This window comes from Nicotiana tabacum, chromosome 2 (assembly GCF_000715075.1).
Source record: "Nicotiana tabacum cultivar K326 chromosome 2, ASM71507v2, whole genome shotgun sequence".
Classification (NCBI taxonomy): Eukaryota; Viridiplantae; Streptophyta; class Magnoliopsida; order Solanales; family Solanaceae; genus Nicotiana; species Nicotiana tabacum.
In genome coordinates this window covers 67267468-67339556 of record NC_134081.1, presented here as the reverse complement: position 1 = coordinate 67339556, position 72089 = coordinate 67267468, and the positions used below count along the sequence as shown (strand labels likewise).

Here is a 72089-nt window from a genome sequence, read left to right as displayed (position 1 = left end):
AAGTCAAAATAGCGATACAACTGACAACCATCCCAAACTTTGGTATCACCGAGTACATGAGCTCTATAGAATGAGTAAATACATGTCTAAGTCAAATAAAATATTGTTCAAAAAACTAAATAGTGATAATCATGAAATAAAGAAAGAGACTTCAAGGCCTATGATCGAAAATAGCAGTCCTAACTCGAGATCTCCCAAATAGTCTGGATCTAGCTCTAGCAGCTACCGCGATCAACAATACTCGGATCTGCGCATGAAATATAGAGTGTAGTACTAGTACAACCAATCTCATATATTCAACAATTAGCAAACCTAACCTTGGGCTGAAAGCAGTGACAAGCTTGGCAAAGTCCAATACGTATTTCCAACAACGACAATAATAGCATAACGGTAACAAAGGAATAGCAACTCAATAATATAAGTTCATCTCTATAACTTTAAGAGGAAAATCAGGATTCTTTCCAAATATATTAGTCAAGGCATCAACTTTAAAGACAACATATATCAAATAGCATGAGGAAAGTACAACTCTATACATGCATGATAAGTATTCATGCTAAAACCAATAGCATCACAATGTAATCATCGAGTAAACACAATTCTCTGCACATACAAAGTGCCTGACACAATTACCCCTCAATCATACTCTCAGCACTCTCGCGGTGTTTGGCTCAAAGCCCCAAAATCAACACACACTCTCACACTCAGCACTGTATGGTTGCCTAATATAAGCCCCTCACTAAGCACATATCAAGTGCCTCCACTCATAGGGTTTATACCTGAATCCGGAGGGGCAGATCCTAACCCAAGCACTGATCGAATCAGAATCAACGATCAATATCACAAAGCCCAATATGGGGCCTGATGCAGTGTCCCCTTACAATAAACATGACACTCAACAATAAGATCCACTCAGTCTAATATCATAGAGGCAAATGTCTCCTCACAATCAATATCAACATGCCCATATGGTCCAAGATCAGTAATCAATACGCCCAAGTCTCAATATGCTCACATCTCATTGTACCATACTCAAGAATACTGCACGGAATATGTCAACATGCCATAACTCAGCTCAAACTCGTGTCATGCAAATAAGGATACTAACAACATGTTACATAACATATAAAGTATGCGCAGAGACTGAGATATAATATGCAAATATGATATCACAACTAAAAATATGACTATAGTTAAGGCAAATAGCTCAACATATCAAAAACAGCTCTATAATGTATCGAAAAGATAAGTACAAAGCCTAGACATGGCTTCTAACATGAATAATAGCTCACATTGTCATACATGTAGAAATAACATGGTATTAAAGAGGCATGATAGAAAATCAAGACCCATAATAACCTAAAGTCTACCCGGATCATGATTGAACTACGGTGCACGCATATACGCTCATCACCTCACACGTGTGTCCACCCAATACATAAAAGATATCATAGCCAATGGGGAAATTACACTCAAACCAAGCTTAAGAAAGATACGTACCTCAAACGAACCAAGTTAATACGCCAAAAATACATTCTCTCGCGGATCGACCTTCGAACACTCGAATCTAATCCAAGTGGGTGAAAATAGCCACAAATATTACCCTAATCTGAGATCCCAAATCTAAAACTATGACAAAGAGAAGTCAAACTATCGATTATAATATTCTGTTTAGTGATTTCACGACTGCGACCACTTATGCCGCTTCTGCGACCAAAGACTCGCTTTTGCGAATTCCACTAAAATTCGAACCACTTGTAACTGCGGCCGAACATCCGCTTCTGTAGATCCAATCCTACAGATAAAAATTTGCACCTGCTCAAGCGCATCTGCGCACAGACCTCCGCATATGCGGACTCCCCTGCCCAGCCCAGGCCTAGTTCCTCTTCTGTGAACTCCTATTAACGATCCGGTTGATCGTTTTGTATATTTTAGCCATGTTCTCCAATCAAAACATAGATTAATTTACAAATGAACTATTTTAATCATGTTAAAATACAAAATATTGAGGTTAGATACTGACCCCATAAAAAAAGAGAAGAACGCCGCGAAAATTACCTCAAACAGAGCTCTAGAACACAAGATATGCTCCAAATACCAAATGAACGCAATCTGATTTTTTTTAATACATAGAGATTACGCTTCTGCGCCCAAAAAGCCGCACTTGCGGTCTGCCAGCTATCATTTTCGCATTTGTGGACCATTTTTGCACTTGCGGGGTCGCAGATGCGGACCTCACTTCGCATCTGCAAAGCACCAGCACCAGTTATCTTCTCCGACAATAAAATGGCATAACTCCCTCATATAATGTCCAAATTCGATGATTCTTTTTGCTATAGCTCCATAATTATGATACAAATCTACTGCATCAATATAAAAAGAATTTAGATTTCATTTTCTTAATATGGTACAATGTGTGCTTGAAGAAACGACGTTGAAACATCAAATACGAGCGCAGCACAACCATAAATCTATCTGAAACTCACCCAAGCCCCTCGGGACCTCGTCCGAACATACCAATAAGTCTCAAAGCATAACACGGGCCTGCTCAACGCCTCAAATCCCACATAAAAACTTCAAACCATAAATCGCACCTCAAATCAAGTTTAGTGAACTATTTCAAATTTTTAAATTCCAAACTTACGCCGCATACGTCTAAACAACTCGGAATCACCTCAAATTTTGCACATAAGTTCCAACTGACATAACGAATCTATTCTAACTCCCAAAATAACAATCTGAACCTTACGACATCGAAGTCAACTCCCGTTCAAACCTATAAATTTTTCAAACCTTCAAATTGTCAACCTTCGCCATTTAGGGCCAAAACCTTCTAAAACATCCAAATGCAAATCCAGACATACGTCCAATTTCAAAATCACCATCTGAAACTAACAGAACCATCAAAACTCCGATCCGATGTCACATACACAAAAGTCAAACTTGGTCAACTCTTCCAACTTAAAGTTTTCAAATTGAGAATCATTCTTCTAAATCAATCCCGAATCACTCGAAAATCAAAACCGTCCATACGCGCAAGTCATAACGCCTCATATGAAGATACTCAAGACATCAAACCACCAAACTGAATGAAAATGCTCAAAACGACTGGTCGGGTCGTTACAGTCTAACTCCATATTCGTGGTGGCAAGTGTATTTTTATTCTTTTGAATATAAGGGCCTTGTCGTTTTTTCATATGTTAGAGGTTTCATAAATATTGTGGGTCTAGTTTATATCTTTTGTCATTTTATTAATGTCTCACATGACATGTACGAAGGACTAAGTTTTTGAAAATTCGATGTATGGTATATCTCATATTCAGACCACTGGTACCATGTCTTATAAAATGTAAATGTTCATGCAATATTCTCACGCCTGTTTTATGTTATCAAGTCACGCCTGGTAAGCTTAAGGCATCAAGTGTCGGTCACATTCCTCTAGATTTGAGGCGTGAGAGTAAAAAGCTTACCTTTTATTTATTTTTTGGGGAGCATTATGCAAACAATATTCTCAACTTGTTCACTATATTCTTTCTCATACTTTGGAGGAAAATAAATAAGGATTCTCAGCTTGTTCATCATTTCTCCACATACTTTGGAGGAAACTAAATAAGATTCTCAGTTGTATCACTCTTTCCTCTATTCAATTCAAGATATTTTACATCTAATCATGACCTACGATCTTGTCTTTAGTGTATCATTCATCTTCGATGTCCTTTAAATATTCATCATTCTGGTTTCTACCGATTTGTTTTTTTCTAATACACCACTAGTTTCTTTAAATGAGTGGCTTTTTTAGATGTAAGATTTTTGTTGGTATAATTTACAATGGAATAAACTCTTGATACATATTTGAGAAACATCGAAATTATATATATTCACATAAGATTACTTCGATCGCAAGTCAAGTCTCTCGTATGATAATATATAAGGATTAAAAGATAGCTTTTCACTTAAGAAGGAAAAATCGTTGCTCATTTAAATAAGAATAACATGATCGATCAACGACCAATAGAATGTTGATGTACGAGTAAGGACATATGTCGAGGAATTGTGCATCTCATCCAAGTGTAATTCTGCAAGAAAGATGTTCACAAACATCAATGCTTTAACTTTTTCACTTTACGAGCAATCAGCACTTGATGATGTTATAAATGCATTGTCTTCACGAATTCAACCCGTTCCTTATTAAAATTACAAAGCTAATCATATTTGTCACGATTCAAAATCTGAATTGGATGATGGCATCTAAGGTGCCAACTAGGCGAACCAACACTTATAACAACCATAATAAGTCAATATAAATAAAGTCTAGCTATCACTTTATAAATTAAATACGAAAATAGGTCCAATACAAAACAAAACGTATCCAAAATAACCTCTCAAAACTAGTGTCACGACGTCATGAGCATTTATTTTTATTTTTTGGAAAATTAAAAATTGTATTTACCAAAATTGTGGAATATTTACATCTCAAAGAAATTTAAAAAAAAATAAATAAATAAAGGGCAGCAGACTAGATATAATTGCCCCAGTCACTTGTGCATCTAACATTCCTAGCGCCTCACCATCTCAGCCAATAAAACTAGACGGGATAAGATATCAGTTTATGAACATATATACATGTTTAGTTTAAGGAAAAGACTGGCTCTAAAATAAACTTCCTGAATGATCACTCTCATATAGCTGATTTTGTCCTCCTTTGGTTCTAAAAAAATCCTGTAATTTCTCTCTTGCCACAGATAGTATACTGTTGCAGCCAAAGCAATTGTATATAATTCAGCCCCTGCAATTCTATCATGAGCATTTATACAGAATACAACACGGTCTCGAAACACTGATATTCTCTCGAAAGAGAAAATAATAAATAAGATAAGGGGGACTCCATAAGCTGCAAATCCAAGCACAACAGCTTATCATGAAGTCTCCAAATCAGTCTCCAAATCATGCTCAAAGATAGGCATCGGAACTCTGCTAACGCTAGGTTCGGTATCTGCACAAAATATGCAAAAGTATAGCATGAGTAAAAAAGACAATGCGTACTCGATAAGTATCAAGTCTAAATCTAACAAAATAGTGGCAAGGTCTTGACAAAAAATGATACTCACTTTCATAACTTGAGTAGTTCATAATCATATACAACACAGAAAAATAACCAAGAAATAACGGAGATAAATAATAACGTGCACAGTCAAGTAGAAGATAATAAGCATGCTCTTCAGATAATACGATCAAATGTACAAATAAATACACGGAATCCGTATGTAGAGATGATATACATCAAGTAGCATTTATATGAATGCTTCTACATGAGTCTAAAATATCTATGCATGATAAAGATTCAAACTTTATATCAATCGACTCCAAATGTCCAATAAACATGTGCACACATGGTCCAATATAGCATGGGCAACGTATGGAGTTGGAGGAATGAATCTAACTTCATGTGTCATATCAAATGTCAGTATCTTAGTAATCAGTCATCAAAATGCACAAAATAAACCATTGAGCCATAATCATAACAACCGCACGGAATGTCCCATCTTGGCATTATCCGCTCAACAACATGGAATGTCCCATTGTGTCATATCCTCATCCTCAATATATATATAGGAGAACCATATGTTAGGATGTATACATATGTAAAAGAGATAAGTATATGTGAGTACCTAATTTTTGACTATGCGTGAATATTTTTCACTCACACTCTTACTTTCCCCATGTACTTCCCTCACATAATCCCTCCACCAACACACACGGACACTCACAAACAAAGGGAGATTCGTCTCTATCCCAAACACATACAACAAAAAGTCAAAAAGAGGAGGAGAAAAATTAAAAAGGGGAGGAGAAAAGTCAAAAAGGGGAGGAGAAAAATCAAAAAAGAGGGGAGAGAAAATAGAGGGGACATTCTCTTCACATAGGAGAGAGGAGGAATCTGATAAATAATTAGCACCTAAGAGCTAAAGCAGGAGAAAACAACAAATAAAGACCACCAAAATTCCAGCTAAGGCTAGATCTAAAAACAGCCCCAAACTTTGCACCAAAACATACCTGAAACCAAGCTCTAAAACCAGCTTCATCTCCACCTCATTAAGCTCCAAAAAACGCTGCCCTCAACCACCCCAAACCAGTCCCTCTTTTCAGTCCAGAAAATGCGTCCTTTTACCCCTGAAACGAAGCTAAAAAATGCAACTGAAATGTCCCCAAAACTCAGTAGAAAAATGCCCTAAAAATCAGCAAGAAAACAGCCTATTTTTTCAGCAAAAGTTAGCTGCGGAAATAGCCAAGAAAAAGCTCAAAAAACGGGCAGTAATTTTTAGCCATTAAAAGAGCCAAAAAATGCAGCAGCTGCTGCTTATCTTTTCCTGGAAAAAATGACCTCCCTCAGCCCGAAAACTAGTTGAGAGCTCAGCTAAAAATCAGCTCTTTTCCACCCCAAAACTGACCCCGAAACAACCAATAAAACACGCTCAAACTGGCCTTTAAAACACCACTTTTAATCGAGTCGAGGTTCTGGTGCGGTCTCCTGTCGCGGGTCTTGTTTGGGTTCTTTATCCGAATGTAACTTCGGGGTTTTATGTATTTTTGATGATGATGGAGCTTCATGTTTGGATCTATTGAAGGGGCTTATTTGCTGAACATAAAGGTTCATTCTTACCATTTTTTATTGAAGTTCTTTAGTCGTTCTATTAATTTGTTTATTGTTCATAAATCCTTGTCTATGTGTTTTGCTTGTCTTCTGTTGATGCCATGATTATAAGTTCTCTTTGAATGTCTCATTGTGAATAAATTCTATTTAGAATATTGGGGAAGGCAGTAGCTGCGTGGATATTGGCCATATGATTTTGGGGTATATTAAATAACAAATAATGGGTCATGTGTTTGTTTGACAGCAATTAATAGATTGTGGATTTAAGCTAATGGTAACATTAATGGGCCATAGGAATTTTAATTAATTTTTATCCTTAGTTTGTTCTATTCCATGTTATTAACTAGTATTTAATATTATGCATATAGTAAATTATTTGCTTGTGCTTTTAGCCTATCCCTCATGTTAGTGTTTAAATGGGGCTACGACAAACATGTTTGGCCAAATGAATTTATTTTGCTGGCCTATTTTTCATAATAAATCAATATAAAATATAGTAATTTTTTTGAGAGTAATAACGTATTAATAGTCCTTTATCATGATTGCGGATTCGCTTGCATAACGCTGTTAAGACAAAATTAATAAATTTCGTCTCGATCACGCATTCGCTTGCGTAGTGTGGTTACGACATCTTATTTTATTCAAAACTTCTTTTAATAATTCTAATAATCAAGCATTAAAAGCGGATATGTAAAACATGGAAATCTATTAAAACATTATTTGTTAAAAAATAATATAAGCCAAATATAGTGAATAAAATGACTGTGCTAGAACCATGGGACTCGGGTAATGCCTTACACCTTCTCCCCGGTCAACAGAATTCCTTACCCGAATTTTGTTTTCGCGGACTAATAATGATAGAGTCAAACTGTCACGCCCCAAAATCGAGGAACCCGACCGGCGCTCAACCGAGTGAATCTGACCGAGCAAGCCTGTTAGATTTTATTCTACCCAAACAAATCCATTAATAAAGAGGAGATGTACTCCATTAATCAATCACTGAAAAGATTTTATTAACAACTTCCTTTTCATTCCCATTAGCAGCTTCATTCATAATTTTCAAAACATTACAAGTTTATAGAATTAATAAAAAATTATAATTTCCAAGTACCAACATTTCTAGTTCAATTCCCAACATCAATGATAACCCACAACCTGTCTACGGAGCCTCTAAGTACAATAGAAGAGTAATATGAAAATGTCGGCAACAAGGCCCCGGCTATAACTCAAAACACAGTATATGAGAAACAAAAGATACATGACCCAGAAATAAAGTGGGGCTCACCAAATCAGCTGAAAAAAGTGTACTGCTATCACTGATCAATGCTGATTGCTGAAGAACCACCTGCATCCATTAAAGATGCAGCGCCCCCGGCAAAAGGGACGTTAGTACTGTCGAATAGCACTAGTATGTATAGCTAAAAATCCTATTTCAAAATAGAATGCCCATATAAGAAAAGGCAACACATAGAAACATCAAGTCACAATCAACAATATCCAAACGTCCAGTTAAAACATAATAATTTTCAAAATACGAACTTCATATATAAATTTGGGTGGGAGATCATTAGCACCGATATACCACCGTCTTTGTTAGCACGGAGTCTGATCACGCCCGATCGGCTAGGCCATCTCCCCACGAACAATGTGGTTTGACATGTGATGCGAAAGAAAGTTGTTACCAAGAGTAGTACCACCATATGCGCAATATGGCGTCTGATCTCCACCCGATCAGCTAGGCCGCCTTCCCACATATGCCGTGTGGGTTGACTTTTTCAATCCACAAAGGTTCCAGTTTCATCCCAATTAAGGGGAATAATATCATAATTTCCAAAAGTTCTAATTTCATCCCAAATAAGGGGAAAAATCTCAATTCACCCCTACACCGGCACATGTAGTTTCAGGTGTGGGCCTTATGACCCACCCTTCCTCGGTATTGCTAATGATACTCCCAAAAATAGTTTTGATTTGATTTGCAAACAGAAATATCATAAATACAATTGTACTCACCTCAACATCTTTCACATTGTATGAATTCTCATTAGTATTTATAGTCATTCGCAACGACAATATTTCCTTGGCTCATTAGGCCATTTACAAGATTCTTTATTCCTGGCACGATGGCCGTATTTCATATTCTACACTTTCACCTCTTTCAATTTCAAATATCACCATCAAGTATCAACATATAGGATATTTCAGAAATCATATACTTCAAATCCATTTGAAATGGAAACTTCAAACACAAATGGTTTCTTCCCAAAGAATGAGGCATACCAACCAACAATAGAAACACACATGAAAAATCATAAACAGTTAATACACCATTTACTCTTGCAATACTCTTCCCCAGAAATGACAATGTACAATTTCAACACATGAGTATATAGAACTCGGATCACACTGGATATATTTATAAGTCAAAGCATTAGTTAAAGCAGCTATTAATGGGCATGAATTTAGTATAAAAGCTTTTAGACAATTCTATCTTCGAAGTCATTTTTTTAAAACATTTGAGTCGAGACTCATTTCATAACCTTTCTCACATCATTTCATTTCATTGGTACCATTGGCCACAAGTATAACTTTCACTCTTGCACAGTGGCCACACTCTATATCCCCAATTAACTTATTTCACTTCTAACCATCTTTATAGATTATCAACAATAAGACATTTTCAAATTAAGACTTTAGGTACATATAAGAGCAATCAAGAGTCTTAAGAATATTGAGATTTTCTCACACAATTTGGCATACTATCTTTCATTGAAACACGACTCAAAGCCATAACCCTTTAATACGTAACCCATACTTTAAAACTTACGGAAACATTATGGAATTCAATTCCAAGAGAGAAAGTTTAGCCATCATACCTCAATCGAGCTTCCTTAACTCTAGAATGATCCGGAATTCTTAGCAATCCCGATCTATTTTGAGACATAACAAAATTGAACCATAATTAGAAAACTATTTATGGTCTCAGCTCATTTGAGCATTTTATCAGACACTAGGTGTGCAAATTTAACCACAAGGTTCTTCTACAAGATTTCCTTCACTCCACAACCCAATCCTTACTTATTTTAGCTCAACAATCTTCCCACAATTCTTATTGGTACATGCTTGTATAAGTAATAATCCCATACCCATGAATCACACTCCTAATCAACCATCATCTACCCAAATTCGAGATTGAAAACTAGGGTATGGAACCTTACCTCTTAGATGAAGAACTTGAGGGATTTCTTGTTGGATTTCAAGGCTTGGACAAGATCTTGATGAACAAAGCACTTGCGCTTCTTCCTCTCTCTAGAACCCTCTCACTTCTCTCTAAAAATATCATATTTTTGCTCCAAAATGAGCTTCAAGGCTTATTTATCGAAGTTGGGTCGGGTTATAACAATAGAAGAATGGATACTCCAAATATTCCGGACCAGGCTACAGACCTGGCCTCGCCAGGCTAAAGCCTGGTCTTAGCGCGCGACAGGCCTGGCCTCGCCAGGCTTAAGCCCGGTCTTCCACCAGCCCCGCGAGCTACAGGCTAGCCTTTGGGTATTTGATCATAACTTCTTGTAGGAATGTGCGAATGAAGAACGGTTTGAAGCGTTAGAAACTAGACTCAAAGGGCTTTAATTTGATAGGTTTATCACCGCATAAGTCATTATAGTTTGGTAGCAGAATACGTTTGAAATAGGATCTTGTGCGAATTGAGACATCTTTTCCACTTAATGTATCCCACTTGTTCCACACGAATTCTTTCCATTCACAAAACTCCTTAGTATGTTTCAACACACCTTAAACATATACTTTTCATTTCGAAACAATGTGGTTCTATCCCATGGGTCTCCTTTAACACTCTAACACGTTATTCCCAAATACTGTTGGCGTACTTTAAAATATTAAATCGTTAGAAAAAATTTCCGGGGCCTTACATTCTCCCCCGCTTAGGATCATTCGTCCTCGAATGAGGAGTAGTGTCCGTCCCAAACACTTAACATAATTTATCTATTTTCTCACATACCTCAAGTCCCCAAATTTACTAACTCTCAAATTATTTTTCAAAAATTTTGGCAGAGTCTCCCCTGTATTTGGGCCTAACCACCTGCCAGAGTAACACCAAAACCACCCTAACATCACTTCCATAACTCGACAAAGCATAGCAATATATATCAACAACATTAATCTCAATATTATATACATCATACTCTTAGTTTGGCCTATTTCCTTCAAGATTTCATAAGACCTAATGTGACTCCACATACTTTACCTTCCTTAACAATTCACCCAATATATTCATAGAGAAAATCTTTAGAATAGCCCGTTCACTTTCTTGAACTCTAAATCCGTAGCCAAACACCCAAACTAAACCTTTGGAGACCTCCAATAATCACTCTAAGATGTGCTAGCTTGAATATTACCATAAAACTTCCTATCCATTACATTTGATCACTGGGTGATGATGCTTTTTTGACATATTTGAGCCTTCAACCCCCACTGGTTTCTATAATTATGAACAACGAGGTTCAAGAATGGCAAAAATAATTCAAAATCCATCAAGGTACTGAGCACGGCATTTCAGGAGGTTATATCCTAAGAAACATGAAGGTTACTACCAATAGTGCTGACATTGTTAATCATTGTGATGACATCATTGATTCGACACATGAGGCATAGAGTTGCCTAGAGGCATAAATGATCATCTTGCCATATTTCATCATTAGTGGAACATCTATATCAGATTTCTCTTTCATATGACCTCATAGGAATTAAGTTCTACAAAATATTCCTTGATACAATTACAATCTTATTAGTACTTGCAACTTGTCTTTTTTCCAAATTTCCCAACAAAAGACATTACTAGGTCAGTTTTCTTATGGGACCATCTGTTTCAAATGAATAACATCTACTAGCTTGTGCGCATACCCTAATAACATCAACCTGCATGGCATCGCCTCAATATGTGAAGTAACATCATTCTCATACCTTTCTTAGCCACCCTCTTTACTGCGAAATACTTCCCAAAACACATATCAACACCCTTCATATATATATTTACTTCAACAAAACATTGGCCCGAACATGGCCTTTTCTAAAACTTGAGATCCTCCTAAATTCTTCAACGATGCCTTCTTGCTCTCCTTATAAGTGTAGGAATTAGTCCACCTGATTCCATCCTCGATGAGTAACTCACCTTATTCCCAGTATTGTAGTCACCAATAGTGTTTCCTGGTGTTGCAGCGTAAGAGCTATCATGTTAAACATGTTTGGTTCGTAACAAGTGTTCATCCTCTCTTAATCTATTTCGAACATTTTTCCTTTGGTCTAGACAATATGTTGGTACTATATTTCCTTTGTGACTAGAGCATTCACTCCCATCCCATTTTGCCCTTAATTCATAGTTGACAACCTTATTGTGCCACACACGTGTTTGCCTCCCATGAACTCGTAGTATCATTGTGCCTAGTTTGTTGAGTTTATCACACTACCACTTCATCACCAGTAGTCTCACTTTCTAATGTAATATGTAGACATGAACTCCCTCTATATATTTTAGTTGATATTCAGTGTTACTCAAGTTGACCGCATTACAGTTGATCCTGTATATCTTCTATTAACACTTGTGCTCTAGGCGAGTCCATCATTCTGATATGAACTATTTTGCGATAAGCATCTTGTTCATTCTTTTCCAATTCTTCTCGCCTCATTCTTCCTAGTTAGTGAATAACCATACGTTCTTCCATATGTTACGTGGCCTTTTCCCTTAGTTGGGAACTCATCATGCTCGCCTCTCGACACTTGTTGGGTTATCGGAAAGTATGTTCATCCATGTATCACTTAACACTTCCTTTCTTGTAAGATTCTTAAGAGACTCTCCATCAAGTCCTGATGCACTCTTGGGTTATTATAACATCACATTATCTCTCCCACTCGTTCTGTCTTTCTTAAAGCCTTGGAACTTTAGCTAAATTACAAATCCGTGATTAACTCATTCTAAGAACTCGCAAGCCTTTCACAATTGATATGTAGTACTTCCTTGGGTTCCATTGTCCCTGACTCTCTAACAAGTATAAAACCCTTTTGCAAACCTTACTCTTAGTTTCTAGTATCGTTGACCTTGTCATGTCTATTGCCACATACGAAGAACTTACATTTCCTAACCTTCCACATTATTTTCATACTAGTGGTTTATCATTTGCATACCCTCCCAGAGAATCACGTTACCCCTTACCACTTTTCTATACTACATATGTCTTAAACAAAATATCCAAACATCATAGCTACATGGCCCTACGCTCGTTTATTCGAACTTAAGTAGCCTCACCATGGCCCTTCCCTCCCCACTTGGGGTGAATGATTCATATTTTGACACAAGTCTTGAATTTAGCAATTTGAGGGAGACATATTTCACATCTCTAGTCCTCCTGTATATGATTGACTATTAGGAATATTTAAGTCCCCATGGTATTAACCTCATAAGTTCTCTACTCTTATTCAGCCACATAGGCTTGGGATCCAAATCCCTCGTGTCAATATCCTTTTTGGAGTGTAACACCACATCACACATTCCTGGGATTTTTATAATATTCATAGTGCTAGGGTCTTCTTATTGTGGGTTCAATTGACTCTTCTTTCATAACTTCTTGTCTCCCATGAAAGACCTAAACATTTATCATTACTCTCCAGGCCATGCCTTTCATATATCACGTGCCTATGTAACATGTTTATGCCCCTTTGGAGGTAGGTAATCACTTCTAGCACTCTACTCATATAAACTATGCTCATGGTATTATATACTTGTCTTATAAGGCCATACCATTCATTCAATATGATACAGGTGCCATCTGTTTAATATTCAGGCCTTTACCCATTCATCATGTCACATGACAACATTACTTCAAATAAACCAAAAGAGCATTTAAACTTACCTTGAACCTCAACGCACAAGTTGGAGGAAGAACAGTTTTACAACTAGTTTCATCGCACGATTTAGAATATCAAAGAAGGGTATTATTCCTAAATGTCCAAGTAGCCTCCAACTTATAGATGTGGTCGACAATACACCGATAAGAAGGACTTTACTAGACACAGCTCCGAGACATCCTAGGACACTTTAAAACCTTAGGCTCTGATACCAAGTTTTTCACGCCCCAAAATCGAAGAGCGCGACTAGCGCTCAACCGAGTGAACCCGACCGAGCAAGCCTTTTAGATTTCATTCTACCCAAACTCATCCATTAATAAAGAGGAGATGTACTTCATTAATCAATCACTGAAAAGATTTTATTAACAACCTCCTTTTCATTCCCATTAGCAGCTTCATTCATAATTTCCAAAACATTACAAGTTTATAGAATTAATAAAAAATCATAATTTCCAAGTACCAACATTTCTAGTTCAATTCCCAACATCAACCACAACCCACAACCTGTCTACGAAGCCTCTAAGTACAATAGAAGAGTAATATGGAAATATCGGCAATAAGGCCTCGGCTATACCTCAAAATACAGTACATGAGAAACAAAAGATACATGACCCCGAAATGAAGTGGGGCTCACCAAATCAGCTGAAAAAAGTGTACTGCTATCTCTGATCAATGCTGCCTGCTGAAGAACCACCTGCATCCATTAAAGATGCAGCGCCCCCGGCAAAAGGGACGTTAGTATTGTCGAATAGCACTAGTATGTATAGCTAAAAATCCTCTTTCAAAATAGAATACCCATATAAGAAAAGGAAACACATAGAAACATCGAGCCACAATCAACAATATCCAAACGTCCAGTTAAAACATAATAATTTTCAAAATACGAACATCATATATAAATTTGGTTGGGAGATCATTACCACCGTCTTTGTTAGCACGGAGTCCGATCATGCTCGATCGGCTAGGCCATCTCCCCACGAACAATGTGGTTTGACATGTGATGCGAAAGAAAATGGTTACCAAGAGTAGTACCACCATATGCACAATATGGCATCTGATATCCACCCGATCAGCTAGGCCGCCTTCCCACATATGCCGTGTGGGTTAGCTTTTCCAATCCACAAAGGTTCCAGTTTCATACCAATTAAGGGGAATAATATCACAATTTCCAAAGGTTCCAATTTCATCCCAAATAAGGGGAATAATCTCAATCCACCCCTACACCGGCACGTGTAGTTTCAGGTGTGGGCCTTATGACCCACCCTTCCTTGGTATTGCTAATGATGCTCCCAAAAATAGTTTTGATTTGATTTGCAAATAGAAATATCATAAATACAATTATACTCACCTCAACATCTTTCACATTGTATGAATTCTCATTAGTATTTTCAGTCATTCGCAACGACAATATTTCCTTGGCTCATTAGGCCATTCACAAGATTCTTTATTCCTGGCACGATAGTCGTATTTCATATTACACACTTTCACCTCTTTCAATTTCAATATTCACCATCAAGTATCAACATATAGGATATTTCAGAAATCATATACTTCAAATCCATTTGAAATGGAAACTTCAAACACAAATGGTTTCTTCCCAAAGAATGAGGCATACCAACCAACAATAGAAACACACATGAAAAATCATAAACAGTCAATACACCATTTACTCTTGCAATACTCTTCCCCAGAAATGACAATGTACAATTTCAACACATGAGTATATAGAACTCGAATCACACTGGATATATTTATAAATCAAAGCATTAGTTAAAGCAGCCACTAATGGGCATGAATTTAGTACAAAAGCTTTTAGACAATTCTATCTTCGAAGTCATTTTTTTAAAACATTTTAGTCGAGACTCATTTCATAACCTTTCTCACATCATTTCATTTCATTGGCACCATTGGCCACAAGTATAACTTTCACTCTTGCACAGTGGCCACACTCTATATCCCCAATTAACTTATTTCACTTCCAACCATCTTTATAGATTATCAACAATAAGACATTTTCAAATCAAGACTTTAGGTACATATAAGAGCAATTAAGAGTCTTAAGAATATTGAGATTTTCTCACACAATTTGGCATACTATCTTTCATTGAAACACGACTCAAAGCCCATAACCCTTTAATACGTAACCCATACTTTGAAACTTATGGAAACATTATGGAATTCAATTCCAAGAGAGAAAGTTTAGCCATCATACCTCAATCGAGCTTCCTTAACTCTAGAATGATCCGAAATTCTTAGCAATCCCGATCTATTTTGAGACATAACAAAATTGAACCATACTTAGAAAAATATTCATGGTCTCAGCTCATTTGAGCATTTTATCAGAGACTAGGTGTGCAAATTTAACCACAAGGTTCTTCTACAAGATTTCCTTTACTCCACAATCCAATCCTTACTTATTTCAGCTCAACAATCTTCGCACAATTCTTATTGGTATATGCATGTATAAATAATAATCTCATGCCCATGAATTACACTCCTAATCAACCATCATTTACACAAATTCGAGATTGAAAACCAGGGTATGGAACCTTACCTCTTAGATGAAGAACTTAAGGGATTTCTTGTTGGATTTCAAGGCTTGGACAAGATCTTGATGAACAAAGCACTTGAGCTTCTTCCTCTCTCTAGAACCCTCTCACTTCTCTCTAAAAATATCAGATTTTTGCTCCAAAATGAGCTTCATGGCTTATTTATCGAAGTTGGGTCGGGTTATAACAATAGAAGAATAGATACTCCAAATATTCCTGACCAGGCTACAGACCCGGCCTCGCCAGGCTAAAGCCTGGTCTTAGCACGCGACGGGCCTGGCCTCGCCAGGCTAAAGCCTGGTATTACCCCTGGCCTCGCCAGGATAAAGCCTAGCTTTTGGCTGGCCTCGCCAGGATAAAGCCTGGTCTTACACCAGCCCCGCGAGCTACAGGCTAGTCTTTGGGTATTTGATCATAACTTCTTGTAGGAATGTACGAATGACAAACGGTTTAAAGCGTTAGAAACTAGACTCAAAGAGCTTTAATTTGATAGGTAGATCACCGCATAAGTCGTTATATTTTGGTAGCATAATACGTTTGAAGTAGGATCTTGTGCGAATTGAGACATCCTTTCCACTTAATGTATTCTACTTGTTCCACACGAATTCTTTCCATTCACAAAACTCCTTAGTATGTTTCAACACACCTTAAACATATACTTTTCATTTCAAAACAATGTAGTTCTATCCCATGGGTCTCCTTTAATACTCTAACACGTTATTCCCAAATACCGTTGGCGTACTTTAAAATATTAAATCGTTAGAAAAAAATTTTGGGGCCTTACACAAACCTTCCTTTGACTAGGGATTCAAATAAAAGGTGACTTGGAATACCAAAACTTAATTCCAAGTGGCAACTCTGAATTACAAAATAATCCCTATTTCAAAATTGTCCCTTTAATTGGAAAAATTCTTTAACCCACAATCCATATCATATATCTTTTGTGGGGGTACAAAAGAGGTGTGACAGCTCTAGCGATTCTGCTGGGGACTCTCAATAATTCGAGCTTGTACATTGACTTTATTTGGCTTTATTAATTTTTGTATATACTGTGATTTATTTGGGCCTAATGTGCTATTTTCTGCTTTTTACCTCTTTGATATTGTTGAATTGTACATATAAATTGTCTTCTCTCGCACCCCTCTGAGTCTTCTTGAATTTAAATTGGGCATTTGCTTGACATAGCCCACTTTCTTTAAGATAGCTGAGGTGTTTGTCACTCGGTGAAGGATTTTAGTCACACATATTTTAAGCGGGAAGCACCACCAGCTAAGCCGGAAAGCAATGCTACCGATACGCTGACCCTCATCGGCTCGAGTTGTCCGCTCGAGTAAGCCAGTCTAGATACCTTCTCCACCAGGATTTACACATAGAAGAACAAACCTCATGCCGGATCCCTAGTAGGTACGTTTGTTTGCATCATGTGCATTTGACTTTCGGGACTCAACACAGGAGTTGGGTCCGTCTAGGATACGTGTACCCAATTTAAAAGACCATCCTGATGCATTTAATGTGTTACTTGTACACTTATTTGTTTCGGCTTGCATGTTAACCATCTTCTAGAATAGGGAAAGAAAATCAAGAAAAATCAAGAGTGAGGAAAGAGAAACTTAACCGGTTCTGAAAAATCCAGGTATTTGAAAAATCCTGAAATTCTGTCGAAATTTTAAAAAAAAAAAAGAAGAGTCATTTCAAAAATAAGCCAAATATTTGCAAAAATAAAAACAAAAAAAATCATGTTTTCTATTATGTCAACATCGATCGAACTACGCAGGTCTGATTCTCACCGGATATGAGATACGTAGGCAAACATCATCGGTTGCGGCCCCCAATTTTCAAAACTCCAAAAAGATATTTTCCTTTAATTCCCTCTTTAGAAGTTTTTCTTTGAGATGTCAAATCCAAAATTCCAAAAATATTTTCTTTATTTTAAAAATAAAAAAAAAGTCTTTCTCCCAAAATTCAAAAAAAATAAATAAATCAAAATCCAAAAAAATATTTTCTTTCTTTTGAAATTTACAAAAAAATAATAATTCAAAATCCAAAAATATTGTCTTTCTAGTTAAAGGTGGTTGGTTTGTTGGTTTGCAATAGTTAATTACGAAAATAATCCAGGATCACTCTATCATCTTCTCAACCAAGGGAATAAGCACTGCTATTGTTGATCCAACTAAGGTCGCGAAAAGGCAAGTAGACAGTTTGGTGGTGAAAAAGAGAGGCAAACATTGGTTAACTTTTACCAGGTTTGAGCAATACGACATGCTTTGTGTGAGACGATCTATGATGATAAGGAGATAAGAGAATTTTTCCAAGTCTTTTAGCAAATCTGTTGCTATGAAATTTCTCATGCCGTCAGTCCTGAAACCTCATAGCCAATATTGGGAATGATTTGATCAAAAAGTCAAAATTTGAATGCTGATTCCAAAGTAATCAAAATTAGTGAATGCCACAGTAATGCTGATGTGAAAGTCCTGGCTAAGATGTCGCTTAGTAACTAAAAATTTACTCCTCTTTCAGCCGGGGAGGAGTCGTGGTAGCTTATTTTGTCATCTTTTCTTCTTCTTTTTATGTTATCGGACCATTCAAATGTTATCGGACCAGTCATTGTGTATCCATTTTGTGCATAGTTCTCTTCACGCTAGTTCTAGTGACATGACATGCATGCGGAATTTTTGGCCAGATCTTAGAAAACTGATTTAGTCTTGATTTGGATAAGTGAGAAAGAGACACTTTTGAAGATGAATAAAGATATGAAACATTTGGAAAATAAGTATAAGCCAAGTATACGTGGAACCAAAGCAGTCATACCCATGGAGGTTAAGGATCTCTACCTATGAATTGTTGTGAAGGTCGGGCTTAAGGATGATAAGATGGGTTGAAGTCTGTTTAGCACTAAAAGATAGAAAGTGTTTTTCAAAAGAAGGTGCAATACAGATAATTTGAAATGAATCAATCAGTCTCGAAATGCACACTTCCATATCAAGAAAGAAAGGTCACCCAAATTGACAAGGGTCATTTCTTACGAGAAAATTATTGCTCATACAACTTTATGCTGGACAAGACCCAGAAGATAACATGTTTATCAATGTCATGATTGTGAAGAGATACTATGTTTGGCGTTCTTGAGACTAGGAGGCCCTTTTTCTGCTACCCAAATACTTTATACCATTTATTTTATAATCTTTGACCCCTCCTCTCTTGGAATCAAGTCTAGAGTCAAAAGTCCAAAAAAAAAAAGAAAATAGTCTAAGTTCCATGCCCCTAGAACATAAGAGCTGGGGCATTTTGCAACCAAAAAAAAAAGAAAGAAAGATGAAAAAAGAAATAGTTAGATCAGATGTTTGAACTACGTTTGACCTAATTCGTTAAAAAGGGGATACGTATGCAGCCTTACACGGTTCGGTCCAACCAAATAAGAATTCCAAAAAAAAATTCAGTATCTAAAACTGGGGCATGAGTTTGTTTTAGTTATTTTTTGAAAGAGTCGATTCCAAGAGTTGTAAGTGTAAAACCCATCATATTGAGTCTACTTTAAGCCTTTATGTCATCCTTTCTTTCTAACCATATCCAAAAGCCTTCCAAACAAGACCTTTTGATCAGTTTTGAAAATGCCAAGAGAAATCCGCAATAAGCAATGGTTGTCATATGGAGGACATGGTCATCGTTCTCACTCAAGGAATCAAGAAAAGAAAAAAAATAAATAAAAAAAATGAGAGAGTCTTACTAGTAAAAACCCCTACAGGCACTGTAAGACGACGGTAAGTAGAGATAAATAAATGAGAGAGTCTTACTAGTAAAAACCCTCACAGGCACTGTAAGACGACTGTAAATAGAGATAAATGAACGAGAGAGACTTGTTGATGAAAATCCCTCGGGGAACCACTAGTCGAAAGTAAGTCATGAAACTGATGCAAAGAATTAATACAAACAAGCACGACTTCAAGGCCCGAAGGAATAACGAAAGGAATGATTAGATCAATTTGATAGATCAGGTCGTTGAGTCCAAAATGCATGTCATGATCATTATGGCTAGTTACCTTATTCAAAAAAAAAACAGAGCCTCTTCCTTCTTTATATATATATAATTAAAAAAATAAAGCCTTCCTTTTTTCCTTTCTGATGAAGGGATCTCTTGTAAATATTGTTTCTTCGCATCATTATATCATTTGCTTCGAGTCAGTCCTTATCAAAACAAGTAAGAAAGGATTTCAAAATCTGCTACCAGCTTTTAAGTTGCACAAAGCAAATTCTAGCCAGAACATTCAAGATAACATTATCGGAGAAGTAACATGCACATACAGTTATTATAGTCGACGGGTCTTGAAGATTCGTGTAGTACAAAGGTTCCCCCGAAAGATATTTCTGTCTGCCTACTTGTCAAAAACAAGCAAAGAAAAGACCACAAGATTGATTACGGGTTCCCTGTAGTACTGAATAGAGGTTATGAAGTGTGCACATCATGCAAAAGATGCATACCCAGTTTCGATTCTCTCTCACAAACAAATTGCAAAAAAAAAACAAGAAGCCATTCAAGATATCAGAAAATGTCACCTAAGTAAAGATATTCAGTTGGGATAAGGCTGATTGAGCCATAAACACAATCAGGGTTAATATAGAAAGTAAATGTCGCTTGAAAGTAACAACAAAGTCTTCCAGCAGTGCAACCAACTACCAATATAGTCGGTCTTCCAGAAGCGAATGGGCACAAAGCCAAGCTGCCAAAGGCATCAAGGCCACAAACCAACCACCACTTTTAAAACTCATAATTTTTTCTTTGTTTGAAGCAGGAACAAAGCAGCGTATAATGCCAATTCTCAAAGGACGAACGTCACAAAAGGTAAGTTCCTCAAAATCTCCATTTTCTTTTATTTTCAGCATGCGTCCCTACTATTCATACCTCTTATTTTCGTAGCTTAAAACCTTGTCGCTTAGGGGATCCAGTTTATAGTTCAGGGTAGAAATACTCTTCGCTCAGGATGTTTTACGTAGCTTAACCCAGGTAGAACCATTTTGCCTGGGGGGATCCAGCTCATAGTTCCGGGTAGAAGTACTCTACGCTCAGGATGTTTTACGTAGATTAACCCAGGTAGAACCTTTTCGCCTAGGGGGATCCAGCTCATAGTTCCGGGTAGAAGTACTCTTCGCTCAGGATGTTTTATGTAGCTTAACCCAGGTAGAACCTTTTTGCCTAGGGGTATCCAGCTCATAGTTTCGTGTAAAAGTACTCTTCGCTCAGATTTACGTAGCTTAACCCAGGTAGAACCTTTTCGCCTAGGGGGAATCCAGCTCATATTTTCGGGTAGAAGTACTCTTCGCTCAGGGTGTTTTACGTAGCTTAACTCAGGTAGAATTGTTTCGCCTAGGGGGATCCAGCTTATAGTTCCGGGTAGAAGTACTCTTCGCTCAGGGTGTTTTATGTAGCTTAACTCAGGTAGAACCATTTTGCCTAGGGAGATCCAGCTCATAGTTCCGGTTAGAAGTACTTTTTGCTCAGGATGTTTTATGTAGCTTAACCAAGATAGAACCTTTTCGCCTAGGGGGATCCAACTCATAGTTTCGGGTAGAAGTACTCTTTGCTCAGGATGTTTTACGTAGCTTAACCCAGGTAGAACAGTTTCACCTAGGGGATCCAGCTCATAGTTCCGGGTAGAAGTACTCTTCGCTCAGGATGTTTTACGTAGCTTAACCCAGGTAGAACCATTTCGCCTAGGGGGATCCAGCTCATAGTTCCAAGTAGAAGTACTCTTCGCTCAAGTTGTATTACGTAGCTTAACCCTAGTAGATTTGTTTCGCCTAGGGGGATCCAGCTCATAGTTCTGGGTAGAAGTACTCTTCGTTCAGGATATTTTACATAGCTTAACCCAGGTAGAACTATTTCGCCTAGGGGGATCCAGCTCATAGTTCTGGGTAGAAGTACTCTATGCTCAGGTTGTTTTACGTAGCTTAACTCCGGTAAGAACCATTTCTCCTAGGGGGATCTAGCTCATAGTTCCGGGTAGAAGTACTCTTCGCACAAGCTATTTTACGTAGCTTAACCCAGGTAGAACCTTTTCGTCTTGGGGAATCAAGCTCATAGTTCCGGGTAGAAGTACTTTTCGCCCAAGGTGTTTTACGTAGCTTAATCCAGGTAGAACCTTTTCGCCTAGGGGGATCCAGCTCATAGCTCCGGGGAAAAGTACTCTTCGCTCAGGCTTGTTTTACGTAGCTTAACCTAGGTAGAACCCTTTCGCCTAGAGGGATCCAACACTTTATCCATAATACATGGTGTCAACCCCTAGTTATATTTTCTTTCTATAATACAGGGTGCCAACCCCTGGTTATATTTTCTTTCCGTAATACAGGGTACCAACCCTTGGTTACACGTACCTTATGTAATACAGGGCACCAACCCCTGGTTACATTTCCTTTCAGTAATACAGGGTACCAACCCTTGGTTACATTTTTCCTTTCAGTAATACAGGGTACCAAGCTCTGGTTACTTCTCCTCTTCAATAATACAGGGTACCAACCCATGGTTATATTTTATTTTCAGTAATACAGGTCGTCAAACCCTGGTTACATTTCATTTCAGTAATACAGGGTACCTGTCACGCCCCAACCTCGGGGAGCGCGACCGGCGCTCAACCGAGTGAACTCGGTTGAGTAAGCCTATTAAACCTTTCCGACCCGACTCATTCAAAATCCAAAAAGGGAACGCATCACCATTTGTAAAACAGGGGAGAGATCAGTTATATAAATATATAAACGTTGCTAGTTCATTTTTCCTTATATACATTATGCCATTGTTGAGTTTCCAAAATATAACTCGATCCAGCGACCACCCCAACATACATACATGACCAACATAAACGTCTATGGAGCCTCTAGTGATACAAAAGACAATCATGACTATGCCGGCAACAAGGCTCCGGCTATATCTTACAATATGAAAACTTATACAAAAGAAGGACTACATGACCCTTGGGAGAAATGGGGTTCACCAAGAATGATGTGAGGAGAGAAAAAGAGCACCACTATCTGTGATCGGCACTATATGCGATGGAACCACCTACATCTATTCAAAGATGTAGAGAAAGTATAACGAAGGACATTAGTATTGTCGAATAGTACTAGTATGTAAGGCAAACACCAATCTTAGTAGAATGAACAGTGAAACAAAGAGAAGGCAGTCAAAATAATCAATAAGTACTTCACAGAAATACAAAGAAACACCAAGTAAGGATGACATAGTTTCCAATTCAATCTTTCCATCTTTTTAGGTTAATAATCTTTAGTGCTAAAGCCACAACTCACAATGCCACCGTGTTTTTACACGGAGTCCGGTCTCGGCCCGATTGGCTAATCCATCTCAAGTGAGACATATCCATATCCACAATGTAGATCAATAATTCCAACACAAATGCCACCATGTGTACAGCATGGCGTCCGATCTCGGCCCGATCGGCTAAGCCATCTCACTTGAGACATAAACTCTTTCAATTGTTCACTCAATTCACATTTCTTTCCCATCTTTCATTACATGGCACAAACAACCTCATTTATTAAGTAGTTCTTGGCACTTGGGAACATTTTACAACTCAAGTCTTTCCCTTTTATTCGTTCAAATAACATCATCATTCATGTCGACAAGTACCATCACATAAGTCATTGCATACATAAGGGAAGGAGCTTGGAAAATCATAATTACGTTCTCAAATAGCATGATGACATGGTAAACATCTAAAACAATTAGGGAACATGAATCTTTCAATCCAACACACTAAGGCAAACAATTCTAGTATGATCGAGTTGGAACTTACACCAATTATTCGGACACCAGGAGTTCGATTCTAGGAAGAAGAGAGTTAGCCATACATACCTCAATCGAGCTTCTTTGACTCTACAATTATGCGAAACTCTTAGCAACCTTAATCTATTTTAGCAATATACAAATTGAACCCAAAATTAGGAAAACGTTCATGGTTTTAGTTCACATTTTATTTTTTCCACACTCTCTATCACATGCATGTAAGATGAACCACCCTCATACCCATGAAGTATCACACTAATACCCCATTATAGTTATTTTTGAAATTGAGAGCTGGGGTGATGAAGTCTTACCTTTTGGATGAAGAATTTGGTGCTCTACATGAATATTTCCAAGCTTTGATATCTTTTCCTGGAAAAGCGACCTCCCTCAGCCCGAAAACCAGTTGAGAGCTCAGCTAAAAATCAGCTATTTTTCACCCCAAAACTGACCCCGAAATAGCCAATAAAACACGATCAAACCGGCCTTTAAAACAGCATTTTTAATCGAGTCGAGGTTCCGGTGCGGTCTCCTGTTTCGGGTCTTCTTCGGGTTCTTTATCCGGATGTAGCTTTGGGGTTTCATGTATTTTTTATGATGATGGAGCTTCATGTTTGGATCTATTGAAGAGGCTTATTTGCTGAACGTAAAGATTCATCCTTACCATTTTTTATTGAAGTTCTTTAGTCGTTCTATTAATTTATTTATTGTTCATGAATCCTTGTCTATGTGTTTTGCTTGTCTTCTGTTGATGCCATGAGTATAGGATCTGTTTGAATGTCTCATTGTGAATTAATTCTGTTTAGAATATTGGGAAAGGCAGTAGCTGCGTGGATATTGGCCATATAATTTTGGGGTGTATCAAATAACAAATAATGGGCCATGTGTTTGTTTGGCAGCAATTAATAGATTGTGGGTTTAAGCTAATGGTAACATTAATGGGCCATAGGAATTTTAATTAATTTTTATCCTTAGTTTATTCTATTCCATGTTATTAACTAGTATTTAATATTTTGCATATAGTAAATTATTTGCTTGTGCTTTTAGCCTATCCCTCATGTTAGTGTTTAAATGGGGCTACGAGAAAATGTTTGGCCAAATGAATTTATTTTGCTGGCCCATTTTTCATAATAAATCAATATAAAATATAGTAATTTTTCTGAGAGTAATAACGTATTAATAGTCCTTTATCATGATTGCGGATTCGCTTGCGTAACGCTGTTATGACAAAATTAATAAATTTCATCTTGATCACGCATTCGCTTGCGTAGTGTGGTTACGACATCTTATTTTATTCAAAACTTCTTTTGATAATTCTAATAATCAAGCATTAAAAGCGGATATGTAAAATATGAAAATTCATTAAAACACTGTTTGTTCAAAAATAATATAAGCCAAATATAGTCAATAAAGCGACTGTACTAGAACCACGGGACTCGAGAAATACCTTACACCTTCTCCCCGATCAACAGAATTTCTTACCCGGACTTTGTTTTCGCAGACTAATAATGATAGAGTCAAACCTTCCTTTGACTAGGGATTCAAATAAAAGGTAACTTGGAACACCAAAAAGCAATTCCAAGTGGCTACTCTGAATAACAAAATAATCCCTATTTCAAAATTGTTACTTTAATTGGAAAAACTCTTTAATCCACAATTCATATCATATATCTTTTGTGGGGGTAGAAAAGAGGTATAACAGTATATATGAAGCATATAGACAAGAGAGATAAACCTGCACGGATGTATGCATGTTTATAATGTCTAACTACGGCTACAACATGTAATCCAACATATAAATAGTGCATTATGTCCAAATAAAACATAAAAAACCTAGATGATCTCTAGCATAAATAAGAATGCTCAAGTAGTCAAACAAACAAGTAAAGTATGTCACAAGTAGAATAATATGTTTCAACACAAGGCATAAAGAAGCCTAAAATCTACCCCAAGTATGAAACTACCTTGGTATACACATATGTGATCGTCACCTCGTGTATACATCACCCACAAACACGTAACTTGTAGCACATAAGTCCATTTTAGGAAAAATTCCTTCAAGTCAAAGTTAGCCAGGATACTTCTTCAAAATAAGCTTAAACCTACAAGAACGTATTTTTCTTTCTCTATGGCCTCAAAATGTCAATGATCTAGTCAAATAATACTCAACAAGACCAAATAATGCTATAAGAATCAATCCCACATGAAAAAAAATAATCTTTTGTCACGGTCCAAAACCTAACCCGTCATGATGGCGCCTATCATGGTACTAGGCAAGCCGACCTTTCCAAAATACTTTCAAAATTTAACAGAAGTGAATTAAGATATTTAAAATAACCGGGGTTTCTCATAAATACGGGTAAAACCCAAATAAAATATAAGTGCGGAAAAATAGCCCGACATCGGGGTGTCACTAAGTCATGAGCGTCTAAATATTTAAAACTATTATAGCCAATGTCTAAATATCAGTACAAAACGGAAAGAAATATGGAAGGAGTAGAAAGGTCATGCAGACGCTGGCAGCTGCCTTGCAGTCTCCGAAACTCAAACAGGCCTGGACTCAACAATCTCAGTGCTCAGGCACACCTGGATCTGCACATGTAGTGCAGAGTGTAGTATGAGTACAACCAACTCAGTAAGTAACAGAAATAAATAAGGAACTGAAGATAGTGACGAGCTACGCAGGTATAGTTCACTTTCAGTAATTCCAGCAAATAATAGACATGCTTTCAAATCTTGCAGTTTAAGTCAAATCAGTTTTACACAGTTCAAGTTCATGAAATCCGGATATAAAATCTTTCAGAATATTGCACAACAATGACAGATAGCAACTAAATGCAACAACAAATAAAAAACAAGTACAGCCTCTTAGGGAAACAGTCACTCAACTCATCACAACAGCTCAACCACTCGACTCCCAGCCCTTAGCATTCACACTCAATGGGTACCCGCGCTCACTGGGGGTGTTCAGACTCATGAGGGGCTACTACAGCCCAAGCGCTATAATCTGCACAGACAACTCACGTGCTACACGGACAACTCATGTGCTATAATATCATATCTGAATCCGCACGGACAACTCACGTGTTGTACGTACAACTCACGTGCCATAGTATAAATATCAGGATTCGCACAGACAACTCACGTGCTATAATAAAATATCTCACAATCAGGCCCTCGGCCTTGCTCAGTCATAAATCTCTCCAGTCTCTCGGGCTCTCAGAAATCATGAAATCAGCCCAAACAACAATAATATGATGCATCAATAATGAACAATAGAGACTGAGTTAAAACAACAAGTAAACTGTGACTGAGTGCAAACAACACTTAAGCAAATAGTGCAACATGTACACGACCTCTGTGGGTTCCAACAATACCAACATATAGCCTAAACATGGTTTCTAGTCAAATTTCTATAACACATAGAGAGCACATAGCTAACAACAAGTTATTCAACTTTATAGTCTCACGGGACGGATCAAATCATAATCCCCTCGGTGCACGCTCACACGCCCGTGACCTAGCATGTGCGTCACCTCCAAAGTAGTCACATGATACTAAATTTTGGGGTTTCATACCCTTAGGACCAGATTTAAAATTGTTACTTACCTCAATCCGAGCAAATTACTACTCTGCAATGCCCTTGCCTCTCGAATCGGCCTCCGAGCATTCCGAATCTAACCACAAGAAGTACAATACCATTAATATATGCTAAAGGAATCAATTTCACAAGAAAACTACTAAATTAGATTCCAAACCCGAAATCGACTCAAATCCGAACCCCGGTCCCACGTATCGAAATCCGACAAAAGTCACAAAACCCTAAAGCTCATTCACTCCCGAGTCTAACCATACAAAATTCATCAAAATCCGACATCATTTAGTCCTTCAAATTCTCAAATTACTCTCTCCAAAATCCCAAGCCCTAACCCCTTATTTCACTTCAAATATCCTACTAATTTGGTGAGAAATCAACGGGAAAACACCATAGCTAATGATAATAGAGCTCAAGCAACTTACCTCAGTGAATAACCTTGAATCACATTCAAAATTCCCCTCAAAAGCTCCAAAGTCCGAGTTAAAAGTGGTGGAAATGAGCAAAAATCACGAAGTCCTCAATTTATACATTCAGCCTAGCGAAGCCACACCTGCGGTCCTTTTTCCACTTCTGTGACACCGCACCTACAGAATTTACATCGCAGGTGCGGAACTCACTTAAGATCCCAGGTTCTGCATCTGCAGCCAATCTCTCGCGCATGCGCTTGCGCACCTGCGCATAACTCTCTGCATCTGTGAAGCCAGTCATTTTCCTCCCTTCCGCATCTGCGCCCCAGGTCTCGCACCTGCGGGCTCGCAGATGCGACTGCTTTCTCGCACTTGCGCCTTCTGCCCAGCTCCTCCAATATCGCATTTGCGATCACCCGCTCGCTTCTGCGAGCTCGCACCTGCGATGAGTCATCCGCAGGTGCGATTATGACAGCTGAGTTTAACTTCAGCAATACCTCCAATTTCCAAACTTGTTCCGTTAATCACCCGGAATCACCCCGAAGCCCTCGGGAACTCAACCAAATATACCAACATATCCCACAACATCATACGAACTTAGACAAATCATCAAATCACTCAAAACAACATCAAAACACCAAATTACACTCGGATTCAAGCCTAAGAACTTCTAAACTTCCGAATTCCACAAACGATGCCGAATCCTACCAAACCACGTCCGAATGACCTAAAATTTTACACACAAGTCAAAAATAATACCACAAACCTATTCCAACTTCCGGAATTCCATTCCGACCCCGATATCAAAATTTTCACTACCGACCAAAATCGCCAAAATTCTAACTTTCGTCAATTCAAGCCTAATTCTACCACGGGCCTCCAAATCTCATTCCGAACGCACACCCAAGTCCAAAATCACCTAACGGAGCTAACGGAACCATAAAAATTAAATTTCGAGATCGTTTACACATAAGTCAATGTCCAATTGACTTTTTCCAACTTAAGCTTCTACTTTAGAGACTAAGTGTCTCAATCCACTCCGAAACCACTCCAGTGTCGAACCAACTAACTCGGTATAACACAATATAGCTGAAGGACTCAAAAAGAAGCAGAAATGGGGTAAACGGGGCTATAACTCTCGAAACGACCAGTCGGGTCGTTACATCCTCCCCCACTTAAACATATGTTCGTCCTCGAACGTGCCAGGAGTTGTTTCCAGACCATCAAATCACTATTCCATCTTACCATGCACGTACCTGGGGGTGATCTCACATCACCCTATTCTATATAGGCCTGACCACACAACATAACTGAAAATCATTAATTTAACCTTAGCCCAAAAACCTTGGAGCCAAATTTCTAACATCCAGAATTCTTTTCAAGACCCAAATCTCACATCCACACACTGTATAAGACTGAACGAGTTGCATCGAGCCATAACTATAACCACGAATATAATCCACTAATATTTTACACAACGCGCATGCTCGTGGCACCATTCCTGATCACAGTAACTACTTCAAACCAACCAAGTACTAGTATTAGACCTTATATCAAACCAAACATCACCCCAAAACATCGTACACTACCGATAATAAAAGAAACACGCAGAATCTCGTAATCTCTTATTAGATCAGCACGCCATGGAGCTCTCTCTCCCCAACCAGAACCATAATCCTTTTCTTAGCCGACTTTCAATGCCACGTTCCCAAATATACTGTAATCAAACCTGACAGTACCTATTCTGGGTCCAATGACCTTATATTATTAAACACAACTATCCTACAGACATGCCATACCAATATATCTCAGAGCCACAAACCGTGACATCCGTTCGCCAATACGCAATAACTCAAATATATTCAGTCATGGAAAATGACTCAAATGAGAGAACTGCCCCGCCAGATTAACAAGTACCGCCACAAAGAAATGCTAAAAATTCATCACACACCGAAGAACCATCACACAATTCTAACGCAAGGTTCATACCTTAACATAACTCTATTGTAATGTGTGCCCCCATCCAAATGCTGGTCTATATTATCTACCTCAAGCCACCCTGCTCAAAATCAATAACTACGAAAAGGCAAATGACAAAAATGCCACTCAAAACCTGAAAGAACATAACCAATACGCAATCGAGCATGCAATACCCAAATACTCATCTCGCTCAAATTCTTCCATAAGGTCCCCAATAGATCTGCACCATGTGTGCATATAACCAATGAAACACAACTTCTCGTAGCATAGAAGAGTAACTCACATATCATTTCAGACCACGAATAAGTTCAACATCAACCGAATGGCACATCACTCAACAATAGCAGTAGGGAGCCAACCAGTCAGACTCGGTGTAGAATACACATCCTAATTGGGCCTACCAATAGACCCCAAATTAACTCTGGTCACCCACAAATAGATAAATAATCCTCTGAAAGCCAACAATGACTGAATCATAACACATACTATCATCTGGCTAGCTTCGTCCATGACTTCACAGTCCACAACCATGAAACAATCTGCTCCTGACGACTCCCAGTCTCCAAATCCATAGAACACACGAATCACCATATCTGATCCCAACTCCACTACCGAATGTCTAATACATCTTTCATACACGATCATCCCACGAGAAATGCTTATATAATTCTCTCGTGCCATATAGTAAAATTTGAATATCAGCAGATGATCAACCAGAAGAGTGTCGCAATACCAATGAAGTATCGATGAATCAAAACACACTGCCCCCTTCTGAAATGTATACTCTCATCAGGCCATACTGATTAATAATATCATTTACCTAGTCATCTGAAACCGTCTATGATGCCTACGAATTTATGTCCTTCCCTTCAAAACTGAATTGTGACCTTGCACCTGCAAATCTCAATCCCACACAATACACGGCGTCCACCATTCCATCCTGTGAAGAGTACAAGAATCTCATAATCTCTCTGAGTCACAAGCAGAACACATTCCCGATCAATCAGAAACCTTCCATTTGGTCTCCTCCCGGAGAAAATCCTAATACGCAACATATTCCTCACGTCGGCAGGAAATATACTCCTCGAGTCGTGGTAACAAAAAACCATTGAGAACCCTCCGAGACCCATTTGGACACAACCGAGCTATTAGAACCAAATCTCTCTAACTCAACCCAGCCACGCAGGTCGCCAAATCCAAGAGTATTGCCACAAAGTACCTGCAGAAAACCCCCACATCATAAGCACCCAAAAGAACCGATCATATCTATTACCGTGTTGCCCTATTTCTCTGAGTCCCTTCCGAATTTGTCTTCAGATTGATACTTCTCCTTGCTAAATCGCCACGATCTTTAGCCACAACTCACCCCACAAACCTTAGCATAGAACCACAACGCCATACGACCCTTAAGCAGTTGTATTCTTCTTAAGCACCTTCATAAATACCCCAACTGTAACACTCACTCTGAAAATACCTTATGTGAATTTAAAATTGTTCTTCTTACCTTCCTTATACTAAAGTATAGAATCCATGGTCATACAGAATTTCTGTAAGCCCAGGCACCATCAAAGGCAAATCTCAGATTTTATGCGTGCACAAGTCCGGAGAAATTCTCAATTGCTATATATAAAACTTGAACCCATTAGAACCTTCTAGAGAGTCCTCCACTCTGCTCAAGTCTAAATTGCACCACCCGAATGGGCCGAAAGACATGTGCTCCCTTAGCTTGACCACGCTTAAAGAAGTAACCCTGCCTTAACGTCACCAATCAAATTCATACTTCATGCGTACTACATCCAACAATAACAACTTGATCATCCCATGATTTTCATATACTCATAAAATGCAATATAACCTGCATTCAGGAATTTACTTACCCGAATCATCCTCAATCTCCACCTCTGTAAGTCATAATTAAACCACAAGTATGCCTCAGACCAAAACTAAAATTTAACACATAACCATGAAATTAAATTGTCCATAGCAGGCTCCCCCACGTAGCCTTAAGCTGCCATTATATAAAATCAGAACCCGCAAGGATTTCCCTTTCTCAATTACCAAGATCTCGCACCGTTAACCCGGCAGACTTTTCAAAGTCTTTTGTTAAGATTTTCATGAACATTCTGAATCACCAGCCACAGTCACACACTCGACCTCTTACTGGGTAGCAAGTAATATTCCTCGCAGAAGCTTCATCAACATCATGCCACCGCTAACTTCTCACAGGAGAAAACCGACACGTGGAATTCCTTACTGACATCTTCCAATGACACTGCACTGGGTGCAACAACTACGTAATCAGTAAATTCTCCTGAGCTCATGCTCGTCCACCATTTGTATAAGTCTGCACTTTCCCTATTGACATTAACTGAAAGTTCAACAATACCTTACGAACTCAAGTCATATTGCGCCTGAAATGATAATCAGATCTTCACATCCCTCTTCATTTTAAACAAACCCATTTCTACCATATTCAATCTTTCTCCGTACAGTAACCATCACTCCAAATAAAGTCTATAGGCCAAATCACCTTTTATCAGGATTCCAAACCATTTTACATTTTCTCAAGACACGCGACTACCCTACCACATAATCCATATGCTAATCTGGCACTCTTATTTCGGTTAAATCATCTCCTTTAAACAACTTCTCAACTTCTACTTCTCCTACTTGACCTGCTAGTAATTTAACTACCGCAAAACTCTTCCCGTCATGTCTTCCCTCATACTTTGCTGCCCAACTGTTGCATCAAATCAAAATGCATCTATGTCGCACCTAAACCAATAAAATGTTACCGACTCTAAGCCTCTTCGAAGATCATCTTTCTCGAGCCATCAACATTAGAAATGCCCATTCGCAACCACAATTACTACACAATCACTTACTCTTCTTGAGTCCAAACTCATTGACAAGACATGAGAATTTAAGTTGCCCCATAATTTAACAACGTGAAAGATCCTCCAATACACTCACAACTCAAGACTATACGTCAAATCAAGACAAAAATAAAGTACCCAATAGCAAAGTCTTGAGTCATAAGCAAACTTTATTCGTCACATTCAACCCATCTGAACACATCCCGCAATCACATCATACTTACCATATAGCCATTCACTCGCTCATCGAGCCACAAATCCTACTCGTGGGGATATTACCGGATATAAGGGTCCATATGTACAAGTTCTCACAACCGAAACTACCGAGCCTAAGCTGCGGTCTAACCCCTGCCTCATGTCCTCCAGACTGGCCCATCAACAAAACACAGACTCGAACCTCGTTTATAAAATCACAAGCCGGCGATGCACAACTAATACTAAGCGCTCATATACGCATACGAAATGCGTTGAAGGAATTCAAAGAGTTGTGTTTCAAGCTGAATCAATTCTGCACGATAAAATGCAAGAAAGTGAAATTTTCCTAAGGGTTCGGCAGCCTCTCGAAGATAAGTACAGACGTCTCCGTACTGCTCTTCCTATGTCTTCTGAGTTCACTTTGGGTTTGCAAGAACAAGAGGCCATAGAGAATATGTTGTCAATCTGTCACGACCCAAAACCTAACACGTCGTGATGGCGCCTATCGTGGTACTAGGCAAGCCGACCTTTCCAAAATACTTTCAAAATTTAACAGAAGTGAATTAAGACATTTAAAATAACCGGAGTTTCTCATAAATACGGGGTAAAACCCAAATAAAATATAAGTGCGAAAAAATAGCCTAACATCGGGGTGTCACTAAGTCATGAGCGTCTAAATATTTAAAACTATTACAGCCAATGTCTAAATAACAGTACAAAATAAAAAGAAATGTGAAAGGAGTAACAAGGTCCTGCAGACGCTGGTAGCTACCTTGCAGTCTCTGAAACTCAAACAGGCCTGGACTCGACAATCTACGTGCTCAGGCACACTTGGATCTACACATATAGTGCAGGGTATAGTATGAATACAACCAACTCAGCAAGTAATAGAAATAAAGAAGGAACTGAAGATAGTGACGAGCTACGCAGTTATAGTTCACTTTTAGTAATTCCAGCAAATAATAGATATACTTTCAAATCCTGTAGTTTAAGTCAAATCAGTTTTATACAGTTCAAGTTCATGAAATCTGAATACAAAATCTTTCAGAATATTGCACAACAATGACAGATAGCAACTAAGTGTAACAACAAATGAAAAGTAAGTACAGCCTCTCAGGGCAACACTCACTCTACTCATCAGAACAGCTCAACCACTCGGCTCTCAGCCCTCAGCACTCACACTCAATGGGTACCCGCGCTCACTGAGGGAGTTCAGACTCATGAGGGGCTCCTACAGCCCAAGCGCTATAATCTGCACGGACAACTCATGTGCTGCACGGACAACTCACGTGCTATAATATCATATCTGAATCTGCACGGACAACTCGCATGTTGCACGGACAACTCACGTGCCATAGTATAAACATAAGGATCTGCACGGATAACTCACGTGTTGCACGGACAACTCACGTGCTATAATAAAATATCTCACAATCATGCCCTCAACCTTGCTCAGTCATAAATCTCTTCAGTCTCTCGGGTTCTCAGAAATTATGAAATCAACCCAAACAACAATAATATGATGCATCAATAATGAACAATAGAGACTCGGATAAAATAACAAGTAAACTGTGACTGAGTGCAAACAACAATTAAGCAGATAGTGCAACATGTACACGACCTCTGTGGGTCCCAACAATACCAACATATAGCCTAAACATGATTTCTAGTCAAATTTCTACAACACATAAAGAGCACATAGCTAACAACAAGTTATTCAACTTTACAGTCTCACGGGACGGATCAAGTCACAATCCCCTCGGTGCATGCCCACACGCCCGTCACCTAGCATGTGCGTCACCTCCAAAGTAGTCACATGATACAAATTCTGGGGTTTCATACCCTCAGGACCAAATTTAAAATTATTACTTACCTCAATCCGAGCAAATTACTACTCTGCAATGCCCTTGCCTCTCGAATCGGCCTTCGAGCGTTCTGAATCTAGCCACAAGCAGTACAATACCATTAATATATGCTAAAGGAATCAATTCCACAAGAAAACTACTAAATTAAACTCCAAACCCAAAATCGACTCTAATCCGAACCCGGGCCCACATCTCGAAATCCGACAAAAGTCACAAAATACGAAAGCCCATTCACTCCCGAGTCTAACCATACAAAATTCATCAAAATCTGACATCATTTGGTCCTTCAAATCCTCAAATTACTCTCTCCAAAATCTCAAGCCCTAACCCCTTATTTCACTTCAAAAATCCTACTAATTAGGTGAGAAATCAACGAAAAAATACCATAGCTAATGATAATAGATCTCAAGCAACTTACCTCAGTGAATAACCTTGAATCCCCTTCAAAAGTCCCCTCAAAAGCTCCAAAGTCCGAGTTAAAAATGGTGAAAATGAGCAAAAATCACGAAGTCCTCAATTTATACATTCAGCCCAGCGAAGCCACACCCGCGGTCCTTTTTCCGCTTCTGCGACACCGCACCTGCGGAATTTTCATCGCAGGTGCGGAACTCACTTAAGATCCCAGGTTCCGCATCTGCGGCCAATCTCTCGCGCCTGTGCCTGCGCACCTGTGCATAACTCTCCGCATCTACGAAGCCAGTCATTTTCCTCCCTTCCGCATTTGCACCCCAGGTCTCGTACCTGCGGGCTCACAGATGCGACAGCCTTCTCGCACCTGTGCCTTCTGACCAGCTCCTTTAATCTCGCATCTGCGATCACCTGCTCGCTTCTGCGGGCTCGCACCTGCGATGAGACATTTGCAGGTGCGATTATGACAACTGAGTTCAACTTCAGCAATATCTCCAATTTCCAAACTTGTTCCGTTAATCGCTCGGAATTACCCCGAGGTCCTCGGGACCTCAACCAAATATACCAACATATCCCACAACATCATACGAACTTAGACAAATCATCAAATCACTCAAAACAATATCAAAACACCAAATTACGCTCGGATTCAAGCTTAAGGACTTCTAAACTTCTGAATTCCACAAACGATGCCAAATCCTACCAGACCACGTCCGAATGACCTCAAATTTTACACACAAGTCAAAAATAACACCACGAACCTATTCCAACTTCCGGAATTCCATTCCGACCCCGATATCAAAATTTTCACTACCGACCAAAATTGCCAAAATTTTAACTTTCACCAATTCAAGCCTAATTCTACCACGTGCTTCCAAATCTCATTCCGAACGCGCTCCCAAGCCCAAAATTACCTAACAGAGCTAATGGGACCATCAAAATTAAATTTTGAGATCGTTTACATATAAGTCAATGTCCGGTTGACTTTTTTCAACTTAAGCTTCTACTTTAGAGACTAAGTGTCTCAATCCACTCCGAAACCACTCCGGTGCCGAACCAACTAACCTGGTATAACACAATATAGCTGAAGGACTCAAAAAGAAGCAAAAATGGGAGAAACGGGGCTATAACTCTCGAAACGACCAGCCGGATCGTTACATTCTTTATCAAAATCTTAAAATCCAACAAAAAATTAACCTGGGCTCACCTAGTTAAAAACAAAGACCAAGATCAAATCTTTGTGAACCATATTCTCCCGAGTTCAAATATGTAATTTATTTCCAAATTTGAGTCTATTTTGATATTCAAAACCACAAAATTTACTTTCTTAAGTTTTGGTTCAAAGTCCCTTTTTCCCCATTTGAAATCCTCGATTCTAAGGCAAAATCAAAGATAAATTCATGTAATAATCATAGATTCGAGTTAAAAATACTCACCCTAATTAAGCAGATGAAAATTCCCTCAAAATTGCCTAAATTCGTGCTCTCTATAGCTAGCTCCCAAAATTATAAAATGAATCCTAAGTATGAAATGAGGCTATTTATACTAAGCGCTAAAAAATGATTAAAATTGCGGAAAATAGCTAAAGTGGCTATTGGTACAATTATTGCTGATTTTGCTAACTTTTACCATGAAAACCTTCTCCTATAACACCTGAAACTCACCCAAGCCACTTGAGTCCCTTCCAATCCATTCTCAAAAGTCCAAATATCCTATACGAACTTGTCCAAGGGCTAAAAACACATAAGAAAATATCACAACTCAAAATCAAACATTCAAATCAAACTTATGAACTCTTAAGTTTTTAACTTTCATACAATGGTAGTGAATCGGTTCATAATTTAAATATACACCTAAGTCCAAAATTATTATACGAACCTATTGGAATCGTCAACTAAGCTCCTTTACTCAAAATGTTGACTTTGATCAACTCTTAACTTAAGGCTTCAAGTTGACCTAAACCACCTATAATTGCAAGTCTTAAATCACCAAATAAACATACAAGAAATCTCAAATAAAAAAATAAATCCTAGAACTCAAAATGACTAATTGGGCCGTCACTATATTATTGAGCGACTAGCTAGGTGGAAATGCCAAAACACATCAAGCTAATCATTCCTGATTTGTTTCTATGGACTGGAAAAGTGAATGAGGGAGCCTTTATATCTGAATCACTAAGGCATTTTTATTCCGTTGATTTTATTAGTTGAGCAATTTTATTATTCGCGCTGATTTTTGATTAGTTAGATTCTTCTAATCATTCTGTCCCTAAATTGACAGATAAGGAATTTTCGCCTTCTTACAGTTTATGGTAAAATTAGATCTTTGCTCCCATATCATAAAGAAAAATCTATTTTATTAAATGAGAGCTTAACTCAATAAAATTTAATCTCGACATTCAGTCAAACAACTTGATACGTATCTTCATTTCCAAAACAAAAACAAACAAAAAAAAAACATCTAAGAGCATGTTAGAGATAAATTTTGTACTTAAATAAATTCTTAATCGTTCTTAGTGCCGTCCATTTTCCTTTTTTTTCTTCTTTTTAAAATTAGATATAGGAGGTAGGATACGAGCTAGTAGAGAGAGAATGATGTAAAGAAAGTTGGAGGGTATTGGAGTATCAATAGGAATTTTGTGACTTAAACGTTCTAAAAAAATTTAAAAATATATTTATTTCTTAAGTTATTTGATGAGTTTTTATACAACTTCACTGTTAAGGTCTTTTATTAGTTCGAAAAGTATGCAACATATTGTTGTTTGACTATCAATTGCGTAAGCTTTAACATTACTTCTATACATTTCCCGTGGCAAGGTTATAGCACAATTGATCTCCCAACCTCCACTAGCCTTTAATACAAACGACGCAATCCCTATTTATTAATAAAACTCCAGAAAAAACTGATATGAAATTATGAGGACATCTATGAGGTGAGGAATTAGAAACAGAAATGGATTAGAAACCGATTTGATGATATATATCATCAATTAAATTTTGATAGATGATTTTAACATAAGGTGATAAGTTTTTTTAAAAGATTAGGTGGAAAAAACTTAATGCATTTGTCACGACCATTAATTTCCTTTAGAATCTTGAGCTTCTGAATATTAGTCATACTTGACTATATGCATGAATGACACAATCAATATATGTACAGACACCTCCTCTCTCTCTAGTTTCTTTAAGTAAAAGGAAATCTCGTAAGGAAAATGACAATAAAAGATTAGAGAAAACAATAAGAAGACTATGAAGTTGGTATTAGTATTGGGTTGGAACGGAAAATACTTATATGTACCTGGTGTTCAAATCCAAACCGATAATTTAATGTAATAGTTAAAAATTAAAATAAAACTATTATCACTTAATTATGATTAATTAACAAAATTTATTTACATAATACATATACTACATTAATGATTTAATGTAAACATCGGATCCGAGTAATATTATTTTTGGGAGGAGGAAGGTAGGGAAGGGGCCATTTCTTCTTGATTTTCCCTAAAATTGACAGCTTATTGTTACGTATTAATCAAATATGGAACTCTAACATTACAAGTTCAACAAATATATTAAGCTGCAGTAAATAGTATTCAAAGCTTGAAAAATAAGTTGGGGCGATATTTTAATGTTAAATAATGCTAATAAGTCACCATAACTTTTGCGGCGAAACAAAGAGTATTTTCATAAAAGTTTTTCATGAATTTAAAACCATTATAACACGCCCGGTTTTTCAAATCTCTTCTTCTTTTTTTTCCTTTAATTTTTCTTTGAAATCATGAGAATATTTTCTTTGTTTTTCTCTTTTTGTAGCAAGTGAAAATATTTACTTGTAAAGTGTATACTGACATAACTAAAATACCAACAAAAAGAAAAGAAAAGACGTAGTCTTTCCCAAGGGTAAGATACCGAATATTTATAACGCGTTCAAGATCGAAACAGTATTAATTTCTTCGTCCTTGTTCAAAAAGGGTGGCGTAGTGCTCTCATTCATTTCATTAACTATACAAAGCCCATCATACGTAACTCAAGAATTTATTATGGATAGCTATTGAAATTAATAAGGATGTGGTTGGATTTGTTAGAAAATTTAGTTTGGGCTTTAAAGGCACGATGGCTTTTTCTTAGGCCGTTTTCTTATGTTTGTATTTATACATATTATATGTATGTATGTATGTATAATGTATGTATAGGTTCATCACACACAAACACACAGTAATAATGGCTATATACACCTTTCACACACCGACTCTCTTAAGCAATGAATGAAAGACCTCTTCCAACCTCTTTTCTTTTTCCCTGCACTAATTAGTTGTAATTGCAATATTTACTCCAATTTTCCTTTTTCTGCAAACCTTCTTGGGATTTTTCCAACCATTAATACATTTTCTGCCCCTCTATTTACAACTATATTGTACTGTTCCTCCTTCAATTCAATTAAATTCCTATTTATTAACTCTCTCTCTCTCTCTCTCTCTCTCTCTCTCTCTCTCTCTCTCTCTCTCTCTCTCCCCTTCAACTTCACTGTAATTTAATTAACCTTTAAAGCAATCCCATCTCTTCCCTCTATAGCTCCCTCTTATATAAAGTCCAATATAATCATCATCAACAACCACAGTTTCTTCTTCTTCATCATCATCTTAGTTGTGGTGCTGCTGGTTCCACTCACACCTCCACCTTTCTTACAATAACAAGAACCTCTTAAGGTATAGTACTACTACTACTACAAAATCTGGTCAAAAATGATAACACAAAGGAAAAGTATTAATCATATGTTCATTTTCTCATGCTAAATTATTTTTGTTATTTGATTTCAGGATTCAAATAACAAGCAAGACCATGAGTAGGAGGAATGGAAATGGTCCAAAACTAGAGTTGAAGTTGAATTTATCTCCACCAAGGCAGCAGCAGCAGCAGCAGCAGTACATTAACCAACATCCAATAAGGCTGGAGTCACCAAACAGGTCATTGACAGCATCACCAACATCTCCACCAAGCTCATGTGTGTCGTCCGACGATTCGTCGAGCGGCCAACGCTATGCCAACAGCCCAGAAACAGCAACATCTATGGTTCTTGTGGGCTGTCCAAGGTGCCTTATGTATGTCATGCTAGCTGAAGCTGATCCAAGATGCCCCAAATGCAAAAGCACTTGTTTGCTTGATGTTATCTATGAGACCAACACTGCTACTAATACTACTAGGAGGAAGATCACTTAAAATTTATTACTGCTCCCTAGGTTTCAAGAATCCCATCAACAACCACAAAAAAACATCCCATATTCCCCTGTTATTTTAGTTTCTATAAATAGCACTACTTGAGCTCCATTTTTGACTTGATGAAAAAAGTAGAAATGGGAATTTGGAGCTTAAATAGTGCTATTTCTTTGGTTCTTGCGTTAATGTTCAAAAAAATTGAAGGTTTCGGTTATGTTTGTTATTACTCCCTTTTTAATAGGAAAAGGGGTGATCTAGAAAAAGTAGTGCTAGTTGTGGGGTTACTGGGTTTAAGGTATGTTCCATCTTTTGCAGAAGACTGTAAATGGCCCAACTAAAAGTGCCCACATTTTCTCAAGGGGAAAAAAAAAATATTTGGTAAATTTTTTCATTTATTTTCAGTGCCTTTCTAATCCATCTTACTGTAGAATCAGAGCATGACTCATTAGCAATGTCAGTTAATCTTAGTCAGTCAACTAAACTTTTAAAGAAAAAAGGTCAGTTAACCAGCAATTTGGGAACTTTTTTCTCCTTTTCAACAGAGGTTTTGCTACTGCTCTTTGGCAAAACAGAATAGATTCCACCCTTTTGATCAACTTCTATTGCCCAAAATAAAATCTTGAACTACCATTGAATCTTTGATGAAAGTCCGAAGGCACTAATTTTGCAACTATTAAAAGAAAAATTAATAACTATAGCTCTAATGGAATTCCCCTTGAGGTAATAACGATGGCCTCTTATTTTATTGGAGTATACAATTATCGAAAAGACAGTACACGATGAAATTGAGAGTTCAAATCTTGACCATGAACAGAGGTTCAAGTAACGTGAAGTGACACTAGCAATGGTGTAGTAACATGATGTATATATTAAGGGGTAGTTTAGTAGGGTGCGTAAGAATAGTACCGAATAGGGTGTATTAGTAATGTTAGGATTAGTGATGTTGGGATTAGTTATATTAGGATTATTTCTTATTGACTGTTTTGTTCGGTGTATTAAAGGTTTTGAAAGGACTGTTCTATCTTTATTTTTATTTTTTCTACTTCAAACACGAGTCACGATTTTATTGTCACTGTGCGCAAAAAGAAGTTGTCGAAGGGGGACTAGGCCTTACCTTCATATACATTTTGGAGCTTGTACTAGCATGACTCAAGATTTGTAAACATAACAGTTCCCTAGCTATGAACAAACTCGTTGAACCTAAAATAAAGTGGCAATAAGCTGGGAGTTCAAGGTGGATCGAACTTGAGCATGCTTGGTCCCCTCTTCTTGACTCGAAATGAAAGCATTTGCCATCTATATGTGTTCAAAAGTCCTTTAATCTGACTAGGTAAAGAGCAAAAATTTGTACATATGTACTGGTTTTCCTGATTGTGGCTGAGAGAGGCCATTCTATCTGCGACTTGGTTGGCCTCTCTAAAACAATGATTAGTGAAGATATCTTGTCTATTAATGAGTTTCTTAATATCTTGGACTGCTTCTTTGATTCTCCACGGAATGGTCCAGTTGCCAGAGATGCAATTTTGTAGTAACATTGAATTAATTTCACCAATGATTAAGTTGAACCTTTTTTCTATACACCACTTGATCCCAAACAAGAAAGCACATGCCTCAGCCCAACTGCTTGTACATTGCCCCAGCGAAATGGAGTAGGCCATTATAAATTTGCACAGACTGTCCCTCACTAAACCTCCTCCTCCACATTCACCATTTCTGCATGAACCATCACTGTTAAGTTTCACGAACAAGATAGGTGGTTTAATCTATTTCACCACATAGGTATTAGTTTCCATTAGAGGTAGTTCCCAAACTCTGCGCAGGTTCTCCCATGTGTAGTTGAGATCCAATTTCCTGAATTGAGCTTTGACATTTTGTATAATATTGAAGTTGATCAGTAAGATAGATCCTACAACTACTGGTCTCTCCATTTCATATTTAGAGCTGCATCTTGACCTCCATAACTCCCATATTACTATAGGTGGAAGTATCCTGCAAATATAGGCAGCCACGAGTTAGCAATATTATGATTCCAGTAATTTACAAGCAAGTTTCTAAGTGGTACTCCCCTGTATACAATGTCAAGCTTGCTAGCATAGTAGTCCCATAAGAGCTGAGTGTATCGCCCACTGGTGAACAAATGTTGAACAGACTCTTCTGCAGGTTGCATATTTAAACTTGTACAACAACAACACTTAGAAATAATATTAGTGCCAAACTTTTTAATTCTATCATCAGTGGGAATTATGTCATGGACAGCTCTCCACGTAATGCAGGCCATTTTAAAAGGCACATTTTTGTGCCAGATCATGCTATCAAATTGGGAGATATGTTTCCTCTGTCTTAGTGTCTTCCAGGCAGAGGCTATGGAGAACTTTCCATCTTGAATTTCATTCCAGATTGGGGTGTCATTTTCATCAGGATGAAGATTGATTTGAAGAGCTGAAATCTGGTCTTTCATATTATCAGGAGGCTGGATATTTAAAGTGGACCAATCCCAGAGACCCTCATTTAGAACTTCATTGACCTTAATATTATCCTATACAATAGCTCCTCCCATTCTATTGTGTAAAGGACCAAGCTTGGACCAGTTGTCAAACCAAAAACTGATATTCCCTTTTTTCAATTGTCATTGGATGCAGGGCTCCAGTTTACTTTTCAACTTACATATGGCCTTCCAACTATGCGATTGCCCATTCCTCCACTGAAGGTTGACTGGATGCTCATTGCCAAAGTATTTGGCTTTCATGAATTGAGACCATAGGGAATTACTGGTTCTCAGGTTCCACCATTGTTTAGCCGTGAAAGCCTGATTAATATCTTCAAGCCTTCTGAAATTAGCTTCCCCCTCTTCATAAGGGAAACACAAGTTAGACCAGGAGACCCAGTGGTATCTTTCCCCCTCTTCTTGGTCAGACCAGAAAAATCTGGCTATAAACATCTCAATCACATCTAGTGACCCTTTAGGTGGATGAATAGATGCCAGCGTGTGAGTATTGATGGCTAGGAGAACATGTCTAATGAGGACAGCCATGCCCCCACTAGATAAAAATTTTAGATGCCAACCTATAACTCTGTTGATGGTTTTGGTAATCATATCCGCAAAGATACAGATCTTCTTTCTCCCATAATAGAAGGGCAGCCTAGATACCTCATGGGGAGTTTATCAAACCTCATACCAAGAATCATTTCCACTCTTCTAATAATGCTCTGAGGGGTATTCTCAGCCATAGAGTAGCAGCTTTTGTTCTTGTTTATCAATTGGTCAGAAACAGTTTCATATGTATTCAGGATATTTAGAATAAGTTGGAGGGAGTGCTTTTCACCACTAGTGAAGAGGATAGTATCATCAGCAAAGGCCAGATGGTTGACTTGAGGGCCTTGTCTCTTCATGTAGAAACCATGGAATCTCCTATTGTTTTGGAGAGCATTGAGCATCTGAGACAACAATTCAACACTGAGGACAAAAAGGGAAGGAGAAAGGGGATCACCTTGTCTAGGACCTCTGCTGGATTTAAAGAAGCCATGCTTGCTACCATTGACTATCAAGGAGTACCAGTTATTAAAAATAAACCTATATATAAGATTAATCCATTCCTAAGCAAAACCCAGATGTCTTAACATGAAACATAGATATGGCCAGGAGACTCTATCATATGCTTTAGTCATGTCAAGTTTAATAACAACATTGCCACCTCTCATAGGTTTCCTAATATCAGAAATAATTTTCTGAGCCAGAAGAATGTTTTCTGTGATGGCTCTACCTTTCACAAAGTCACTTTGGTTAGTAGAGATGATTTTAGGCAAGAGGGAGCTAAGTCTAGCATTGATAACCTTGGCAGTGATTTTTCCGATAATATTACATAGGCTAATTGGTCTAATATCTGAGAAGCTTTAGGGAGAATCAACTTTTGGGAGCATCATCAGGCAAGTATGAGAGAAAAACCTAGGTAAGACAGCCCCATGGAAAAAAGCCACCACTGCTCTATGAACATCATTACCAACCACAGACCAAGCAGTTTGATAGAATCTTCCACTAAGGCCATCCGGACCTGGTGCACTATCAGGATCAATAGAGAAGATATTGTCTTTGACTTCTTGAGTAGATGGAGTGGACATCAGGAAGTTGTTATCATCATTATTGATGACCTTTTTAATAATATTCAAGGCTTGAAGATCTTCAGTGGTGTTATCAACGCTAAAAAGATCATGAAAGAACCTTACTCCAGCATCAGCTATCTCAGTAGTACCCTCCACCTAATTACCATTAAAATCTTTGATCTTCATGATGGATAACTTTTTCTTTCTATCACAAATGGCACCATGAAAGAAGGCAGTGTTTTCATCACCTTCAGATAACCACCTTACTCTGGCTTTTTGTCTAAGCACACTATCTTGCAATTTCAGGAATCTGGTGAATTCTGCCTTAGCTTTGGATAATTTGAGCATGTTGCCTTGGTTGTTGTCATTAAGGTAGACTTCTTCCAATCTTCTAATCTCCATTTCAAGTTTTTTTGGTTCTTCATAAATATCCCCAAATGCAGTTCTAGATCAAGAGCTTAATGCATTGTATACTCTCTTGATTTTTTTATGCAAATTGTACAGAGGATTGCCATTGTCTTCTCCAAGCCATGCATGTTGAATCACATTGAGGTACTCATCGTGATCCACCTAGAAATTCAGAAACTTGAAATACCTAACATGCTCAGAAGGAATAGAACCACAAGCAATCAATAGTGGAGAGCGATCAGAACAGGATCTAGACATGTGCGTGACTGAGGTCCCACCAAATAGATCAAACCATTCAGCATTGTAAACCAATATGTCCAATCTTTTCCATATAGTGTTTGGGGGGTCTCTATTGTCAGTCCATGTGAAACCAGATCCTACATAACCCCCATCATGTATCTCACAATCAGAAAGATAAGAGATGAAGTCAAGACTTTCCTCAACTCTAAAATCTCTGCCCCCTAGTTTCTCTGCAACATTGGAAATAACATTAAAGTCCCCCACAAATCCCCATGGACCATTGATAGTACCGGCAGTTTCTCTAAGATCATCCCACATGAGGTTTCTTAGTTGCTTATCACATTTGGCATAGACTACAGTCATGAAGAAGGATAAAGGCCTATGTGTATGTTTGATATCCTTGGTTGTTGTATGATCCAATAGTAGAGAAGAAACATGTTCCACTCCTTCTCGAATCTCGCAACCTTCTTGGAGACAAATTATTGAAAAAAGTGACATTTTGTTGAACCTGATTAGTAGTATCCTTCCTGCCTTCAATTAACAAGCTCTTTCTGGCAGTTTGAGTTAGTTCATTATCTGATTTGGAGCTAGGTTGTTCCTCTGTTAAGCCTTCCATGATAGTGTCATTTTCCTGATCTTTGTAGGTTGTGTCATCTCTTGTGGAGCTTGATAACTGTATGGGCTCGTTATATGTATGAGCCTCTTTTCTATCCTTTTCTGCTTCCTTATGGACTCTCTCTTTTTAAAAAATTCCATCATAGCTATCAATCAAATTGGGGTCCAATCCATAAAGAGGGGTATTTAGTTGACCCAAGCCATCACCTATCTCCTTATTTTGATCCAAAACAGTAGGTTCTGGGATTATAGAAACTTCAATAGGAATGAAGTCTTTAGCACTGAATCTCTTCCTGTTGCTGCTCAATTTTTGCATCTCTTCCTTTGTCACATGAACTTGGCTGAAATCCATGGCTTGGCATTCATCATCTTTCTCCTCTGGATATCTAGTTTTTTCCCTTGTTTAATTTTCCTTTGGCCTCCCTTACCCTTCTGGATTTGGGGTTTCTTCTTGATCTTGGTGTTTCTTTCCTTGTCGAGTCTGGTAAGCTTCTGAGGCAATTGTGTGGAGATGATAGTTACCTCAAACAATGACTCGGGGGTTGTCAACAGCTACGACATTCATGGCTTCATTTCCTTTCATAGTATTGTGTGTTACCACCACAATGTTTTGCCCTTCTTTGGCTTTGTAACCTTGTTGAACCCTTCCTTGTTTAGAATGTTTGGCAGTATTGTCATTACCTCCTATGCCAATCTCGGTGCCCTTTGTTCTTAGATTCGCATTTCCCTTTCCTTTCTTGCTCTCAACTGTTTTCCATCCTTCTTCATCAACAGCTTCTTTCATGAGATCTTCAGGCACCATTTGATGGTTAGGGACTGCGTTTGCAATTTTGGAGGTTGACATATTAATGTTTCCTCTATTCATCTGATGGTCTTCACCTCTTTTGCTGGTATCTTGATGGTTGATTTCCTGCGTGATCGTGTTGGAGACAGCAATATTCCCGAGTTTGTTTTCCTTTCTCCCAACTTCTTTTTTCAGTTCTGGATGCAAAATTCTACATGTAGCATCAGAATGCCCTCTCATTTTGCAATGAGTGCAGAAGGCAGGTATGCTTTCATATTCAATCTTTTACACCACAATTTCTTTACTGCCTTCGCTGTTGATAATTTCCAGGAGCACCTCTTGGACAATAGGTTTTGCTAAGTTAATCTCCACCCTAACTTTGGTTGTGGTGGGTCTTGTTTTGGACATAGTTGCCTTGTCCATGATTAGAGGAATTTTCACAGGTCCAAGAATGCGGCATAAAGCATCTCATTCATAATAGTGCCATGGAAGGCTAGGAAGAGTAATCCAGACATGAGTGAATGACGACTCGACATCAGGTTTGAATGAAGTTGACCATTTTTGTATAACCATTGTGTTATCTCTGCCAAAGGACATGTAATTTCTCGAAATAACCTCGGAGTGATCCTCTTTGTTATCAAAGTCGATAAAGACGTGGTGCATATCATAAGCCCCAATCTTGACATTGCCTTTTCCAGGGATAGTTTTAGCAAATTCACTGCATATGAGTTCTATAGAGGGCCTAATACGAGTGAACTTACCAAAAATCGTCCATTTGCATGTCTGAGCAAGAAGAACATTCTCCTCTTTAGTAAAGGTAACCACTGATTTTCCTTCAAACAGACCAAATGGTCTGTAAGGGAGAGTTATAGAGCCTCGTCTATTGCTTTTATCTGCATTCCTCAACACACCTTTATAGGAGGTTTGGGATGAGGATAGAGTACCAAAATTTCCTACTTTGAGAGACAACTTCATTACTAGCAGCAGTAATTCTGGAACCTTGAATGATATTCCCTTCTAGATTTAGGGGAGGGAAGTTCCTTTGTTGTGGGATTTTGAAATTATTGGTGGAATTTGGCTGAGGTATAGCTGCTTGGATTGGGTATGAAGGGTCGGGGGGACGGTAGGTCCACCGATTGGAGCATGTGGATCTTGCCGGAAAATTGATCGAGAGAGGGGGGAGACAGAAAGAGCCGTTCGTGAATGAAATTGCAACAACAACTACTTCAGATCTTCACTGGTCTCTTTCCCTTGTGTTCTATCTTTATACATGCTTATCCATGTATTAAAAATTATGATATTGCTAATGTGACGGTTTGCTATGTATAAGAATAATACTAAATAGCATACATAACTAATATAAGTATTAGTTATACATAAGTTGAAAAACATTATCAAATAAGGGATTAATAATATCAAAGCTAACACATATATTATTTTCTCTAATACATCGATCCCTAAGAGGATTTTATTAAATAGTTGATGGTAATCTGGAAGTAGTTCAACGTCAATATTATTATAAATCCAAATAATCAATGTGATGACACTATACGATGTACATGCATGTAATGTTTTAATTAGGTCAAAGAAAAAGGGTAATTCTGGTAATTGGAAATGGATTGAGGTTGGGTAGTTCGAGCATTGGAAAACAAGAGGGAAGGGGATACTATATTTCATCTTTGATTGCGAGAACAATTAAAAATCAAATAAATGCAAACAGTAATTGAGACGGTTGAGAATAATAGCCATTACGTCATATGATAAATACAAAATTAAATGTTTGTGTTCATCTTCTACTACCATCTTCAATTAAACATTCTTTTTATTTTTAATTATTGTTATAAAAAATAATATATGCTTTTTCGTTTTTCTTTTTAAACTTTTTTCTCACTAAATGACCTATTTAATTGACTTTCTCAATTTGGACATCTCTCCTTCCTTGCATGTTCCCTTATTCAATTCTGTTTTAACTCTTTTCGCCTTTTTCCCACCCCTTCTTTAACTCATACACATGCAAAGCCCCGTTTCCCTTCCCTAAGATTTCAGTCCTTTCTTCTTGCAATAATTAATCTTATTTCAAATATGTCATGGTACGGAATAATTTGAACTACAAGATCAAATAATATTATATAGTTTATACCGTAAAGTTGATTTTCGACGGAATGAAATAATTTTAAAATCGTAATTTCAATTGATCCCACCTCCATAAAATCTTTATTTCACTAGTTTTACAGGACATGTGTCACTCGAATGTCACTACTTTATTGGATCTCACCGACTTTATTCTTCTATTGAATAGACTGAAAGTCACTACAAAATACACATCTCAAATTGGTTGCGAGGGAATTATTGTACTTTTTTAGTTTTTCAATATTTAAATTTTATTAGTGAATTCATGGACAATATCAAACTCTGAAAATTGACCAAAGTAACCATTGATAAACCAAAAGCTACAAATTTTGAGCAGTTAAGTACTAACAAGATAATTTACATCTCAATTTGAGATAAAATGAGATAATTTACGAGCATGGAGAAAAATACCTATTATCGCACATAATAGTGTGGTCTAGTGGTGAATGACGTAGAATAACCCATGAAAGATTAAGGTTCAAATCACCCGACAATCAGTGGAATAATCAAAGTACGCGCAATTCAAACATCACTGTCCTAAAAAATGCACCTAATAAGTTTAAGCAACTTGATATGTATGAGAGGATCTCAAATATTTTTAGACATTTTTAAATAAAATTCTATATAAATCTTAAAACTATATATAAAAAATTATATATTTATATGTCAGTTTGGTTCGGATTTTTTACTCAATACCAAACCAAATCAAACCAAACCTAGTCGGATTTTTTAATCAGTTTGATTTGACTTTTCAGTTTGGTACGGTTTTTCGGTTCAGTTTGTACACCCGACTATTGAATGCAAAAGTAATATATGTGCATAAGTGTGTAGACAGAAAGAGGGAATCAAAGTCATCCGAAGGAAACCTAGTAAAAAGCATATGCTTCATCTGCTTCTTATTACTTTAGTACAATTTTAGACATTAAAAATTGAGAAAAATATGGTACATTAGTCATCTATTTTTTTATTAAACAAGTCTTGAGAGCCAGCCGCACACGACTCAAGTCTAACCCTTCTATTCTTCTCCACTTAAATATCAAGTTTTTGTCGGCAATAAAGTTTGAAACGGTGACGTGAGTCTAATGCATACACCACGTGTGTGCTATTACCACTAGACCAAAGCCCCTGGAGGCACTAGAGCATCTTCAGAACATCTCTTTTGTCTTGCCAGATAAAAGTGTTGCACTATGTGCTTAAACTATTTTAATTTACTCGGAATTGGCTACATCAGTACTTCCATTTTCAACTAGTCAAACTCAAACCTCCTAAAAAGATGTTGGCAAGTTTAGAAGATAACCCAAGAAAACAGCAAATTAAAAGAGCAAAGGCGAAATCACAGTAGAAAGAATTAATTTGACCTCAAAATATAGCCAAAACTACAACCACTCCATCCTCTCACCATCACTTTTAATTGAACAAAAACAAAGCCAGAGCTGGTGTCAGATAATATGACGCACAGCATTTAGCTAGTCAATAAAAAAACAAAACCTAGACATAATTTTAGAAGGCAAATTTCATGCCTCTAACTAAGGATAGAGTTGAGAACATATACTTGCAGCGACATCATGAATGCAGGCATACCATACCCCAATTTAGAATCAAACAAAGTGCATTAATACTGTCAACAATCTCTGAAATGAATATTGAGAAGCATGAACTTAGAATGATGCAGTACTTAAAACAGAAAACACCAACATGGCAGGCAATGACACTCTGCAATCAGTTCATCTACTCTTCAATCTGCCTCTACATTAGATAAATAAAGAAAATTGAAATTGCAAATTTCAGCAAGTTGTTGACTTGTTCGCACAAGCGAGCTTGTGACCGTGAGCTGGTAGTAGTGAACAACGTACAACAAGCAACTGTATGCATACATATATCAATTAATAGAAAAACTAAACATGCAACGACGTACGGTACAAGGTTCCCATAAATTGAAAAACAGGTGATCTCATCATCGTTGGCACACAACATAGTCTTATTCCGAACTTCCCCACCAGTTTTTTTATGATAGAGTTTAACCACCTTGTTTTATTCCAAAAGGACATCTTGCTGTATCTGATAAAAAAGAGTTTGCTCTCAAAAGTAATTGTTCTTAGCTAGGTTAAAAACACCATACACTTGTATCCTGGCCAACAGGGCTTGCAGCTTAGGAATACACTAACCTATTTTGAGTCAAAAAAACAGCCTCAGACATTCCACCTTAGCATACTATACTTTTCAATAGATACTATGTCAATTCTTTTTTGAGAAGGAATACTTTTCAATGGATACTATGTCAATTCTACCAACGGATCCAACATTATATCAAGCTAAAATTCTTTGTGCTTTTCTTTTATTCATAAATATGATTTCAACAAGATTGACATATAGCTATCGCAAAGCAAGTGATCAACTAGTATATTTCTTTTATAAGTTGCCACACATCGACCAATTCACCAAGTACCTATTGCCTCCTACCAACACAGCTACATGTACTACATAACAAAGCAACTAGCATTTATACCACCTCCAACGGTCTTATACTTCCAAATTCTTGCTACTCCTAATTCTTAATTATCTCAGCCACGACTAAAGAACTTCAGTAGTCCCTAAGATGTTAATAACAAGTTTAATTCCAGATTATGGTCATTTAGCATTTTGCCACACTTAGCCAACATAAACCAATAAACAATGATTTTTCTTTTCTTGGAGGACATTTTAGCTGACTATGGTATAGGAAGTAGAGCACGCAGAGCCAACTAAGTAACTAGAAAAAGCTTACAGGCGAGTCTCAAGTTTTATTCTTCCAATTCAAAGCGGTTGGTAACTTTGGTTGCAAGAAAATACCATTCTCATTTGAACATAATACTTCCAATCACCAGTGATTTGTTTATCTGCAAAATTATGGCAAATGCATGACTTCATACCTCTCATTATCTCATTGTGAATCTGAGATACTCACATACAAACCAGTAGATTGCAACCAAACAAATTTAAGTCTGAAGTCACTGAGAAGTGAGAACTTCTCCAAAACATGATTTCAAAAGATTTCACAAGACAACAACAAAAATGTCTTGAACACTGTTCTAGCAGTCTGTAGCAGTTTGGGATAGGTAGTGATTACATGAGTTAGATGAAGGTTGTTAAAGGCAAGAAGGGTAGAAACACCACAAACTATGTTGAAGCTTTAAGCTCAAAGCATAATTAAAGCGTAATTAAAGTGTAATGAAGAAGGGCAAATGACTTTCTTGTACTAAAATCAAGAAGGGCAAATGACTTTCATTAAAGTGTAATGAAGAAGGGCAAATGACCGTTGTTTCAGTTAATGCGACACATTTTCCTTTTTAGTCCGTTCCAAAAGAATGACACTTGCAAATTTGGAAGCAATTAACTTTACACTTCCCATTTTACCTATAATGAGAAGCTTTTATAACCACACAAATGTTACGGTATGTTTAAGGCCACAAGTTTAAAAAGTTCTATAACCATAGAAATGTTATGACATATTTTAGACCACCAGTTTCAAAAGTCTTCCTTTATTTCTTAAAATTCGTGTCAATTCAATCTCGGTCACATAAACTGGAACGGAGGAATATATACGAAGTAAATAACATGTCAAACAAATTTTTGCAATGACTAAGAGAAAAAACCGAACCAAACCAACAAAACCGCAAAAACCGAACCAAAACCGAAAGCATTGCTGAAAGATTAATATTATAAAACCGACTTAGCTGGTTTAGATTCCTTTTAAGCAAAAACCGAGTCAACCGAACCACGAACACCCCCAGAGACAATGATGAAACAAGGCAAGCAGGCTTCTACATAAACTAGAATAATTTTATTTAATTAATTATGTCTTTAACACCCACCCACCCCCACCCCCAATCGTGCCCAGGCCTAATTATAGGTCAAGCATGTAAAAAATCAACTTGATAATGGATGGTGATGCCATAGTGAGACTTAAACCCCAGACTTCTATTTGCTCTGATATCATGTTCAATTATGTGACTTTCAAATCTAAAAGCTAAAACTTTAAAAAAGACACTTTTATTTACTTAATTATGTTTCATATATTTCCCCGCAAGTATAGATTTAAATCTTTTTCATTGGCCAAACACGGGAAAATATTTTTTGACGAAGGATGGCTTCCAAACTTGAACACACTATTAGTATTTAAGCGACTTTACATCAATATGTTTAAAGGCTTCCTATAATTGGTAAACAATGTGCAAAACACTCGTTCCCGGCAAAATTCTTAGGAGAAAATAAGGGAATTCTCCACAATACGCATTATTGGCTTCCCTCTATAAATAAGACATAAATCCGCCAATATATGGAATACACTATAGAGTTATAGAACTTGAGGAGAAAACTAGCCTATAGGAAAAGTGTTAAGTAGGCCATGTAAATACGGAAGAAGTATTGTATGTATATCTCATTGGTAAGAATAACTTGTATACATTGATAAGTGCAAGTACAAAAAGATCCAAGCTTAAGACAATCGCCACCATGCATTATCTCAATTTCTTCTCCTTTTTTATCATATCCCTCAAATGATACCGGCATATTTGTGAGAAATTACTAGTTGTGTATTTACCAATATGTTCAAGTGAACAAAATATCATCGTGCATTTTCCAACAACTATTGTCTATTTGTGGCTTTGTCTCTTTTCGTCAATTGCATTAAATAACACTGCATATTGACTCGCAATCCTTGTGCAAACCTAACCCAAGAAGCCCCGCCAACATAGGTGTCCCCATGTGCCACCACGTACCACCAGCCACACAACCAGACGTGCTTTCTGGTGCCACGTTGTATCAGGACCCACAATCGTGAGAACGACAATAGCCACCTTGAGACCACAGTCCAACAATACTGAAAGCAACCACATATCCTGATTCCCATAACCTATTCTGACAGCTAAAATTGTAAATTTTGGCGTTCTAGATTTGTAAGCGAAGAGTTTAACATTTCAAGTTAAATTTTCAAGCCTTATAGTTTGAAATCGACGGAGGCCAGAGACTCCAACCAAGGTGTTCTTTGATTTACCCAGCAAAATTCCACTGGTTTTTCGGCAACTCAATACCTTTGGTCAATTATCTTGACTTTTCCACAATTCCACCCACACTACATTGGTATTCCAGCATACTAAAGATATTTTATCTTATAACCATCTCCGGTGATTGTGCTTTTTAAAAGAAAAAAAAATTTGGGAACCTTCTTTTTCCAGCAAACAAATTTTTTTGAAGAATTTCTTCCCACAAACAAAAATAGTTTGATCTTCTCAGCGTGCTCAATTTCACCTTAGGTAACTATCTCATATTTTGTGGCCATTTCAATTGTGCCAAATATATCTCAAAATTTTGGTCACAGAAAAAACGGGACTTAGAGATTGAGGGATTGCATGTTCTTTTATTTCATTATCTTGAGTTCCTAAAATAAGGTACTTGAGAAATCAACCTCATAATTAGTTTCCGCAGTTCAAGCAAATAATTTTATTACCCATTGATAAATGGACCTTGGACCTAACTCAACCCCAAAAGTTAGCTTATGAGGTGAGGATTGCCCAAGACCATATAAGAAGACCATGGACCTCAAATCCCACCGATGTGGGACAACTCAACACCCCTCCCCCCCAGCCCAGGCCTGCAAACTGGAGAGTGGACAACATAAAATGGAGCCCAACATCGGTAACAATAATCGGGATTGGCCTGGCTCTGATACCATGATAAATGGACTTTGGGCCTAACTCAACCCCAAAAGCTAGCTTATGAGGTAAGGATTGCCCAAGACCATATAAGGAGATCATGGACCTCAAATCCCACCAATGTGGGACAACTCAACACCTATGAATCTAGATACTTTATTTTAGACCTCGTATCATTTATAAATGAGCTTTAGATCATATTTTAATAATATGTTTCTCTTCTCCACTAAAATGTTTCTCAAACCCTTCCTACCGCCAAATAGGTAATATGGATCCCAAACGCCTACTGAAATATGTCGAGTTACCTATACACCCTCTTTGAATTATATTCTTGGCTGTACTTTTAATTTCGTATTCATTAGTTTCTTAATGACTTAATTGCTTAATAACCTTTTTCAATACATGTGCTTGCATGAAGGACTACCCTTATTAATACTTGTACTTTCATGAAGGACCACAATATGAGAAGGAGAATTCATATTGAACATGAGTTACATGGATTTTACTATATTAACTTTTCGAGACCACCCATAGCTTGTCATCTGACCAACTCATTTGATTACATCCCGTTTTATCTAAACTTCGAGAAAGTGGTATCTTGTTTGTCATTGTTTTGATAAGATAACTAATTTTATTAAGGATTAGGGAAAATTCCATATACAAGTCATACATCCCAAAAAAAAAGAGCGTACACCAAAATATGATTCTCCACAAAAGAGGCACAATCCTATCCTCTACACATATAGGGGTCTTATGAGTACACCAAAAAGAAACTAGAAACAAACGACTTTGCAATTTTACAAAATCTTGTTCCACCCTTCAAATGCCCTCCTATTTCTGAGAGGGAAAAAAAATTGAGATGGAAAAATATATATAAAAATGCCCTCCTATTTCTTTCTTTCCAAATAACTCACATGAGTGCTAAGGGGGTAACACACCAAGCTCTTGGACTTCTCTTCCCCCTGCTATGAGCCCAACTATGTAACGCTTTTTTCACTATGCCCGGCATCACCCATTGCACCCTAAACAAACTAACGACCACCTTTCACAAATGATTAGCCATTTTACAACGCAATAAGAGATAATTTACATCTTCGCCCGAGCTTTTGCACATGAAACACAAACTGACGTAGGTGATCCTCCTTTCTCAGATTTTTCGCTGTCAAAATCACTCCCTTTGCTGCCAACAATGCAAAGAAACATGCCTTTCTCGGCGCTCTAGAAATCCAAATAGAGCATCAGGGAAAATATGTTCCTCTCACCCTAATAACCTCTTATAATAAGATTTAAGAGTGAATAATCCATCTCTATTTTCTCGCCATTTTCATACATCAATATAATGTTCAGTGTATCAACCCGTACAATACCTCAACATAGTTGTGAAATTCCTACTCCCAATCATGTAGGTTCCTCATGAAGCTCAAATATTAAAAAACAACCCCCCCGTGATACCTTCAAATTTGATGGATTGTCATCTCTCTTTGGCATAATACTCTGTATATGTTGGGGAAGGCTTCCCTCAACTCGTTCTCCCCGCACCATTTATGCGCCCAAAAACTAATCTTGCTTCCATCCCCAACATGGAAAAACATGTCCACTAAAGTCTTCTCACTCTTTCATGATACTCCTCCATAAACCACATCCATACGGTACTGATGTTTCTAGTCCTCCATCCTCCTTCCGTGATATCATATTTTTTCGTTACCACCCCCCTCCAGATGCATTCTCCTCCACCCCAAATTCTATATCCATTTCCCTAGCAAAGTTTTGTTGAAGACCTTGAGATCTTTTACTCGAAGTCCTCCCCATTCCTTTGGAGAAGTCAAAACTCTCCAATTTACTAAATGATACTTTCTTGTTCCTCCCGTTGTGTTCCATAAAAAGTTTAGCTGAAGTCTTTCCAACCTTTTATTTAATTTACCAGGAGCCTGCAATAGTGACATAAATATGTAGGTATGCTAGAAAGAGTGTTTTTTTATCCATACTTCCATCCCTCCTTTCGACAAATACCTCTTTCCGATCCAATAAGCCGCTTCTTACTCTCTATCACCGGATTTCACACTACAAGATCTTTGCTCAAAGCACCCAACGATAGCCCCAGGTAGGTAGTAAGTAAAGTACCCACCTTACAATTCAACATTTGTGCAATCTCTTCAATATTCTCCACTTCTCCAACCGATGTGATCTCACATTTTCTGAGATTGATTAAGCCCTAACATAACCTGGAACGATATAAGCATTTGTCTCAAGTGAACTAGTTAGGACACCTCTGCATCACAAAAAAAATGGCATCGGCAAATAAGAGATATGTAATTATCACATTACTATGCCTTCTAAACAAAGCATCAAATCGTTCAATAGTCCTTCAATGACCGACCTATCCATCATTTTGCTCGATGTTTCCATCACCAAAATGAACAACGCATGGGATAGTGAATTCACTATCTCAAACCCCTCGAACTCCCGGAAAACCACATGGACTCCCATTCACCAAAATACAGAATCTGGCAGTAGAAACACAAAACTTGATCCATCTCCTCCATTTATCCCCAAAGCCCATTTTCAACATAATGAAATCCATAAAATCGCAATTCACATAATCATAAGTTTTCTCAAGGTCCAGTTTACATAAAGTTCCCAACTTACATAGCCTCCGAAACTCGGGAATAATGGGCTCATCTCTCAGTCCTTCTCCACTTAAATACAAAGCTTAGTTTGCACGACCCAGGGCTCGAACCTGTGACAAGTCACGAGTCCCTCAACTTTTGCCACTTGAAGTAAGCCCTAAGGGATTAAATGAATATAATAATTTGAGAAATTTATTTATCTAATAAAAGGTCATAGAAGAGAATCAAAGTTTGTACCACGAAGCTTAAACCTAGAACCGCTCACCAGGCACAAGAAGCTAAAGGACATCTCATCAAAACTGGAGTTTTGAGGAGTTATTTCCTATCTAATTTCATCCACTTAGGTCAAAAGAGCACTATTGACTACCTAATTTCGAGCTTAAGAGAACTTATCATTGAAGCACTTCAAGGACTCACAAATTCTAATTCCTTGAACATTTCTCAATTGGTGTGTCACCATTACGCAGAGGCCATAAACTTTTATATAATTCCTTAAACATATAAATGTTAGTTCTGAGATTTCTCTGAGAAATATAAAATCAAGGAAAGAGTTCTAGGATTGAGACAAATAAAGCAGGTAATTGAATATGGAGGAAAGAGAAAACATTGAAGTTGTTGTCAACTTATTTGTCTCTATTCCAGATAACTCATGGCCAGCATTGTTCAAGCCAAAAAGCTTTAAGAAGCGCTCCAAGTCTATTGGGGCTTTAAAAGGGTAGTTAAAGTATGGGCTTTAATTAAAAAAGACATAATGAAGAAACAAAATAAAAATATATCTATAATGCAAGATAAAAGTAACAAATTCATTGATAATGTTTTTATTTAACAATTAAAATATCTCATTGTTGATTATATTTATTATTTAGTACCGTTCGTCTCAAGATAGCATGCATGGGAAATAAAGCGCATGCTTTAGTTCCTTGCCTACACTAAGCAGCTTAAGTGAGGCAAAGCGCACTCCCTGAGCTTTTTTAGGCTTCAGGGCTTAAGCGCGTCTTAAATGAGCCTTTGACAACACTGTTCATGGCTACATATTCTTGAGAGATTATTAGCCGAAGGGTGTGGTCTAGTGGTCAATGAAGTGGATAAGAACTATGAGCTCTTAGGTTCAAATCTCAGCGGAGGCAAAAGCATACTAAGTGATTTCTTCCCATCTGCCTAAGCCTTGGTGGGCAGAGTTACCTGATACTTGTGTTGCTGGAAGGTAGTACGTATCCGATAGAATAGTGGAGGTGCGTGCAAGCAAGCCTGAACAACATCTTCATTCAAAGAAAAAAACAAAGTCTAGTGCCTGGAAATACTAATCTCACTTTATTTGGACTCATGTTGAAAGGACAGCATTTGTCTGATGCCAAAGCTCTCTCTTTCTCATTTGTCCTTTTTCCTCACCCTCATCTTTGGTCCTTGCAACTCAGATCTAATATAAGTGCTCTACTATTGTCCTAAAAGCCAGTGCGTGTTTTGCATTTCAAATAGGGGAATTACTTGCTTGTGATTGTGTTCTTTACAGAACCTATTTTCTTGATTCAAATGCAGGAAATTTGAGTTATACAGTAATCAATAACAATCTATTACTCCATTGGAAACAAAAAATCCATAACAAAAGTTACCATTAATACAACAACAATAACACCCCAGTATAATCTCACTAGTGGGGTCTGGGGAGGGTAGTGTGTACGCATACCTTACCCCTACACTGGGGTAGAGAGGCTGTTTCCGATAGATTCTCAGCTCCCTCCCTCCAAGAGAACTCCCCACTTTGCTCTTGGGGTGACTCGAACTCACAACCTCTTGGTTGGAAGTGGAGGGTGCTCACCACTAGAGCAACCCACTATTGTCTAAAAGTTACCATTAATACAAAAGAAGCATTATCATAAGTTATGAAATTGGGTGCGACAGGTCTGCTTGAAAAAAGAATCGGAATGTGGTACAGTAAGTTTCCCGGGAAAAAGAAAACAACAATCCCTAATAGTTCCAGCTCTAAGTTTTGCTTTCAAAAGCCACGAAAGAAAGGGTGTCAGAGCTAACTTTGTCACTTTTTGGAACAACACACTATTACTTCAGAAACTAACAATTGTCCTCAGGCTTATCAGAAAAAATAAACACCAGTTCTCATGCCTTCTCTATCAGAGTTAGATGCAGTGAAGGAGGGACAAAAACAGACCAAATTTCTACTATATTATATTAGGTTAAAACAATTATAACAGTAATAAAAGGTACCTGCTGAAGGGTCAGTAAAAGCCTTCTAACCAATTTCTGCATAGCATCACAAGGAAAAGCATGAACTATGATCCATCGATCGGTCAAAGGATTTCTTTTTTCAATTCTGCCCAACCACTACTGCTTCTTACAAATTTGTCCACTATACCAAACTCTTTATTCTGCGCCAACCTCCTAGAATAGTTCTCAGTTGAAATGAGGCCCTTCTTAAGTCTCCTATAGTAAATGATTTCCCAAGGCCACAAGCGAGAACAACCAAAATAAGTTTCCACAGGTAACTCATTTTCTCTCTTCTCTTGGTTCTCTAGCGCATAGTGTTTGAGAACCCGGTATACTTCCTCCGAGGATAGACTTGTCAAAGTAGCGGCATGAAGCCTCTCAGCAACTGGTGAACCAGAATTTGGATTTTGTGCCCATGTCTGCTCTTCCACCACATCATTATTTTGAAGCTCCCTTGTCTCTGCCAAACTCTTTGGAGATGCACTCCATGTTGTAAGATCACACGTGTCAGATCCTGTGGTATTTGAATTTTTCCATTGACAAGAATCTTTGCCTATATCTATTGCATCCCTCCTCTGACAACAATCATGCTCAACATCCTCTTCCAGTTCAGTAACTGCAGCGTCACCTTGATTTTCCACTTGAACAATGATGGTTTCAAGCTTAGAATCATCCATTCTAGCAGCACTATTTTCCAGTGGTTCCCCTTCAAATAAAACTCCATTAGACTGAGAGTCACCAGCATCCACGAAAGTGGCCTTCTGATATTTCTGCACCTTTTCCGGAGACAGAGATGATGTAGGAGAGCTTGACCTCGACTTCATATTAGACTTGTAACTTTTACCTCTGGTATGAAGGGTTGATGAACCAGAATGTGAACTGGAAAATGGAGAATCTTTAATGGAGGATACTAATTTTGACCTAGATGGTGAGGGAGACTGAGACAAAGACCTCATTGACCTAGAAGAGGACCGTGACTGAGATGAAGTATGATTCGAATGATTTGAAGGTGATATTGACACCCTGGCTTTTTTTGGAAGAAACTTCTCAATACTCCCCTGTTCCTTCCAACATCGCTTGTTTTCTCTGTGGTTGTTTCTTCCACCTCTGTGAGTCGTCCTTGCTGAAGGAGAAGATTCACTCCTCAATCTATGGCCATTTCTGGATTCAATAGCCTCCCTGGTACCTTTGGTCATCCTCAATGATATTGTGTCACGACCAGCTCGAAGTCTTCTTGAAGTCCTGGATTCAAGCCTCTTGATCCCCTGGGGACACTTCTGCATTTTGTGACCTGCTTCACCACAGTTGTAGCAAGCATTTTGAGTCTTAGGATCAATTTGCTCCACTCCTGCTTTCTCTTCAGGCTTCCTCAAAGAGAGTGAACCATCCCCATGTGTCAAAACATTTTGCTCCTTCCGCTCATCAGCCTCATTAGGTTCATATCTATCAAACTCCAATCCATCCTCAAGGACATTTTCATTCATTTGGTTATCATTTTTTGAGAGGTTTCCCTCAACACCTCCACCTTGATCCGGAAAATCATCCACGAAGGGATGATGTTCCTTGTAATCTTTTTTATTCTCATGGCATGCCTCATCCGTAATTTCAGCAGGAAGCCTTTCGCCACCATTCCCTTGCCTAAAACTTTCTTTATAACCTTGTTCCCCATTTGAACCAACCCCACGATTAACATGGTCAACATAATCTTCCCTAGCAGAGTGCGTCCTTCCTACTGCTTCAAAAGATTTAACATCTCGTGTATATTTCTGCAAGAACCGAGGCTGCTTATTAGACCATGAAAGACTTATTGGCTCTCCACATATGAACTTCCCTCGAAGTGTTTTTAGAGCTTTCTCAGCATTTCTATGATAGTCATAAACTACAAATCCAAATTTGTCTTTCACGCGAACATTACACCGTCCGAATCTCCGGAAAGCACGCTCAAGTTCATCTCTACGAATGCGAGATGATAGGTTACCAAGGTGCAGAGACATCTGTAGCATAAGACATAATGTTACTAAACATTTAACCAGAGCTCATCTGTTCATACAGATAGATATTGCACATGTGATTCATAACTTTTTCTCTTGGATAGTAAGCAGCCAAAAAACAGTGTCTGTCAAAATATTGACTCATGAACTGCCATGTGAACTACATACCAAAAAGTAAATTGAAGAATATGCAAATTTTCCCAAACATATTGGAGTTTGTATTCTAGATCCTCGACAACTTACATCCAGCTCACAGCACTCAAGAAGCAGACTATATCTTAATAAAGCATAAAATTTAAATAAACAAATAAATAACTGCAAATACATCTTTGTTTTGTCTCATTTCTTCTTTCTAATAGAAATTAAATGGCACAGCCAATAAATACACACACACACACACACACACATACACACACACACATATATATATATATATATATATATAATATATATATATATATATATATATATGTGTATATATACTTGATGAGCTAATTGAACACCACATCGATTGTAATGCACACATTGAGCTATCATTGAGCTACTAATGAAATCCTATTTCTTCCTTGACACCAGATAGCCAAAGACCATATCAAATCAAGTAAATACTTCGAATATTTCCATTTCTTTCCGTAAACTCTTTTCCCTGTACCCAACTAGCAAAAAACGGCTATCCACTATTTTCACTATAGTATTAACTTGGAATAGTGTTTTAAGACAAAATTTTATGGATTACCACCAACAATTGAAAAAAAGAATAATACAAAACAAAAGATAAAATAAACAAAATTGGAAAAAGCACAACAATGTTTTCAATCTCAAAGTAACCAAGTTACAAAAGCGAAGCATTTACTGACTTACAACAAGCACAGATGAACCACAAGGACAATCACAATGACAATTAAGCATTCATTTCTCTCACAAAACAAAGAACATGTGTACATGTACATATATGCTGACAGAGCCATCATTTCTCTCGCATAACAACGAAGACATATATACAAATATGTTATACATCAATACCACGCTAGTTGGAGTTGGCTATAAAGGGCAGCCCGGTGCACTAAGCTCCCGCTATGCGCGGGGTCCGGGGAAGGGCCGGACCACAAGGGTCTATTGTACGCAGCCTTACCCAGCATTTCTGCAATAAGTTGTTTCCACGGCTTGAACCTGTGACTTCCTGGTCACATGACAGCAACTTTACCAGTTACGTTAAGGCTCTCCTTCAAACTTTACCAGTTGGAGTTGGCTATATGAATCCTAAATACCACTCCACTTGGACCCATGTCATTCTGAGTACAAACCGATTTGTCTTTTAAGAGAAACTATTTTATATACACTTTATACAACTACTACTACAACTACTACTACTACACCTCAATCCCAATTTGTTTTGTTCTACTCAACAATTTGTCTCTGAAAACAAATTAGGGTTTATCTGGCACGGGTGTTTTCTACCTTTTCTTTTTCGACTGATATATTCAAACACATGCACATGTATAAAATAGTAGAGTTGGTGTAAACAGTATCATTAAGATTCATAATAGGCCTAACTTTCTCCTATTAAAAACACAATGTTCATGCTATAAAATCATTTTCTTCGTAAATTCTAAGAATATTAATCATGAATACTGCCCAAATGGGTATCTTTCTTTTCCATGAAATGTCAATAACACGCTAAAAGAAACTATTATGGGTGCAAAAGAGAGAAGAGAAGGGCAATGGAAAGCTCTAGCAAATTCAAGAAACGTATTATCAAAGAGAGCATACATACACTAATAGGCAAGCAAAGAAAATGGGTTTCTATATATGGGACTACCTTGAAATGGCCTCCTCTGCGATTGGGCTCTTTTGCCTCTGTTTGGTTTTGGATCTTTTGATTTGGGAAGAAAGAACAAGGGGTGAGATATTAGAGCTCATTTGTAATTACCTGAATGACTTTAACTTATCCACACTAATCTATATCTATATATTATTATTAAAAGACACAATTTTTAAAGTTAGTTTTAGTATTTTAATATTTTTAAAATATTTACTTGAGTTATTATACAATTTTAGTCTTTTATTTTAATTTTTAAACATAAAATTGAAAACACAAAAATAGTTTCACTTTTAATATTTAGTTTTATTTTAGTAATCTTTTCTAATTAACTAAGAGTGATCTTATATTTTTGTAAGTACTTTAAATTATTTTTAGGAGAAGGTTTGGATTTTTAGTTAATGAATTTTCAGTTTTCTAAGAGTTGAATAATCCGAAATTGGGCCAATTCGGAGCTCATTTTTGGATTATTAGTAGCCCAGCAAGACAAATGCTTATTCTTCTCATTCTCTCTTAGCCCAAACCCGTTTTTAACGCAATTGACCCATCCCACTTTTGTTCTAATCTTACCCATTGATTTGATTTAATCCAACATCCCAAACTTTCCCTTTACCTCACATAAAACATCATTTTTTTCATTCTCAAAACCCTAAAGAGACCCCTAAGAGCTGCAACCCACCCAAACATCTCTGCCCGCCGCGCTATTCGCCGGAAAATCACCACGTGTTTTGGTCCCCCATCACTCCTCTCTCTTCCCTCCACATGGTGTGACACATAATAAACCCGAATATTCCCCATTCTTTCTTCTCACTCGATCTCACGTGATATATCTCTCTATAACAAATGAAGGATGGATGGGAGCTAAGGGATTAATAAGCATTTAATCCTCTTCATCCATTTGTCCTAAGTTAGTTGATTTCAGAGAGATTTTTCTCCTTTTGGGGGGATTTTTGAATTTATTGGGGAAGAAGAATAGAAGGTTCTAGGCTCAAGTATTTAAGGGGTGAATCTCAGTTTTACAGAGGGATTTTTTGACAGAATTTTTGGAGAAGAAATTAGGGAAAAGAACTAGGGTTCTTGTTTTGGGGTTTGGATCTTCCCTCGTACGATTTTCCGTGCTAGTTCTTTCAAAAATTAATTAGTTCTTTCACCTCTTACTTCAAATCCGAAAATACAAAATATACAAAGGCGACTCTGAAAATCCTTTGAAACACAATCTTTTGTCACTTTCAATTTGAAAACCCTTTTGAGCTTCAAAAACTACTATTTTTTCCTTTAAATAGGGTTAAAGGTAAAAAGGGGTGTGACAGCTTTGGCGACTTTGTTGGGGAGTTGCAGGTTCGAGCTAATACTATGATCTTGTTGGCTTTTTAGGATACTCAATTGAGGCATTTCTCTGTGTTTTATTTTTTTTATTATTATGTTTTTATACTTTGTTATTATTTGCTAGTTGTTTATGTGTACAGTTTTTCCTTTATGTGTTATTGCTTTATAACTATCATCATTTGCATAATCGTGAGTCATCCTATATGCTAAATGTTGCATCTTTGAGGGTAAAAAAGTCATTTGGCGGACTGATGTTTGGGAAAGAAGGTTGAAAAATGAAGTAAGAGAGAATATTGACGGTTTTATCACTTTTAGTTTTCTTGCTCCGTTTTCTAAAAAGGAAAAACAACAACAAAAAATAAAAAAAAAGATTTTACACTTTCTTATCATTTTCAAAAAAGGCAAAAATAGTTTTTCCAATTTAGTTATTTTTTTTCAAAGCTTTCTCCCATATCCAATCCTCTCGAACTACGCATACCTGATTCTCATCTTTCGGGGCGAAATACGTAGGCAACCCATATAGAGTCCGGTCTTCCTAGTGAGTCTCAAGTTCTTGGCTTCGGGGGTCGTAGCCAAATCTTACATGTTTAGCCATATTTGGCCACATCGTCTGTCTTTGCAAAATAGGGATATTTTTACAAAAGTGGCTTGTTAACTCATGTCTTAGAGTCCAAAGTCCACAACAAGGTGTCCTCTTAGGTTAAGGTCCATTCTTGTTGAATTTGTATGCTCAGCCATTTCTGGCCACATAGGTCGTTTCTGCAAAAGGATCATTTTTGCAAAGTAATTATGGGGATTATGATTCCTTGAAGTTCAAGGCCATATAGGCCTTCGTGAGGTGTTCTATGTCTTAGGGGTAACCCTTATTGAATTTGCATTTCTAGCCACCTTTTGGCCATATAGGCCAGTTTGCAAAAAATAGCCTCAATCGTGTCTTGCATGTGTCCAATATGAGGTGTTATGGCTCACGTAGTGTCTTGAGTCACTAACTCTGTTTGTTCTTATCCTTCTCATTCAGGTTTGGATCCACTCACCATAGCTTGAGCATGACAGACGTCCTAGGGCCATCCCAGCTAGGACTGTTGCCTTCAGGAGTTGTTTGAGGAGGCTCTTTATATTTTTGAGTCTGTTTTCATGTTTTATTTTACTTTCTTGCCTTGTCCAGTAGTATTGAGTCTTTTAAGTGGTGTCAGAGTCTGTCATAGTCTAGCTGAGTCTGTCGAGTCTTTTGTCATCGTACTTCCCATTTGTATTTGAAAACCAAAAAAAAAGTTATAAATGAAAAATCCAAAAAGATTTTTGCTTTTTAGTTTATTTTGTCCATCACTTTTCCAGAACTACGCTTGGTCTGATTCATGTGGAACATGATATGTAGGCAACTTACATCGGGTTCGATCGAATCATTTTTAAAATTAAAAGAAAAAGAAAAAGGGATGAAGTTGTGGGATGTGAGAAATGAGAGGAAAGAAAAGAATGGTAAGTATAAAGAAAAAGAGAGGAAAGAAAATGATGTAAGCCAAGAAGTGCTAGAAAAGAAAGAAAAAAGAGGTCGGGATGATGACATATGGCTTTGCGACCCTCAAAGTCATTCTAGAACCGTTAATTTTTACTAGGTGCATTGCACGTAATGTGATATTATTATCTGATAAATGCCCTAACGCTAACATGTTGGTTTTGGTTTGCTCCTTTTCGTTATCTTTATTATTATAAAACAGGAAGGTGGTTAGTTTGTGGCACATTGGCAAGTCATCCATACAACACTAGGTCAAAGCGCAAGGCAGTCATAGCTAACAAAGAATTGAACACATGTGTTGTTGACCCATCGAGCGAGATTGTGGAATCGAAGCCTGAGTTGAAAGAGGAGGTCCAAAGGTTGAAACAGTAGATGACAAAGATGTATCAGGCTTGGATCATGGGGCATCCTCCACCTTCATTCCCCACTAACTACACAGAAAATCATGCCACTGTCCCATCACTATCACAATCCTAGATTCCCACTACCGTTGATCTTTTCCCTCAACATGCACCAGGATTTATCCCTTACCACAACTACCATCGCACCTTTTCCCAACCTTTTCATGCTCCACCGGCCAAAACATACCCATATCCTGCCCCAACATCTACTCCTATTTTTGTATCCCCTCCACAAGCTACCATCCATCGATCATCTAGTGAACTCGCGTTCAAAGTTCCTGATGCCTAATACTATGCTCTAGAACCAACTTTCAAGGTCCCGGATCCCTATTGTTATACCCCTTACTTTGAGCCTCCCGCTGAAACCGAAAAGCCCGCTAAGAATGTGGAGCAAGATGAGATATTCAAGAAGATGAAGAGTTTATAGCAATCTTTAAGGAACATGCAAGGGATATGAAGCCAAGTAAGTGTGTCTTACAATGACTTGTGCTTGTTCCCTGATGTCCAACTACCCGTCGGGTTCAAGATGCCAAAGTTTGATCTGTATGACGGACATGGAGACCTTGTGGCCCATTTGAGAGGTTATTGCAGTAAGATGAGAGGCACTGGTGGGAAGGACAAGCTGTTGATGGCCTACTTCAGACAGAGTTTGAGTGGAGCAGCCCTGGAATGGTACACCCGCCAAGATGCTAGTAGGTGGTATACATGGGACGATATGGCTCAGGCCTTTTCCAGCACTTTCAGTATAATATAGACATTGTCCCGGATCACCTATCCCTGACCAAGATAAAAAAGAAGCCTAATGAAAACTTTAGAGAATACAGGTTCAGATGGAGAGAACAAGCTGCCCGGGTCAATCCTTCGATGGAAGAAGATGAGATGGTCAAGAACTTTCTTCAAGCCCTAGAGCCTACTTACTTTGGCCATTTGATCTCAACCATGGGTAAGTCTTTTAACGATGTGGTAAAAATGGGAGAAATAGTGGAAGAGGGACTCAAGTCAAGCAAGATCATGAGCTACTTCGCTATAAAAGCAACCCCGCACGCAATCCAAAATGACATAGGAAGTTTGTTAGGCAAGAAGAAGAAGGATGATGTTGCTATGGTTGTCTCTGGACCATAGCGTGGCCCAAGGGGTCTACCTCAACAGTACACTCAGCCTCGGCCCCAACCTCGAGCCTACACCCAAGCTCCATATAATCTATCTCAACATTATTTCCCACCACAAGACCCCCAACACTCAGTTAGACCACCCCAATACCATGTTCACCACGCACAACCATATGCTCAACCCCCTCTTTACCTGCAATGGCGTGGAACAGCCCCACAAAACTCTTATCCACACCCACAACCCTACTGAAACCCTACTGGTCCGAACTTTCGACCTGGGCCTGAGTATAAAAGAGAAAGGCAGCAGTGGAAAGAGACCTTCACCCCTTTGGGAGAGTCCTATTCCAGTTTGTATCAAAGGTTAAGGCAATTAGACGTGTTGAGGCCGATTGAGGCAAAGATACCACATTCACCCCCAAAGAACCTTGATTATTCTCTAAGGTGCACATATTGTTCTGATGCCCCGGGGCACAACATAGAGAAGTGTTGGCATTTGAAAAGAGCAATCCAAGAGCTTATTGATACAAATCAAATTGTAGTACAGAGCCAGGTGTGCCAAACATCAACCAAAATCCTTTTCCAACCCATGCAGAGACCCACATGATTGAATAGTTAGTAAGGATGGGGAGTCTAGGAATTCTATCAAGCATATCTGGCACGTCTCTAAGTCTTCTGTCAAGTCGGGGGTTGCAAAACTTTCAATATCATCAGTCCCTAAATAGTGATTGAAGGTGGTGAAGAGCTGATCAAGAGCTCCCAAAGTCTATTTGTTGAGGTTGATATGGTTGAAATTAGGGAAAGTTCTAGCAACACAGATGTGCAGCCCATTGGGCCGAATATGAAGCTTAGCATTTGAGAAGTTACTCATTTCCCCGTCCGAGAGGAGTTTTGGTAGTTCGCTTTGTTTTCCTTTATGTTATCTGAGTTATTCCAGGGTTGTAACCCATATTTTTATATTTTCTTGTTTTGATGTTCAAACCCTTCTATCTTTTTATTTTCGATGAAATGCATTTTTAGTTTTCCTTTATTCCTAATGTTTAATTCTATTTTTCTTTTGTACAGTTCTTTTTATGTTGGTTATAATGACATGACATGCATGAGAAATTTTTAGTCATATCTTAAAAGCCAGTCTAACCTTGAAATAATGATCCAAGAAGTTGAATGTGATGAAGAAGAAGCATTTGAGAAAATAGAGGTTGAGATCCCGTCCCTCTGAATTGTTGTAGAAGTTGAAATTGATGATGATGAGTGGCTGAGAAAAAGATTAGCAGCAAAATATGATGGTCAACTTTATCAACAGAAAATGGCTAGAGCGTACAACAAAAAGGTGCGTCGCAGGAAGTTGAATCGGGCAAACTAGTCTTGAAGCGCACCCGTCCACATCAAGCTGAAGCTAAATCCAAGTTCGCCTCCAACTGGCAGGGGCCATTTATTGTGACAAGAGTGTTGCCTAATGGTGATTTGTATTTAACAGACATAGAAGGCAAAGTGTGGATATGGCTATCAATTCTGATGCAGTCAAGAGATATTATGTATAATTTATTTGCTTATCTTCAATTGCATTTTTTGTATTTGGCATGTTCAAAGTTGGAATGACGAAGGCATTTTATTCTGCTACCCAAATACTTTTATCCTTTGTTACCCCTTTTAGCCTTATTTATTTTCTTTCATACCCCTCTTTTGGAATCAGAAGTAGCGTTGGAAAATAGAAAAGAAAAGAAAAAAAGAAAAAGAAAAAAAAAAGAAAAAGAAAAAAAAAAGAAAATAAGAAGAAAAAAAAAGAAGAAAAAGAAAAGGAAAAGAAAGGAACAAAACAAAATGAATTGTAGTTGGAACTATGTTCGACCTGATTCCTTTTAAGGATACGTAGGAAGCCTTACTCTAAGGTTCGGTCCCATCAAAATAAAAATCCAAAATTTCCGAGATTCAAAGTAACTAGGCAGAAGTTTTAGTTTTGCAAAAGATCTGATTCTAAAAGTTATAATTTTGAACCCTTCTATCTTAAGTTGTTTTGAGCCTTCATGCCACCTTTTTCTTTCTAACCTTGTCCAAACACCTACATTATGATCCAAAGAAAGATCTTCCAATCAATCTTTGAGGATGCCAAGTCAAGCGAGATGGAGGTATGATTTTCTTACATCATGGATAACACTTCGTTCATGGGCACAAGGAAAAATGGATAAAATGAGAGAGTTTTATTAGTGAAAACCCTCACGGGTACCGTAAGGCGATGGTGAGTCGAGAGAAAAATTAAAATGAGAGATTCTTATTGGTTTCTCATGGGCATCGTAAGGCGACAGTGAGTTGATAGATGAACAAATGAGAGAGGCTTGATGGTGAAAACCCTTCGGGGCACTACAAGTCGAATGCGGATCATGGAATTTATAGAGAAGTTAGATCATGAAGGGCCGGTTTTGAAAGTATGAAGACATGACACGAACTAAAAGTGTGATTGGTTGGACGGATTAGGCTGATCAATTCGAAATGCATGTCATGATCATTGGAGCCAACTGCTTCACTCAGATAAGTCTCTTTTCCACTCTTCTTCAAATAGTCATCTTTGTTCGAATTTTTCCTTTTTTATTCCTAATTCTCAAAGTCACTTTGCTTTGTTCTTTTGGTTCTATTTTTCTGAGTCCCTTGCAAGTTGATCTTTGTTAAACAAGCAAGAAATGATTTCAAAGCCTACTACCAGCTTTTTAATTGCACAAAGCGAAGTTCGGCCAAGCACATCACAAGTGACATGATTCAGAAGGAGCAATGTAGTGATAACTAAGGTTCAAGTAATCAAGTGTTTCTTGAATTTTGAGAAAATACAAAGGCTCGATAATTGTCAGAATGGAAGCACAATGCAACAAGTGAATGTAGGAGATTCGGGTCATTAAGAGGTTTTTGTGGTCGAGGTTCGATCAGAAGGTTAAACAATTCCTTGTTAGCCCAAAGCAGCCAATCAGAATGAAGCATGACAGTAGCAGAAGCGGACACCTTTAACAACGATGCCACAAACTAACCACTGTGTTTTCAAACTAACAAGATTTTCTTTGTTACAGGGGCAAGAAATTTTGTTCGTTCCGCATAGATCCTCCATAAGGAAAGCATGTTTCAGGTAAGTTTATTTTCGACTTTTTAGGACCCTTTTGGATAATGGGATTTAGTTTTAGGTTTTCAGGACCCTCCTGGATATTGGGATTTAGTTTTAGATTTTCAGGACCCTCCTCGATAATAGGATTTAATTTTCAAGTTTTTAGAACCCTCCTAGATAATGAGATTTATTTTCAAGTTTTCAGGACTCTCCTAGATAATGAGATTTAGTTTCAAGTTTTCAGGACCCTCTTAGATAATGAAATTTAATTTTCAAGTTTTCAGGACCCTCCTGGATAATGGGATTTAGTTTTAAGTTTTTAGGACCCTCCTGGATAATAGGATTTAATTTTCAAGTTTTCAGGACCCTCATGGATAATGGGATTTAGTTTTAAGTTTTGAGGACCCTCCTCGATAATGGGATTTAGTTTTATGTTTTCAGGACCCTTCTGGATAATGGGATTTAGTTTTAAGTTTTCAGGACCCTCCTGGATAATGGGATTTAGTTTTAGGTTTTCAGGACCCTCCAGGATAATGGGATTTAGTTTTAGGTTTTCAGGACCCTCCAGGATAATAGGATTTAGTTTTAAGTTTTCAGGACCCTCATGGATAATGGAATTTAGTTTTATGTTTTCACGACCCTCCTAGATAATGGGATTTAATTTTCATATTTTCAGGACCCTCCTGGATAATGAAATTTAGTTTTAAGGTTTGAGAACCCTCCTGGATAATGGGATTTAATTTTCAAGTTTTCAGGACCCTCATGGATAATGAGATTTATTTTCAAGTTTTTAAGACCCCCTGGATAATGGGATTTAGTTTTAAGTTTTGAGGACCCTCTTGGATATTGTGATTTAATTTTCAAGTTTTTAGGACCCTCCTGGATAATGAGATTTAGTTTTAAGTTTTCAGAATCCTCCTTGATAATGAGATTTAGTTTTAAGTTTTCAGCACCCTCCTGGATAATGGGATTCAACTAACACTCACAAATGCTTTCGGTACAAACTGGGGCATAAACTTTTCTTTGTTTTGTCTGTTTCGCTATGATTGCAGGCACCCACCTGGATAACGAGGGTTAACATTTTAGAATGTCAGGCACCCACCTGGAGAATAAGGGAATTCATTTCAATGTTGATTGTAAGTCACTAGTAGGCGTCCACCTAGAGAATTAGACAATTCATTTCAAGGTTGATTTCCAGTCAGTAGCAGGCACCCACCTGGAGAACGAGGGTATTTGCTTCAGAAATTGGTTTCAAGCTCAAGTCTACTTCAAGTTCAAATTCAGGTTCATTTCAAGTCCAAACAGCAGGAGCCCTCCTGAAGAATAGGGTCAATTCAATCTAGAAGTAGCACAAGTTCCCTTAGGAATGCAAGTCAACAGTTTGAGATGCACAACAAGATTGAAGAAGATTCAACAGTGGATAGGATTTTGTAGTTTTTCTAGTAGTTTTGTCTTATTTGATTTTATTTTTGATGTAATGAAAGGAACCGCGGTACCGGAACCTCGACGGCACTTCACTCGACTCTCCACCTCGGTATATTCTATTACTCTTCCTACTTCTAAACTATACGTGACATGATTCCTATATA

General features: G+C 37.8%; 2 protein-coding genes and 1 long non-coding RNA gene across 6 annotated transcripts; 1 reads left to right on the top strand and 2 right to left on the bottom strand.

Annotated features, from left to right (window-relative positions):
* Positions 1-39304: 39304 nt before the first annotated feature.
* LOC107826045 (uncharacterized) lies at positions 39305-40670 on the top strand. Its single transcript, XR_012700927.1, has 2 exons — positions 39305-39939; positions 40051-40670. It is a non-coding gene; the product is annotated as an uncharacterized LOC107826045 (long non-coding RNA).
* Positions 40671-41470: 800 nt separating this feature from the next.
* Positions 41471-63175, bottom strand: LOC107827975 (uncharacterized). 4 transcript variants are annotated; one of them, XR_012700924.1, is made up of 4 exons: positions 63070-63175; positions 59260-61253; positions 51487-51598; positions 41471-50468 (listed from the first exon to the last, which is right to left on the bottom strand). XR_012700924.1 is itself a non-coding variant. In XM_075233719.1 (2 exons), exon 2 carries the CDS (start codon positions 61251-61253, stop codon positions 59343-59345), a length of 1911 nt encoding a protein of 636 aa, XP_075089820.1. In that variant the 5' UTR covers positions 63070-63175; the 3' UTR covers positions 59068-59342. The 4 variants fall into 4 exon arrangements, 1 of the variants encoding a protein (XP_075089820.1); XR_012700923.1 differs by having other exon boundaries at positions 41471-51598; XR_012700925.1 differs by having other exon boundaries at positions 41471-51598; positions 63025-63160.
* LOC142166877 (uncharacterized) lies at positions 41677-46160 on the bottom strand. The gene is made up of 11 exons (XM_075226505.1): positions 46016-46160; positions 45629-45931; positions 45141-45546; positions 44813-44990; positions 44391-44701; positions 44093-44153; positions 43936-43986; positions 43596-43882; positions 43112-43485; positions 42489-42961; positions 41677-42210 (listed from the first exon to the last, which is right to left on the bottom strand). The coding sequence occupies exons 1-11, from the start codon at positions 46158-46160 to the stop codon at positions 41677-41679; spliced, it is 3123 nt and encodes a 1040-aa protein (XP_075082606.1).
* Positions 63176-72089: the final 8914 nt, after the last annotated feature.

Coding starts and splice junctions, on each gene's coding strand:
- LOC142166877 (XM_075226505.1), bottom strand. CDS start 46,160: ATGGATTTCAGCCAAGTTCATGTGACAAAGGAAGAGATGCAAAAATTG. Junction 45,547..45,628: donor TTCGAGAAGGAGTGGAACAT/GTTTCTTCTCTA, acceptor TCATGACTGTAG/TCTATGCCAAATGTGATAAG. Junction 43,883..43,935: donor CAGCAGAGGTCCTAGACAAG/GTGATCCCCTTT, acceptor TTGTTGTCTCAG/ATGCTCAATGCTCTCCAAAA.
- LOC107827975 (XM_075233719.1), bottom strand. CDS start 61,253: ATGTCTCTGCACCTTGGTAACCTATCATCTCGCATTCGTAGAGATGAA.